The 71,669-nt window shown below is 44.4% G+C and overlaps 2 protein-coding genes, 1 long non-coding RNA gene and 1 pseudogene across 4 annotated transcripts in view; 1 reads left to right on the top strand and 3 right to left on the bottom strand.

Moving 5' to 3' along the window:
* Positions 1–5,655: 5,655 nt before the first annotated feature.
* Positions 5,656–8,579, bottom strand: LOC111819545 (uncharacterized). The gene is made up of 2 exons (XR_002823149.1): positions 8,305–8,579; positions 5,656–6,631 (listed from the first exon to the last, which is right to left on the bottom strand). It is a non-coding gene; the product is annotated as an uncharacterized LOC111819545 (long non-coding RNA).
* Positions 8,580–27,352: 18,773 nt separating this feature from the next.
* LOC101345009 (60S ribosomal protein L31 pseudogene) lies at positions 27,353–28,083 on the bottom strand (annotated as a pseudogene).
* A 6,507-nt stretch (positions 28,084–34,590) lies between these two features.
* On the top strand, positions 34,591–53,743 carry GM2A (ganglioside GM2 activator). Of its 2 annotated transcripts, none has more exons than XM_004371295.2 (4): positions 34,591–34,745; positions 39,301–39,453; positions 51,249–51,431; positions 51,800–53,743. In XM_004371295.2, the coding sequence occupies exons 1-4, from the start codon at positions 34,656–34,658 to the stop codon at positions 51,953–51,955; spliced, it is 582 nt and encodes a 193-aa protein (XP_004371352.1). In that variant the 5' UTR covers positions 34,591–34,655; the 3' UTR covers positions 51,956–53,743. The 2 variants fall into 2 exon arrangements, with proteins under 2 accessions (XP_004371352.1, XP_023582369.1); XM_023726601.1 differs by having other exon boundaries at positions 34,597–34,745; positions 39,304–39,453.
* A 12,100-nt stretch (positions 53,744–65,843) lies between these two features.
* LOC101354808 (proton-coupled amino acid transporter 3) overlaps positions 65,844–71,669 on the bottom strand; it is a 44,734-nt gene continuing 38,908 nt past the window's right edge. Inside the window, 4 exon segments of the mRNA XM_004371294.2 lie at positions 65,844–66,044; positions 66,046–66,224; positions 69,892–69,973; positions 69,975–70,062. Coding sequence (XP_004371351.1) covers positions 65,955–66,044; positions 66,046–66,224; positions 69,892–69,973; positions 69,975–70,062 — 439 coding nt within the window. The 3' untranslated portion in view covers positions 65,844–65,954.

The following is a 71,669-nucleotide window of genomic DNA, read 5'->3' as shown; positions in this document are numbered from 1 at the left end:
GATGGAAAGTCATTTGGTAGAATAATAATATGCAAAATTAACTATTTTTATTGGGACATAAGTGTACCTAAATGTATCTAGAAAAAGTCTCTAGAAAACCATAAATTGATGGTGGCATCATCTCTAGAGAAAGGTCTAAAATTGTTGTGGTCAAGGAGGGCGAGCTTTAGTTTTACCTGAATTGATAGAATTTTTTAAACAATAGTGTATTTAAGTATTACTTGTGTACATAGTAATAAACCACAACAATGAGAGTAACTACTTCTCTTGGAACCTAAAAGCAGCTAAGGCAATCATTTAACATATGGAGAGATCAAGGCCCAGAAAGAGGATCACCTATATTTGAGATCACACAGCAAGTGAGTGAAAGGGTCCGAAGTAGGACCCTTCTTAACTTCCATTCCAGTGCTTTTTCTGCTACAGATGCTGCAGCTAGCATTCAAAAGTACATGGGGCCTTGTTGAAGCACCTCCTTGTTTGCAATGTCCCCTACTTTGCTGCCACGCTATGGTTCCAAAAGGGAGGCTGCCATTTTTGACTGGTGACAAAGCAAGGATGGCGGTGAGAGGGTGGGTAGGGAGCAATTAACCTTAGGATACCAACTTTTCTGAGGAGAGGACAAGATGTGAGAGCTAGTTCCTTAGGAAAGGGCAAGGGTAGGGTAGCATGGGGCAGTGGAGAAATGGCAAGGTAGTCCACAAAGTTCACTGCACACTCAGTGAAGAAAAACTCTACTGCTGAGGGAGGGGGACAGATGGAAGTAGGTCAGTTTGTACTTCATTTATCTGAGGGGAAATCTTGGGCCTGGGATGGATGCTTTATGTATTCTAAGGCCGTTGGCCTAGATGTTCTGGAAGGTTCAGGTTTGAAAGTAAAGTGACACAAGATAAATTACTTTTAGGGATTTTAGGGATTAAAATTCACCTGCCGAGAGAAGTAGGATGGCTTGTCTTCAGGTAATGGATAGATTCAGATCTGCTGAAGATGGTGGGTGTTTTTCTAGCTCCTTCTCTCTGCCCAAGGTAGGCTCACAGGAGCCTCCCCACAACCTGCCGGTCCTGTTGTGGAGAGGCTCCCTGTCTGGTCCTCTCCCTTGGTCATCCCGGACGGCTCCCAGTGCTCTGAGCATGGAAGGACATGGAAAGGACAAGGTACAGGCCTTGAGGATGGAAACCCAAGTTCACCCTAAACGTCAGAGCCAGAACGAGGGCCATCTGTCAGACTACTCCCTTGATAGGAGGTCCCTGCTTTTTTCTAAGTTTATTTATTTTTTAACATGAAATTTCTACAGATTTTGTACTGAGGCCCCTAACGCTCCTTTCCAGGCAGATATAAGACTTCAGTTCACTAGCTGATCTATGAGCATTGAGATGTCAGGTGGCAGCTCCTCCTGCCAAGAGCTCAGCTTTGAGAGTATCACCATCTTCACTTATATAGCAGCGTGCTTCCGTGCAATTAATTTGAATTTTAATTTTCTGCCCTTTTTACAACGAAAACCACAACTGCTGACATAAGCATAGGCCCCAAACTTAACACCCAATTAAAGCAAAGATGGAAATTCCTAGGTGGCTGGGAGCATAGCACTTTCAGGGGGACCTATGCTAGCCACCTGGGAATTCAACTAGAAAGTAAAAGAATGGAATTAAAAAACATGTTCATATGTAGAAAATATGTCACCAAAGGTTGTATCTAGAAGCCAAGGTTGATTAGGAATTTTTCCAATGTGTTTTAGGTTGCAGCGTACAGATGTCCCTTTATAACAGAGAAACCTAGTGTTCAACATCACAGGTTTTGTGGAGTACCGTATGTTTGGAGGCCTGTTTTGGCTTTATCTGGGATGATTTTTTTGTGGGGCATTATTTGTCAGACTGGAAAATAGCCATTAGCTCAGAGGCCATATACACACAAATGTCCCCATGATACTTGGGGCAGAGGGCTCGTGCTACCTCTGCCAGACAGAAGAGTCAGCTTCCTTTCACTTTCCCTGACTGCCCAACTCTTGGCAAACTGAGCTAAAAGGTCAGATTTGTCCTGCTCCTACTGACTAGGTGTCCTGCACCCTGCTCACATATCCTTCTGCCCAGGATAGTCTCCTGCTCGCCCCACCTCAACTGTCTAACTCCTACCCACCCTGCAAAACCCAGCCAAGATGTCATCTCTCTTCTAACCTCCTATAATCCCCTTCTCAAGGAGCCCTGGTGGTGCATCAGTTAAGCACTCAGCTGCCAATTGAAAAGTTGGCAGTTTGAACCCACCCAGTGGCTCTGCGGTGTAAAGACCTGGCGATTTGCTTCCGTAAAGATTACAGCCTAGAAAACCCTGTGGGGCAGTTCTACTCTGTCACATGGGGTCACTGAGTCAAAACAGACTCGAGGGCACCTAACAACAACAACAACAACAATCCAACAATCTCCTTCTCTCCTCTCTGAATTCCAAGTCACACTCTCTCTGGGTTAGGAGGAAAACACAAGATGCTCATCAATAATGAGGGTAGGGTAGGAAATCTAAACAATCAAGTGCCCAAACTGGTTAAAGAAGCTACAGAACATTAAAAAAACAAAACAAAACAAAACCCACTGCCGCTGAGTCGATTCCAACTCATGGCAACCCTATAGGACAGAGTAGAACTGCCCCATAGGGTTTCCAAGGCTGTAAATCTTTACGGAAACAGACTGCCACATCTTCCTCCCATGGAGTGGCTGGTGGGTTCAAAGCACCGATCTTTTCTGGTTAGCAGCCAAGCACTTTAACCACTGTGCCACAGAACATTCAAAACCAAAAAAACCAAACCCGTTGCCGTTGAGTTGATTCCGACTCATAGTGACCCTATAGGACAGAGTAGAACTGCCCCCATAGACTTTCCAAGAAGCGCCTGGTGGATTCAAACTGCAACCTTTTGGTTAGCAGCTGTAGCTCTTAACCACTACGCCACCAGGGTTTCCAAAGAACATTAGGCAGGCATTAAAAATCATGTGTCCACGGACTATGTCACATTGGAAAATACCCCCTGTAGAATATGAAGTAAAAAAACAGAATATAACCACTTAATATATATTCCCAATTTTGTAAAAAGAGTCACAATATTGTATATTATTGTCATGGTTTGAATTATGTTCCCCCAAAAATGTGTATATCAGTTTGGCTGGGCCATGATTCCTGGTACTGTGTGATTTTCCTCTAAGTTGTAAATCCTGCCTCTATGATGTTAATGAGGGAGGATGGGTGGCCGTTGTGTTAGTAAGGCATGACCTGATCTACAAGACTGGATTGTGTCCTGAGGCAATCTCTTGAGGTACAAAAGACGGAAGTGAGCAGTGAGACAGGGGGACCTCATACCATCAAGAAAGCAGTGCCGGGAGCAGAGCGCGTCCTTTGGACCGGGGTCCCTGTGCCGAGAAGCTCCTAGTCTGGGGGAACACTGAAGAGAAGAAGGCTGACGGAGAGAAAAAGCCTTCCCCTGGAGCTCATGCCCTGAATTTGGACTTTTAGCCTACTTTGACTTTGAGGAAATAAACTTCTCTTCATTAAAACCATCCACTTGTGGTATTTCTGTTGTGGCAGCACTAGACAACTAAGACAATTACATACAGAGGAAAAATAGTAGAAAGAATGGCACTGAAACATACACAGTGACTCTCTCCTGATGGTGAGATTAAATGTGATTTTAAATTTCTTTATGCTTTTCTAAATTTTGAAACTTTGCCTCAACATTCTAATCATTAGAATAACTATGTTTCTTAAATCCTAAATATTTGCTACTCCTCCTATGCTTGTGTTCCCTCTAATATTCTTGCCAAAATGTCACCTGACCTCTGCTTGAACCCCTCCAGAGATGGGGAACTCACTATCTAAAGAGGTCTTTTTTGGACACTTCTTCCTCATGAAAAGTAGAAATCTGCCTCCCTTTTGCTTCCCCGCCCCCGGAGACTCAGTTCGGCCTTCTGGAACAACAGTGGCCAGGCTCCAGGCTGAGTCCACATGTGCCCCCATCAACCTCTCAAGGATATTAATACCTGCCCCACCACATCCCTACTTGCTTTGAATACAATCCAGGTGTGATGTCCTTAAAGCATAACTTTTCTGTGTCTCCCTATGACAGCACTCACATTACCTCTTACTAAGGGCGTATCACCTGCCAGTTAGTGTGTCCAGGACTCTATCACACACATTCTTCCATCTAATCCTAAGTACAACCCTATGACACAGGAGCTATTATTATGCCTATCTTACAGACAAGGAAACTGAGGCACAGAGAAGCCAAGTCACTTCCAAGGTCACTTAATGGATCCATGATGAAGCCAGGATTGAACCAGCACCTAGTCAGGAACCTGGTGTGATCGACACATAAATATTTGCTGAGGTAACGAATGAGTGAGGAGCCTGGGTGGCACAAGTGGTTTGTGATCGATTGGCTGCTCGTTGATGGTTCGAACCCACCCAGCTGCTCTGTGGAAGAAGGGCTTGGCAAACTGCTTCCATAAAGATTACAGCCAGGAAAACCCTATGGAGTAGTTCTACTCTGTAACACATGCGGTCGCCAGGAGTTGGAATCGACTCAACAGCAATGGTTCCAATTCTGGAAGCCTGAGCCCTTAGCCTTTATGGTCCTATTTCAGAATTATTTATGACTATGCACATCTCTTCCACATGATTCACCTCTGTGTCTTTCTCACCTTACCTGGTACCTGGAGGAGCTCATGAAGAGTCTCTGAGTGACTGACCCACTGAGGAACTGTGGCCTGAGACCCGGCTTTGGGTGCTGTGTTGAGACAGGTTCTCTGATGCCCTGCTCAGGGCTGTGGCACTGTGGTTGGAGCTGAAGCCCTAGGCACTGGGGAGATCAGACATCACTGTAGGATGACACACAGGGGAGTGCCCATGAGGGACAGGTGCCCTCCCCTTTGCCAGGAGGAAGCTGAGAGTTGTTGGGGATGGACTTGGGAGCTCAGACCTTCGAGGGTTGGCACCTGAATGTGAAACTGGGCAGGAGCACAGCCTGGACGGATGGAAACAGGCATAAACTTTGCCAGGAACCCTCTCCTTAACCCCCAGTGCCACCCCTACAGGGAAACCCGTGGAAGGTTTGTTTCCTTGGCCCCTACCATCTCTGCCCAGCCTTCTCCCAAGTCCTCCTGCAGGGCCACAGCCACGGGCTCTTCCACGGAGAAGGGTTTAGGAAGGGCCACATGATGCAGATGGCTCTGCAGCATTCACTCCTCAGCCTGCCGGGGATCCTCACTCATGCATTTACCAGGATTCCAACTTGTCCCAACATGGCAGAGGGGTAGGCCTGGGCTGGGCCTCTAGTGGGGTGCAGAGCAGCTGGTCAGCTAACGTCACAGGCACCGAAGACCACAAAACTCAGCAAACCCACAAGTTCTTGAACCTGGAGGGGCCTCAAGAGGCCCTAGCAGCCATTTCCTTGTCTCTAGACAGTGTAGCCTCCTTGGTAAGCTCCACTCTCCCCCATGAACCCCATCATACTGTGCTTTCTTTGGCTCAGCCTTTGCTCAGGCTGTTCCCTCCCTCTTGGCTGGGTAACTCCTACCAAACCTTCAACACTCAGTCAAGGCTTACTACCTCCAAGAAGCTATCCTGTAGCTCTCAAGGCTGGATGTAGCACTCCTGTTGCCCCCTGGCTAACTCCTAGCACGGCTCTTAGCTAGTCCTCATTCATTCATCCAAATATGCACCTGCTCTGTGCTCTGCGGAAGGCACTAGGTGGGGAGTGCAAAAAACCAGCCTCCAACTCACTGCTTTGCCACCGACTAGCTATATGATTTTGGACACAGCATTCTTCACCAAGCCTCAGGTTCCTCACCTGTAAAGCGGTGAAGGTTCCACAGCTCAGCCTAGCTCCCAGGGCTTGAGTGTGATTTGACAAAGATAAGGATGTGAAAGTACTCTGTAAACTGCCACTCAGAGTGAGTCACTGCTACCATGACCTGACCCTCGTTTTTTATACATCTCATCCTCAGAGCACCCCCTACCTCCAAACCAAAACCAAAAACCAAACCTACTGCCGTTGAGTTGATTCCGACTCACAGCCACCCTGTAGGACAGAGCAGAACTGCCTCACAGGGTTTCCAAGTCTGTAATCTTTATGGAAGCAGACTGCCACATCTTTCTCCTATGGAGCGGCTGGTGGGTTCAAACCACCAACCTTTTGGTCAGCAGCCAAACGCTTTAACCACTGTACCACCAGGGCTCCTTAGGGGGCTGAAATTGGGCAGGAGCACAGTCTGGAGGGATGGAAAGAGGCATGAACTTTAAACAAAACTAGCCATGTAGGGGCAGGGGACTGGCATTGCTGCGGCAGAGAAGACACATCAGGTGGCTCTGAGGCAACAGTGGTGAAGGTTTTTATGCCAAAGGGCTTTGTAGTAGGCAAGAAGCCACTGGCAGCACAGGGCAGGGGGGAAGAGAAACACACTGAGCCAGGGGAATGATAACCTAGATTTTGCTTGAAGTTGCTCTGAAACCTCAGCCAAGACCCTTCACTTCTCTAGGCTTTAGCCTCCATATGTACATTCAGTGAGTCAGCCCAAGTGGTATCCAAGGTCCAGTTCAACTCAGTCTGGGCTGACTTTACTTGTTCTTCTCAGCTTGGGTCAGAGGGGTCCAATTCAGGCTGCGCTAGGGAGAGACAGGGGAAGCTGGTGAGGCTCTCAGAAGGGCCAGGAGGCACGGGGACCCAGGCTCACTGCGGTCTCCTCTTCCGGCCTCTCAAAGGGTTGGGCCTGGAGCGAGTTCCTCCCCTAGTTTCCGCTGGGTAGATGGAATCTACTCCTGGCCCACTTTGTAGATTGAGAGGTTAACACAGGTGCAGAGAACACAGCCTTTCAGATCCTTAGAGACCATCCTGCTTATCCCCGTCTCCATGTGGAGGGGGAAACTGAGGCCCAGGGAGGGGTAAGAGATTACAATCATTACGTAGCATGTTTGTAGCATAGCCAGGATTTAAACCCAGGATTGCTGTCCATCTGTCACCAGCTTGGTTCTAAGCCACAGGGCCAAGCCTCAGTCCCTGTTGGAGCCAGGGAAGACAAGAGGTTTTTTGGGTCTGAGCTTGGTGTGATCTTTTGAACTGGGAATAAAAGAAGAGCAGGGGAAGTGCTGGTGGTGGGGGGAGGGCGGGAAGGGGAAGGGAGACACTATGTTTCATACCAAAACTCATCTTCCTGGATGAGGCACAGAACAGGTAGTAGAATCATCTAGGCTGGGAATGGTACTGGATACCCAATAAGCAGAAAAGCTTGTGCTCAGGGCACAGCAAAGCAGGAGCAGAGAGAGACAGAGATTCAATTTCAATACACAATTATTAAATATCGCCACAGTTTGGGGACTCTCAGGTCTTGAGGGGGGCTGGTCATAAAGTTGTGAAATCATCTAATCCCACCTGCTGGCAGGCAGCAGGTGTAGGAAAAGGATCAAGAGTTCGGGGATCTGCCTTAGCTGCTAGGGGACCTGAGGATCTGCCCTTCCCCTCCCTGGGCCTCAGGTTATCCCCTGAGTAGGCTGTCCTCTTGGCTCCAGGCTCTGACCTTCTGGGCTTGTCGGACCCCAAGGGGCAGCTGGTCCCACAGCAAGAAACCTGAGTACAGTCCCCTGAGCCCTAACCCAGCTCTGAGGCCCCTTGGGGGAGGAATAGGAAGGGAGCAGAGGGCAGCAGAAGGCGATACACCTCCTCCCTCTTTGACCCCTCCCAGCTACCCCCAGGACAGCCACAAAGCACCCCCCGCTGAGGCCTGGAAGAGGCCCTAGAAACAGTGCTTCTTAAACTTTAAAGCTTATAGAAATCACCTGGATATCTTGTTAAAAGGCAGGCTCTGGTTTAGCAGGTCTGGGGCACAGCCTGAGACTGTGCATTTCTAACAAGTCCCAGGGGATGCCCATGCTGCAGTTCGTGGACCACCTGTGAGTAGCAGGGCCCGAGAGAATATCTGCTTTTGAACCAGTGGGAAAGCCGAAGGAAGGCGCAGAGAAGTCAAGCCACTTGTCCATGGCCACACAGCGAACAGCCCCAGACCGAAGAAAGAGGGCACCTGCCATACACACTAGACATTCCCCAACCCGCAGCAGCCAGAATTAGCTGTCCTTCCCGGCATCCGGGGCCGTGTTTGTAAACTCGTGCCCCGCGCGGCTCAGCCCGGAGCCTAGTAAGGAGCACCGCCCGGCTGACCCTTCCCTGCCTCTGTGCCCGCCTCTCGCTGTTTTCGGTTGGGGCGCCGAGGAGCCCCTGCTGCGGAGCGGCTCCGTGCCCCACCACCTCCGAAGGCAAACTTCTCCACCGGCGCCCTTTACCTTTTTGGGGGGCTTGCAGCAGCTCAGCTTGCTGCGTCCGCAGCCCATCCTCCTCCGGGGCTCCCGGACGCGGCCTCCTAACTCCGGGGCCCCCAGGGGACTCTGCCGTGCCCACCCCGCTGCCCGTTCCGCGCCCGCCGGCCGGGGCTACCGGCCAGACCCTGAAACTGAACATGGAAGCGCCGACTTAAGCCCTAGCAAGGGCGGCCGCGCGCCGTAAATACCCGAAGAGCAGGGCCTCCGCCAAGCCCGCGGGGCTGGTGGCGCCTAGGCAGGTTACCAGTAACTTTCTAAATGATAGGAACCTCAGCCCTGGGCAGAAAAAGTCAGTATGGGTAACATACGCTTTTCCAGGCCCTCAGCTGAGAAGGGGAGAGGAACAATAAATAAATAAATAAAAACAATTAATTACTTAACACAATAAACCAAAGACCAAACCCGTTGCCGTCGAGTCGATTCCTACTCCTAGCGAACCTATGTAGGACCGAGTAAAAGTGCCCCACAGAGTTTCCAAGGAGCGCCTGGTAGATTTGAACTAACGACCTTTTGGTTAGCAGCCTTAGCCCTTAACCACTAGGTCACCAGGGTTTCCCTAGACACAATAGCTACTATTTATTGAGGGCTGTTTTACACATATTATTTCTGTTTCTTGCCATATCCTTGCAACAAAGGTATTATTTCCTTCATTTTACTTAAGGAAAATGAGACTCAGAGATTGGAAGTCATTTGCATGAGTTCAGACAACTAGTAAGTACCAGAACCCAGAGAGAGAACCCAGCTCTAACTCCAGAAACTAAGCTTTGAACGACTTCCCTAGAAATAAAATAATAATTCTAAGCTTAATCATAATGCCTCTTCACTACTGGGTAGACAGTTCTTCCCAGCTTACAAGCATCTGTAAGATCCAACTATATATCCTTCACAGATAGATGTTTTCCATCATAACAACCTTGTGAAGCAGCCAGGCTAGATACAAAGGCAATAAGGAACAGTAAAACGCCAGTGTCTGGGGAACTTTTGGGTATCCTCAGTTTGTTACTAGCTGAGGTTTCTGGGAGTGAAAATATGGGAAAAGACACCTAACGTTGACACACAGTGTGTGTTGGTATCTATGTGTATATTAGGAAGTTAGAGCAAAGCTCAGAAACACTTGGAAAGATGTGTTGATGAAAGGGATTGTATTGGTATCCTCGGGTTGCCAAGGTACCACAATCTGGGTGGCTTAAAATATCAGAAATGTATTATCTCCCAGCTCTGGAGGTTAGAAGTTCAAATTCAGGGTGTTGGCAGAGCCATGCTCTCACTGAACTCTCTAAGGGATAATCCTCCCTTGTCTCTTCCAGCTTCTGGTGGCCCCAGGTGTTCCTTGGTTTGTGGTGGCATAACTCCAATCTCTCCCTCTGTCTTCAGATGGCCATCTTCCTCTGTGTCTCTTCTCTTCTTACAAAGACACTCATCATACTGGATTAGGGTCCACCGTACTCCAGTATGACCCCATGTTAACTATAATTACATCTGCAAAAATGATATTTCCAAATAAGTTCACGTTCACAAATACTGGGGGCTAGGACTTGAATCTTTTGGCGGGACAAAATCCAACCCATAACAGGGACTTACAGTCATGAATGGGGAAAGAATAATAGGCCACAAAAGAAATTTCCGCTCCCCAGAGTAGAAGGCCAGTTGCAGGAGGTTCTAAGAAAGGAAACTAAGGAAACAGGTGTTATTAGGTTCTTAGAAGGAAAGATAATGTAGAACTGTGGGTTCACAAACTGTGGTCCCCAAACCAGCAGCATCAAGGGAGCTTGTTAGAAATGCAAATTCTCAGGTCCCACGTCAGACCTACAGATGTAAACTCCAGGGGTGGGGCTCAGGAATCTATAGCTTAACAAGCCCTCCTGGTGATTCTGATGCACACTAAAGTTTGAGAACCACAACTGTAGGACGTGCTTGACAGCTAACAAGGAAAAGTGTCTACTTAAATTAGCAATGTTCATCAAAGCAGTGTTCATAATTAAAAGAAAAATGTAAACAACCTAAATATTCAAGAAAATAGAATTGGTTAAATAAAATATGATGCATCCATAAAAACAGAATGCCATGTAACCAAAATGCTGATGAGGAAGAATGTTTTCAAAAAATGTTACAAAGTAACATATCCATTTTATTTTATTTTTTAAAAAAGATATCAATAGTAATTATCTCTAGAAATGGAATATGTGGCTAATCGCCTCAACAAACAACTGCCTCTTTTGCCTTGAGACCAGAACTGACTGGTGCCTGGCTACCATTACTGCATGTTTTGATCAAAGATTCTACAGAAGAATCTTTGATCAAAAGAGGGAAAATGCAGAACAGAATTTTAAATTCTCCATGGAATCCAGACTTCCTGGAGCCATTGATGCTGGGTGAATTAAATTTTAAACCTAAAACCAAAACTAGCCCCTAAAGTCTTCTTTGAACCAAAAAACAGTTTATCTTAATTAGTAAAGGACATAAGCAACAGTTTATCTTAATTAGTAAAGGACATAAGCTTTGAGCATTATGCTCAAAGCTAGGTGAGATCAAACTGACAACAGCAACTCAAAAGGTTGGATGGGAAGCTTAGGAAGCAGTGAGTTTATGTTAATGGGGGAAGAAAAATTTGGAAAAGAAGGGTGAGAATGGTTGCACAACTTGAAGAAGGTAATCAATGTCACTGAATTGTACGTGTAGAAGTTGTTTAATTGGTGTATGTTCTGTTGTGTACGTTCTCAACTACAACAACAAAAGATTAAAATAAATTCTTTAAAAATAGTGATTACTTCTAGAAGCATGGGATTTTAGATTTTTTAAATTATTTTTCATTTTTTAAATCTTTTTTTCTTTTTTAAATGAGTATGCCTACCTTGAGACAAGAAGAACTGGATGGTGCCTGGCTGCAACATTTTAATGAGTCATGATAGATGAATCCTGATAGAAAGGGAGAAAAATGTGGAACAGAACTTAAAATTCTCAAAGAATTCTCTAAGGCTTACTGGGCCCTTTGAGACTAGAAGAATCCCTGAGACTGTTTCCCTGAGATACTTTTTAAACCTTGAACTGAAACTATCCCCTGAAGTCACCTTTTAACTAAATAGCAGGTTAGCTCAAAAAGTAATGAATGTCACCCTTGATATCTGTGCTTTTAAAAAAAAAATTATCTGTATGAGACCAAATGATAGCAGTTACTCTAAAGGATAGATGAGAAAGTTTGGGGGCAGTGAGACTAAGTTAATGGGAATGGAACAACCAGAACAAAAGTAATGAAAACGTTGATACAATGTGAAGAATGTAACCAGTATCACCGAACAATATGTGTAGAAGTTGTTGAATGGGAACCTGTTTTGCTGTGTATACTTTCACCAAAAATATAATAAAATATTAAAACATAAAATAAAAAACTTACATTACAACTGAAACAAATAAGTATGCACTTACTACTATTGCAATAAGAAAAAAGTTTTAATATATATTTTTTTAAACCCATTCTTGAAACCAAGACTAGTTTTGTAATCCATGGGCAAGTCTGTGGAATCCCAAAGAAATGGACAATGATGGAAATTAACTAGGTGGAAAATCAACATAAAGGGCAAAGATGGTTGAACTGGGTGGGGAGATTGTACCCAGTAATGCCCTGTGTGATCCTGAACCAGTCATTTCTCCCTTCTGAAAGTTTCCCCATTGAAGAGTTGAACTTTCTAAAATCGATCTCAAGTTTCAACGTCAACAATTAAAATCAATAACTTGGGCTGGTGGGTAGGAACTAAGCCAAACCAAACCCATTGCCATCAAGTTGATTCCGACTCATGTGACCCTGTAAGGACAGAGCAGAACTGCCCCATAGGGTTTCCAAGGCTGAAAATCCTTACTGAAGCAGACCACATCTTTCTCCCACTGAGTGACTGGTGGGTTCGAAACGCCAACCTTTCGGTTAACAGCCGAGCGTTTTAACTAATGTGCCACCAGGGTAGGAACTAGAAAGGCAAAGCTTGTTCCTGGAGCCTCTTGTTTCAAGAGATCTTGCCTCTAGCCTCTCTGAACCTCTTGGGAGACCAGATTTCCCACTGTCCTCCCTGAGAAAAAATTCTGAAGTGCTTTGTTTCTTTGTTTTGTATTTTGTTGTTGTTGTTTACTTTTGCTCTGGTAATTTCAGTTTGAAAAAGTTGCTAAAGAATTTTTTTGGCAGCTTGTATACCTGTCAGGTTCGGTTAGGTTTTGCTGCAGTAATGAAAATCATAAAAATCTCAGTGGCTTAATACTAGAGAAGTTAATACTTATACTACTTGTCTATGTGTTATGATCCACACCGTTGAATGCTTTTGCATAGTCAGTAAAACACAGGTAAACATCTAATACAAAGGTGTTCGACTGTGTGGATCATAACAAATTACGGATAACATTGCAAAGAATGAGAATTCCAGAACACTTAACTGTGCTGATGAGGAACCTGTACATAGATCAAGAGGCAGTCGTTCGAATAGAACAAGGGGATATTGTGTGGTTTAAAGTCAGGAAAAGTGTGTGTCAGGGTTGTATCCTTTCACCATACTTATTCAATCTGTATGCTGAGCAAATAATCTGAGAAACTGGACTATATGAAGAAGAACGGGACATCAGGATTGGAGGAAGACTCATTAACAACCTGTGATATGCAGATGACACAACCTTACTTGCTGAAAGGGAAGGGGACTTGAAGCACTTACTGATGAAGATCAAAGACCACAGCCTTCAGTATGGATTACACTTCAACATAAAGAAAACAAAAGTCCTCACAACTGGACCAATAAATGGAGAAAAAATTGAAGTTGTCAAGGATTTCATTCTACTTGGATCCACAATCAACACCCATGGAAGCAGCAGTCAAGAAATCAAAAGACGAATTGCATTGGGCAAATCTGCTGCAAAAGACTTCTTTAAAGTGTTAAAAAGCAAAGATGTCACTTTAAGGACTAAGGTGTGCCTGACCCAAGCCATGATGTTTTCAATCGCCTTGTATGCATGTGAAAACTGGACACTGAATAAAGAAGACCAAAGAAGAACTGATGCCTTTGAATTATGGTGTTGGCAAAGAATATTGAATATACCATGGACTGCCAAAAGAATAAACAAATCTGTCCTGGAAGAAGTACAGCCAGAAAGCTCCTTAGAAGCAAGGATGGCTAGACTTCATCTCACATACTTTGGACATGTTATCAGGAAGGATCAGTCCCTGGAGAAGGACATCATGCTTAGTAAAGTAGAGGGTCAGTGAAAAAAAGGAAGACAAACAACAAGGTGGATTACACAGTGGCTGCAACAATGGGCTCAAGCACAACAACGATCATGAGGATAGTGCAGGACCAGGCAGTGTTTCGTTCTGTTGTACGTAGGGTCACTATGAGCCAGAACCGACTCAGTGGCACCTAACAACAACAACAACAACATGTCTGTTATGGGATCATGGGTAGGCAGAGGGCTCTGCTTCACCTCTGGAAAGCACTGTCCCATGATGCAGCCAAGTCAACATAACATTTCAGGGTTCGCCATGGCAAGAAAAGTCCAAGGGGTCTTAAATTCTTCCACTCAGAAGTAAACATATTGAGTGCACTCACACTTCATTAGCCAAAGCAAGTCACATGATCAAGCCTAACTTCAGGGAGATGAGGAAGTGCAAAGTGTGCCCAGAAGGTGAGGAGAACCAGAAATACTGGTGAACAGCAGTAATGTTTACCATAGTTAGCAATCAACAAGCAAGGAGTAGTATATACCCATTTCTGGGGCAAGTAAGGTGACTAGCTCATCCTGGTTTCCCCAGGACTTTCCCAGTATTAGCACTGAGAGTCCCACCTTCTAAGAAATTCCTCATGCCCAGGCAAACTAGGATGGTTGATCACCCTGTACCTGTTGTCGCTTAGTCAATTCTGACTCATAGTGACCCTATGGACAAGGCATAGTGAAGGTACAAGAGAATAAGATTCAGTCCTTGTCCTTGAATTAGTTATAATCTGTTTTGTGACATGAGACCTATACATAAGGAAAATAATACAAGATAGGTTTTAAAACGAATGCCAAGTTGATTCTTCTTGCAGAAAACATTAGTGTTAAAGGAAGATAAGACACGAAGGTGGATGGGGATGGTCAAGGAAGACTTTCTGGAGGAACGCTAAAGCCAAAGAACATTCATGCCAAAAGAAATTCTAGAATCTCTGCTTGGGATGGGATCTGGTTGCTGAGTTCATATTTCTTGCAGCTAAGAACCCTGACTAATCCAAATGTCTTTTATAATGTCCCTTCCAGGTGGTTATGTAGCCTACGTTTGAATACTTCTAGTGATGGGAAAATCATTACCTATCTTTCCATATTTAGGAGGAAGAGGCGAACCAGGGAGGAATAATTACAAGAAGAAGGAACAGCATGAGTCAAGTCAGGGTAGAGCTGGAGGTTTGGGATTTAGGAAGTGAGGAATCAGCACTCATAGCTAGGCTATGTGTAAAGGGCCCAAGTTTGAGGATAGGGTGGGCTCTGATGGGAGGGATTGGAAATAACAATGCAGGGATTATCCTGAGCATCTTTCATTAGAAAAGTACAATATACGCAAACATAAAAAGTTTCCCACAGAATTTCGGGCAGTTGAGGGATCTCTTGCAGCCCATGCAATGGGGCTATGTATGAATCCCAGGTTAAAATCAGTTGCTGTTGAGTCATGGTGACCCCATGTATGTCAGAGTAGAATTGTGCTCCATAGAATTTTCAGTGGCTGATTTTTTTCTGAAGTAGATCGCCAGGACTTTCTTGTGAGGCACCTCTGAATGGACTTGAGCCTCCAACCTTTTGGTTAGCAGCCAAGCACGTTAACCATTTGTACCACCCAGGGACTCTGGATCCCAGGTTAAGAACCTCTCAGCTCAGTGGTCGTTAAAAGTCTGTCTAGCTCCCAAACTGTTTTCTGTTCAGGTTTTTCTGATTGAGTCCAACTGTTCTCCAAATATATGCCCTCTACCCAGATTGTCTTTCCTGTGGGTTATAATTTTACCTGTACATCAAGGGGCAGCTCAAATGCTCTCTCCTTCCAAAAGTCCTCCGTGAATCCAGAGGAGAGAAGACCTGCTCCTCTTAGAACCCATCCTCACAGCACTTGTTCTACAGCTCTCTTAGCACACTTGGCAGATTTCCTCAGAGTTACAGGTGTTTGCGTATGCTGTGTGTCCTCCCTATGCACTCTGTCTCTTCCCTTGTGGCCCCATCCTACCTCACCTGGCACTTAGCAGGCTGTGGCAAAGGCTACCAATCACCTTACCCAGTTCTCATTCTTCCCTCTTCCTTATTTACAGAATTCTGATATTCTTTGGCACAGCATAAAGCCTACATTCTCAGCTTCCCTTGAACCTGGGGATGACCAGTAATATGTAAGCGGGAAATTATAGGCTGGGGATTCCAGGAAATCTTTTAATAGGGGAATGACTCAGCTGGGAACAGGGCTCCCCCTTCCCCACCCTCTTTTCCCTGCCTGGATTACAGACGTGATGGCTGAATTCCAGCAGCCATCTTAATACCTTGAGCAAAAAGATGGAAGGAACCTTGATCTCTGATGAATTTATGGAGCCTCCACACCAGCCTTGATCACCTACTTCCAAACTTTTTCACAGAATAGAATAAACGACTAATTTGTTTAAGCCACTGCCATTGAGATTCTGTCACTAGCAGCAGAATGCATTTTTTTTTTTTTTGATAGAATGAGTAATCAGGACATTTATATTGTCTCTACTAGTGTTTCTTTTTTTAAAAAATTTTTATATTGTACTTTAGATGAACGTTTACAGAGCAAACCAGTTTCTCATTAAACAACTGATACGTATTACTTTGTGACATTGGCCACCAACCCCAGGACATGTCAACACTCTCCCTTCTCAGCCTTGGGTTCCCTGTTACCAGCTTTCCTGTCCCCTCCTGCCTTCTCGTCCTTGCCTCTGTGCTGGTGTGCCCATTTAGTCTTGTTTTGTATTATGGGGCTGTCTAATCTTTGGCTGAAGGGTGAACCTCAGGAGTATCTTTGTTACTGAGCTATAAGAGTGTCCAGGGACCATACTCTTGGGATTTCTTCAGTCTCTGTCAGACTAGTAAGTCTAGTCTCTTTTATTTATTTTTTTTCTTGAGTTAAAATTTTGTTCTACATTTTTTTCCAGTTCTGTCTGGGACCCTCTATTGTGATCTTTGTCAGAGCATTCGGTGGTGGCAGCCAGGCAGCATCTAATTGTGCTAAGCTCAGTCTGGTGGAGGCTGTGGTAGTTGTGGTCCATTAGTCATTTGGACTAATCTTTCCCTTGTGTCTTTGTTTTTTTTCATTCTTCCTTGCTCCAGATGGGGTGACACCAGTGGAGTATCTTAGATGGCCGCTCACAAGCTTTTAAGACCCCAGACGCTACTTGCCAAAGTAGAATGTAGAACATTTTCTTTATAAACTGAGTTATGCCAATTGAGCTAGACATTCCCCAAGACCTTGTTCCCCACAACCTTCAGCCCAGTAATTCGATCCCTTAGGAAATTTGAATGCGTCTATGGAGTTTCCATGACCTTGCCTTGGACAAGTTGTGCTGGCTTCCCCAGTATCGTGTACTGTCTTACTCTGCTACTAACCAGAAAGTTGATGGTTCCTCAGGTTCATCAAGGCAGCCAGAGGTGCCTTGGAAAAAAGGCCTGGAGATCTACTTCCGAAAAATCAGCCATTGAAAACTCTATGGAGCACAGTTCTACTCTGACACACATGGGGTTGCCATGAGTTGGAATCAATTTGACAGCAACTGGACTGGATATTGAATTTAATTAGAATAATTCACTCTTAGGAACACTGTGCGAAGCCCTAGCTTCAGCTCTGGAGGTGGGAAAAGAGGTTGTACTGAGAAAGGGAACCTGGGTTTGCCAGACTCTTGATGGAAATGTTGGTTTTAACAGCTTCATCCTGGCATATACTTAAGGGAAGAAATGAGGGGGATACCTAAACTTGTTGAGTCCTTAGGCTTCCATTGGAGTGTTTCTCAAGGTATGGTAGGCTCATTTGCTTCAGAATCACTTGGGGTTTGTTGGTAAAATGTAGATTCCCTGGGACCTTCTGCCTTTCCCCCACCTACTGAATCAGGACCTGAAGAACTGAGGTTCTGGAATCTCCACTCTAAAGTTTGAGCCTTACTGCTCTAGTGGTTGTGATAGGCCACCTCACCCACCAGGGAATCAAATTGCTATATTAATCGTGTTGCAGTTCGTTGAATTGAATTAAGAGGAAGTCCTTGGAAAGGAGAATTGAGTCTGAGTAATGCTAATTAGCAAGAAGCCGTCTCTGCCTCTTTCTCTGGAGACCTGTGGTTTGGGATCTGGGGTTGCCCTGGGAGGAGCGGCGAGATCCACTTTCCCACTTTCCCCAGCAAGATTCAATTTGTGTTAATAATCATTGGTTAGCGCCTTCTCTGTTCAATGAAGTTCACATCAAGGAACGTATACTATGATGCAGAGTCAGAGAAGCACAGAACATCACCTAGGGATTTTCTCTAGGGGAGACTGCATGTGACCTCTTTAAGAGAGCTCTAGGGTGTGGAGGCCACTAGTAATGAGCTGGAGTGGATATTTCTTTGGACCAGCAGTTCTCTGAGTGTGGCCCTGGGGCCAGCAGCATCAGCATCTCTTGGGAACTTGATGCTGTTGTTAGGGCCCTCCAGCGATTTAGACTCATAGCGACCCCGTGGGACAGCGTAGAACCACCCCATAGGATGATCTTTACAGGGGCAGATCAACAGGCTTTCTGCTCGGAGCCGCTGGGTGGATTGGAACTGCGGACCAGACCACTGGGTTAGCAGCAGAACACTTAACCATGGCACCACCAGGGCTCCTTATGAAACCTGATAGAAATGCAAATTCTAGGACCTCATCCAGGCCCACTGAATCAGAAACTCTGGGAGTGGGGCCCAGCAATCTGTGTTTTAACAAGTCCTTCAGGCAAATTTGATGTACTCGTTTGTTTGGAAACCACTGCTTTAGACTTTTATTTCCTCCTCATGCCTGACAGTCTTTTTTTTCAAATGGGCACAGAGATAAAGGACAGAGTAGGGTCTAGGGCACAGTAAGTCTGGGGGAGAGAGCTCATTTTCATATCTGAGACACCCTTGGCTGGGTTGAGTGTTTGGTATCTTTGGTGACACCTGGAAAACCTGTTAGGCTAAAAGACAGGCCCTCAGTCCAAGGCCATCCTACCTGTGCCATCCATGTGAAGGTCGGAGGTCTGTTCCACCAGCTATGAGCCAGGACCCCAAGCCTTCACACATCTAAGGACTAAGTGAGCAAGTCCTTCCCACTCAGGAGATTCTCAAGCTTCCTTCTGGATAGAGTCCTCCAATGAGTGGCTTGTTGATTTATATGTAGTTGAAAGAGCAGGACTCCCACACTACCTTGGGTCTTTCCAGGTTCGGATCTGAGCTAGATATTCACTTATCTGGCTGCACCTAAGTCAATAATCTGCTAACCCCCTCCCATCCCCCTTCACACACACACATCTTTTCAGAAGATCTTTCTGCATTTTCCCACCTGACACCATGTGCTCAATTCCATTCAATCCCAAACGCATTTACTATGTGCCCTACCCCAGTGGGAAAACCAGTTTCCAGGGTCCCATCTCATTCTTTGATTTGAAATATGAACATTTTTTTCAACCTTAAGTAAGCTGCTATGTAATTACAACTGAAACAAGCCTTTTCCAACAGACACCTACTCCTAGACCCCTCTCCTCTGGCAAGTCTGGTGTCCCCTGGCCCTGGTGCTATCTGCCTTCCTCCCCTCGAGTGGGAGAGTCTTATTCCCATAAAACTAACTGGAGTGCGAGTCAGAGGGCGGAGAGTACAAGGACTGTCATTTCCAAATAAAAAATAGGAACACATGATTTGGCAAAGGAGTTTTGTGATGTCTATATTTTTATTGATCTGATTCTATTCATTCATCTACTCTTTGCCAAAATATTGGAATTTCTGGTACATCTAAATCATTTATGGGGACAAGGAAGTAGGATATTTGGATATGGGAGTGACCCAGGACATATAAGAGGTATCGTCCGAGGCTTAAAACCCCAATGTCTCCCGGGCTGGGTAGGTACATAAATGAGGAGTGATGGCGGGGGGCGGGGTGCAATCTGGGAAGCACATATGCATCTAAAAGGAGCACAGGTGAAGGAGTCCCGGTGGTCCAACGGTTAAGTGCTGGGCTGCTAACAGAAAGTTTGGTGGTTCAAACTCACCTAGCAGCTCTGCAGAAGGAAGACCTGGCAATCCGTTTCTGTAAAGATTACAGCCAAGAAAACCCTACGGGACAGTTCTACCCTGTCACATGGGGTCACCATGACTTGGAATCAACCCGATGACACCCAACAACAACATTAAAATGTGTTAAGAGATTTTTTAAAATATATATACATATATTATGTTAAAAAATGCATTAAAAGGAGCACAGGTGGATCCACTATACCAAAAAAAAAAAAAAGAAAAAAACAAGCCTGTTGCCGTCAAGTTGATTTCAACTCACATCTACCCTATAGGACAGAGTAGAACTGCCCCACAGGGTTTCTAAGGAGCAGCTGGTGTATTTGAACTGCTGATCTTTTGGTTAGCAGCTGTAGCGCTTAACCACAAGGCCACCAGATCCACTGTGGTGCATTGGTATTAGAAGGAAATGAGGGCCCAGACTCACCTGACCTTCCAATTTTTCAAGAGAAACTTGAAATCTGTTTCTTTTTTGTTTTGCTTTGTTTTTAAAGGTAATACCACACACACACACACACACACACACACACACACACACACACATCACCACCACCACCAGTACCACCACCACCAGTACCACCATGCAGGATAAACAAAATCCGTCTGCCGGAGGTCCCATCGCCTCTGGTCCAGGTAGACAAATAGGGTCTTGAAGGGTATAGAAAAGTTCTGTGGGAGTGAAAGAAAGAGTGATTAATTCTATCTGGGAGAAGGAAGGTCAGGGCAGGCTTCATCAAGGCTGTGCTGTTTGAGCTGGGCTGTGTAGATAACGTAGGTGACCTTCTCATCAAGAAAGTGAGGAAGAACATTTCATGCCCAGGACAGGATGGCATTTTCAGGGACTCAAGTGGCTCAGTGTGGGTGGAGGACTGGGTGGGTGTGGGGAGTGAGGGGATCCAGATAGACAGGATGAGGCCTTGAAGGCCTGGCCAGAAGTTTTTGCTTTATACTGTAGGTCACGGAGAGGGACATTACCAGACTGTTGTCACACAAGCTCATTCTGGGGCTCAAGTGGAGGACATTCAGAAAGTGCTGATCAGTAGCCTTCAACAATCTCCTGGAAGGATTTTCCAGAGAGCTCGTGAGGATCCAGAGGCACTTCAGTCTAGAAGGGTTGCCACCGAGGAGGTCAAGTTCAAGCCCGGTCCACACTGAGCTCCTAGCCTGATATAATATGGTAACTACGGTGCTGCGGGCAGAGCTTAGGGTGCTGTCGGGTAGGCGGAGAGCAGTTTCCTCTACTCTCAGCCTGGGAGGCTGCAGCTAGCAGCCGGCAGTGTTGTGGTTACCAGGGCCTTGGGTTACAACACATGTTTGTTTTTTTAAAAACGTTGCAATACCTTTTAAATCAGGGCCCTGGACTGAATCCAAGGACAGTAGCAAGGACCAGCCCCCATGGCACTTCTTAAAGAAGCAGCTGCAGAGGGAGCCTTGGACTGGTAACTTGAGTCACTGGGGGGCTTGGAAGCAGGGCAAACCTGGAAGGAGAGTCAAGTCTCCAGGTCACTCCATTTCCCCTTTTCAGAATCTCCTTCTTTAAGACACTTTTGGAGCACTTGGAGATGAACAGTCTTCAAAGTTGCCTTGGGAAGCCAGGAGGAGTGGGTAGAGATCTCCAGGAAAATGGGGTCCAGCTTCTTGGGAAGAAAAGAACTTCCAACTGGTCAAAAAGCCAGGGGCTTGGTTTGACAGCGTGAGTGCTCCATTGTGGGAGGGACATGAGCAGAGGCTAACATTGGTCAGGAATGTTGGCGAAGGCATGTGAGTGTCTGCTGGAGGAATGGGACGCTCACATCCATTTTGATTGGGAGTGTAAGAGATCTTTGTGGGGGCCCCTTTTCAGAGGTAGAAGTTACTTTTGAAAGGAGTTAAGTTAGGAATTCTGGAGACTTCCATTCTGGCCCTTAGTTTGCTATTGATTTGCAGTGTGGCCCTGGGTAATTCACACGCATTCACATCTCCTGTCCCTCATCCTACATATTGCCCAGTGACTGGCATTCAATCAGCTCTAGCAGAGACTTGTTGAGCAAATGAGTGAATTAATTGGATTGAGTTCAAAGTCGGATTGGCATCAGAGGGCTTCAGAGGGTACAAGAACCTCCTGAAATTATATTCACAATTGTGCATGTATAAGCAATTCCATTTTTTCTGGGTAGAGTGTCTGTAGCTTTAATCACCATTACCATCGTTTATTAAGGTTCATCATGATGTTGGAGCCTTGGTGGCCCAGTGGTTAAGAGCTTGGCTCCTAACCAAAACGTCAGCAGTTCGAATCCACCAGCTGCTTCTTGGACACCCTATGGGGCAATTCTATTCTGTCCTATAGGGTTGCTATGAGTCAGAATCAACTCAACCGCAAAGGGTTTGATTTTTTATGATGTTAAAGTCTTTATATATTTTATTATATTTAGTCTTCAGGACCCTGTGAGGGAGATAGCATGGGTTACTATTTCCATTGTACAAATGAGGAACTTAGTTTTCTGGAGTTCAAGCTGCTCACTCCGAGTCATCAGCGGGGATTTGAACCCATGTCTAAAGAACTCCACAGCCTGAGCTCTAAACCACCATAATAAATTACCTCGGGTTCTCAAAGAGGTCTGTAACCTCGGAAGGCAAAGATAAAACATTCATTGCCTTAAGGTTCTATTTCTCTGCCTGACTGTGTGCGAGTGGGGAGAAAGGGGCGGAGGCGGAGAAAGCAAGCCAGCCAGAGCAGAATAGCGCCCATGCCGCCCACGTTGCAAGGGCTGCTATTTAGAGTGGGTCCCAGGGCCCCCGTAAAGGATGATGGGGGCGGGCGAGGATGAGCAGTTGTAAGGGGAGCCCCGCCCCTGCTGCCTCCAGCTCACCCTGTCGCCTGATGTCTAAATAAGGCTTAGAGGCACGCTCCAGGCGGCTAAAAATAAACTCTCGCCCCCCCCTTCTGCCCTTGGGCTCTGGCGACCTCCCCAGCCCCGACGGGGCTCCCCTTGGCTGGGCCAGCTCTGCGGAGCATGCCCTCACCTCCTGAGCTGTAGAATCTTGTCTCTCGGGGGACCTCACGGTCCTAGTGGAAGTGCTTCCTACTGCAAGATCTGGACCAGAAGTCAGGACTCCTGCGTCCTACTCTTGGCTCAGCCCTAACAAAATCGGGCAACTCTCTCTCTTCTCTTAGTCTCCCCACATGTAGAACGAGGTGTTGGAATAATGATATGAAGCTGTGGCATTGAAAAAAAAAAAGTAAATATATATATAATACAATGTTTGGAAGCTCTGTCATTTTTGAATGAAATTCATGGGGCTCCTTAGGGTGCAACTGTCCTGCGGATCCACTTTTATCCCACACAGTCTTTTATAAAAATCTGAATTAAAGATTTAGACAATTCACATACAAGTCTGGATTTCCAGTTTCTCTTCGAAAATCAGATCTGGCCACACCGGGCCAGTGTGTGTGTCTGGCAACAAGGAGAGGGAGCTGGGTAGCGGCTGCCCCCTGCTGACAGGACGAGTGTACTACAGTTGACGCGGACACCCGCACTCACGTTTTCGGCCCAGCTCTGCAGGCAATGGTGTGTGAGGCGCCTGGAGGGACTGCAGTTGGTACTGAGTCCACGTAGACTCTTGTTTGCATCCCAGAGCCCGGGATGGCTCCGGCAAATATTCACTGAGTGAATGAATGAATGAGACAGCTAATAGAATGCTTTGGAAATTGTAAAGGGCTGGTGCTGTGTAGCTGAAATCTAGAGCTCTGCTGGCCTCTTCCTGGAGTCTGAGTCCCAAGCCCTAAGAAGGAACAAGATCCTGAGCTTCATACTCCAACCTATATCCCTAGCTGGGAGTCATTAAGACAATTAAGGTTCTCTTGTGATAGGCTGCTACTTTAAAGGTTGGTGGTTCGAACCCATTCAGTGGCTCCACGGAAGAAAGGCCTGGCAAACTGCTTCCATAAAGATCACAGCCAGGAAAACCCTAGGGAGAAATTCTACTCTGTAACACATGGGGTTGCTATGAGTCGGAGGCCAACTGGATGGCAGCTAACAACAACAACAGCCATTGCCTGGGCCTCCTGTGAGATCACTGGGACTGTGGTTGGCTGAAAATTACTGGCAGAAACAACCAGGATCTATTTATCCCAAATAATTCTTGAGAGCCGCTCTGGAGGGTAATAGAGGGGCAGGGAAGGAAGGGAGGAAGAGATGTGGGGTAGGAAGAATAAAGCAGAGGTGTTTAGAGAACAGACCTCTGGTCAGCCAGCCTGCATTCACCCAGCTCCTCTTGGGTAACTCACAGGAGCTAGGCACTTCACAGAGTTAAGAATGCTGAGTCTGGACTGACCCTAGGACATCATGCAATGCACCCCCACCTCAATGTACAACAGAGTAATAAGGCATAGCTAGGATAACCTGGGAAGAACAGAAGCATTGGCCTTAATGTCCTGTTTCAGTAAGGGAAGGGGGAGGAGAAAGTTTACCAGTTGCCTTCCTTGGGAGGAACTAGTAGTGACTCCATCTGTATCCCACTCATGCCACCCATGGTGAGGAAAGTTAGTCCAGTCTAGATCCTTGCTACTCAAACTGTGGTCTGAAGACCAGCAGCATTGGCCTTATAGGGAACTTATGAGAAGCGCAAATCCTTGGGCCCATCCTAGGCCTGCTGAATCAGAATCCACATTTTAGCAAGATCCAAGGTGTTTTGCGTGCACACTATGGTTTGAGAAGCTGCTGTTTTAGACCAGTGGCTCTCAACATTTGTTGCACACTGAAATCACTTGGGGAACTTTAAAAAATGCTGATGCCTGGGTCCCACTCTGGGGTGCAGCTTGGAGGTGGGGATTGTTTAAAGCTACCCGGGTGATTTCAGTTGTAGCTAGTATTAAGAATCACAGCTCTAGGCAGAGGGCCTAATGAAATGAAAATCTTTGGGAATAAATGCCAACTTATTTAGGGCCTCCCATTCTGGGCCCTCAGACCTGAGGCTGGTTGGGGAGGCTGCTCCCAAGGCACTGTCCCTAGTCCTGCCTGGCCTGCCTGACCAGTCCAACCCCTGCTCCCCAAGGCATCATTGAGTCTCCAGTTGCTTTCAGGTTTCTGACTGGCGAGGTAAGAAGGGGTGGTGTGCCCATCATCTCTACAATCCTGCAGAGAGGAGTGGCTCTGGGCTGGAGACCACAAACCTGGGTCCTCATCCTACCTCTGCTGGATGATCTTTGGGCAAGGCAATTTCTGTCCTTCTCTGGGCTTCAGTTTCTTTCTCTCTAAAATGAGCTGGGAAGAGAGGATTGAAATAACTTCTAGTGTTTATTCTAGTTTTTTTTTTTTAATAATATTTTATTGTATTTTCAGTGAAAGCTCACACAGCAAATTAGACAATTTGATAATCTATACACAAATTATTCAACAACTTAGTTACATTTTCACAATATGTTAACATTTTCTTTAATTGTGTTCTGGTTGTTTCTTTTCCTGTACTCTAGTTTCCCTGCCCCCTTATCTTCTCATCTTTGCTTTAGAGTAATTGTTGACCTTTGGTCTCATATAGATTTTTTTTTTCCATTGTACTTTAGATGAAAGTTTATAGAGCAAACTAGCTTCTCATTGAACAATTAATACACATACTGTTTTGTGACATTGGTTGCCAACACCACCACATGTCAACACTCTCCCCTTCTTGACCTTAGGTTCCCCATTGCCAGCTTTCCTGTCCCTTCCTGCCTGCTCGTCCTTGCCCCTGAGCTGATATGCTCATTTAGTCTCGGTTTGTTTTATGGACCTGTCTAATCTTTAGCTGAAGGGTGAACCTCTGGAGTAACTTCCTTATTGTGATAAAAGGGTGTCCAGGGGCCATACTCTCAGGGTTTCTCCAGTTTCTGTCAGACCAGTAAATCTGGTCTTTTTTTTTTTGTGAGTTAGAATTTTGTTCTACGTTTTTCTCCAGCTCTGTCTGGGATCCTCCATTGTGATCCCTGTCAGAGCAGTCGGTGGTGGTAGCTGGGCACCATCCAGTTGTGCTGGACTCAGTCTAGTGGAGGCTGTGGTAGTTGTGGTCCATTATTCCTTTGGACTAATCTTTCCCTTGTGTCCTTGGTTTTCTTCATTCTCCCTTGCTCCAGACGGGGTGACACCAGTGGAGTATATTAGACAGCGGCTCACAAGTTCTAAGACCCCAGACGCTACTCACCAAAGTAGAATGTAGAACATTTTCTTTACAAACTATGTTATGCCAGTTGAGCTGTATGTTCCCAGAGACCATAGGCCCCACAGCCCTCAGCCCAGTAATTTGGTCCCTCAGGGAGTTTGGATATGTCCATGGAGCTTCCATGACCCTGCATTCTCCAAGTTGTTCTGGCTTCCCCAGCATTGTGCACTGTCTTACTCTTCACCAAAGTTACCACTTATCTACTGTCTATTTAGTGTTTCTCCATCCTCACCCTTTCCCTCTCTCATAACCATTATTATTTCTTTTTGTGTGTAAATCTTTTTATGAGTTTTTATAGTAGTGGTCTCATACTATATTTGTCCTTTTGTGATTGACTTATTTCACTCAGCATAATGCCCTCCTGATTCATCCATGTTGTCAGATGCTTTGCAGATTCATCATTGTTCTTTATCGTTGTGTCATATTCCATTGTGTGTATGTACCATAGTTTGTTTATCCTTTCATCTGTTGATGGGCATCTGGGTGTTGTTTCTTTTAGTTTTATACATACACACAAACTCTCAAATTGAAAGGGATCTGAAGATTATCTAATCTGACCTTATCTTCTTACAAAGGGAGAAATGGAGGCCCAGTGAAATTGAAGGGTTAGCCTAGAGTCAGAAACACCATCACTTATTCACTAATGTCAGTTTTGCCTGTTGTTGTTAGGTGCCATGGAGTCTTTTCCGACTCATAGTGACCTTATGTACAACAGAACGAAACACTGCTTGGTCCTGTGCCATCTTCACAATTGTTGTTACATTTTAGTCCATTGTTGCAGCCACTGTGTCAGTCCGTCTCGTTTGAGGGTCTTCCTCTTTTTTGCTGACCCTCTACTTTACCGAGCATGACGTCCTTCTCCAGGGTCTGCTGCCTCCTGACAACATATCCAAAGTATGTGAGACAAAGTCCTGCCATCTTCACTTCTAAGGAGCATTCTGGCTATACTCCTTCCAAGACAGATTTGTTCGTTCTTCTGGCAGTCCATGGTATATTCAATATTATTTGCCAACACCATAATTCAGTTTTGCCTATAGACATGTAAATTTTTGTTATGTAGAGCTTAAATTGACATTCTCACTGTGGAAGAGACCAGTTTTACCTTCATTTGCACATTTACCTCAATACTCCTGATCTATATATGTGTCGATTCTTTGGATTCTCCTGTGAATTGGTTGTAACATCTTACAGGTTCCCTCACAAATGAGTTAAAATCTTTCACATCTGTTCATTTTATAGCTGTATGAGAGTTATGATCTGATCTTCCTTTTGAAACTTACCCTTTAGTAACAAGAATAGCTAAGATGTAAAACCAAGTGTCCTGACTAAATTTGGTGTTGAAACCTCACAGAAACCAGGTAACAAAAGTGGGAGATGTATATCCTGTAGAGGCTGTGGAGGCTGGAGAGCTTAGGCCCTACCTAAAGGGTCGGAGACAGCTCAGCTTCAAATGATTCATGCCCTGTGGGAATGCAGGCTGGTGTTTCCATATTCTCTAATTTTGCAGGAAAAGCTGGAAATTCATAATTTAATGAGAAGTAGTTTTTTTTGCAGTTTTATAACTATTTGATAATCAGTTGTTAGTTTTCGTCTACACTGACGGTTTGTAGGTTTTTGAAAGTAGTGACAGGTACATAGGTAACCAATGTATAGAGCTTGTCTGATGAATCTTCATCCTTATTTTGTTTTCTGGACAACTGGATATGAATACAGTATGGGGCATTCCTTATTTCTTTGGCCCAGACAACTTTGTTGAGCCTGGTGTCAATGTGTGCATCTGGTGTTCCCATTCCTGTCACGGCAAATTTCTGAATCTTCTTGAGTGCCCTAGAGACACGCCTCTTGAAGCCCACTCCACAAATGCGCTTGTGCGTGTTGATGATGTACTCTCTGGTTACCACTTCCTTATAGCAGAATGACCCGTCTTCTTCTTGCCACCTTTCTTTGCAGGAGCCACTGTGCCAGGAGCAGGTTGGAAGGCAGAAATAGTTTATTTTTACTATACATTGGCAACTGTTAAAATTTAATGAAAACTCAAAGAAATCGAAACACAAGGTTTATTCTGAGCAGTTATTCTATATGCATATAGGGAGACCATTCTTATTTAAAAAAAAAAAAAAAAAGACAAAACCCAAATGTCTCCAAATAGGCTAGTTACAATGAAGCTTATAAAGAGAAGAGGGAGAAGAATAGAAGATCAACCATTGGCTAATCTTAACATGATTGATTGAACTCTGCCCTCCTTCTTTTACTGAATCAACTGATATTAGGTCAAAAGGTGGTCTCTGGCCCTCCACCCACCTGAAACCATGATACCTTTTGAAATTCAAATTAAGAAGCCTGGTTTAAGGAGTCCTGGTAGCAGTGGTTAATTGCTTTTCAAACCCACTGGCCTCGCCGCCTCTCGGGAGAAAGATGTGACTGTCTGCTTCCATAAAGATTACAGCCTTGGAAACCCTGTGGGCAGTTCTACTCTGTCCTATAGGGTCTCTATGAGTCATAATTGACTCGACAGCAACAGGTTTTAGTTTGGTTAAGCCTGGCTTTGAACATAAAAGAAAAGATTAACAACTTTGGGTTAAAAAAAACAAAAAGAAAAACTGATGGCGGGATTAATTTTGGGACAGGAATTTTTTTACAGTTAATATTTGTTTTCATGGGTAAGAAAAACCATAAAATCAAAATAAGATGTCTGTTATTAATTTTTCTGTTTGATACAACTAAGCAGAATTTTCTAAGAAACACCATGCACACAAACAAATCATGTTGAGACTTGCATCACCTATCTATGACCACTACATCTAACCCATTTGCCTCCTCTGTATGTATGTAAGCTGGGCAGCACTCCACATTACACTGAGGGCACATGCATACGCTAGCTTTATGCACACTCCTGTATAGGCAACACTAACCTTTACCACACACAGGCATGGCTGGTAGGTTGTCCTGGTCCAAGTTATTCCTGGTTCCAGATGTAGTTTATACCTCCCAGAAGCCTATTGTAATTACAGTACTGTAACCTGGATTTCCAGTTTTCCAACACATCACTTCTAGAATGTGAGTTCTTTATGGGCAGGGCTTTGTGTTAATAATTGCCACACTTATGTAGGAGCCCTGGTAGTGCAGGGGTTAAGAACTATGGCTGCTAACCAAAAGGTCGGCAGTTTGAATCCACCAGCTGCTCCTTGGAAACCCTATGGGACGGTTCTACTCTGTCCTATAGTATGAGTTGGAATCGACTCGATGGCAACCTTTTTTTACTCTTATGTATGTGTGCATCTTTTGATGTGAAAGCTGGACACTGGAAAACGAAGACTGAAGAATTGACGCATTTGACTTGTGGTGTTGGTGAAGAATGTTGAATATACATGGACTGCCAGAAGAACAAACAAATCAGTCTTGGAGAAAGTGTAGCCAGAATACTCGTTAGAAGTGAGGATGGCGAGACTTTGTCTTGTTTACTTTGGACACATCATCAGGAAAGACCAATCGCTGAAAAAGGACATCATGGTTGACAAAGTAGAGGGTCAACATAAAATGAGGGAAAACTTCCACCAGATGGATTGACACAACAGCTGCAACGGTAGGCTCAAACCTAGCAACAATTGTGAGGATGGCGCAGGCACAGGCAACCTTTTGTTCTGTTATATACAGGGTGACCATGAGCTGGAGCTGACTCGATGGCAATTAACAACAACTAATTTCCCCCAGATTAGCCAATGAACACCTTATGGATCACAACAGAACAGTGTCCAACTCAATTGTTTTGGACATGGTCAAGTGGGTTCAATTGCTGGAGGAGGACATCATGTTCGGTGAAATAGAGGACCGGCACGGGTGTGGGAGACCTCAGTGAGATGTATTGGCATAACAGCCGCAATGATGGACTCGAGCATGCTGGCAATTGTGAGAATGACGCAGGACTGGCAACATTTCATTTTACTGTAGATGAGGTTGCCATGAGTCAGAGTTGACTGAGGGCAACTAACAAAAACAACAATAGCAGCAGCATCACCCTCTGAGAACGTCTTGTTTATTTCTATTCTTGGGGGTGGGGAGCATTGGGGTGGGAGGAGGGAGGTCTGCTGTGGCTGTGGGGACAGAATCTTTATTTTTTTCAATTGTTGAATCAATAGTTGGTTTTGTTTTGTTTTTTTTTTAAATGAATGGCCTAGCCCTGGAGGGTAGTGGAATTTTTTAAATTTTTGTTTTGCAAAGGAGAAAACTGAGACCAGAGAAGTTAAAGCCTCTGCCAGGGTCTTGCAGCAGGAGGTGGCAGAGCTAGAATGCCAGCCCAGGTCTGCAAGTGCAGGAACAAGCCACTGTCCTGTCTTGCCTTCCATCTTGGTTATGGTCTTGGTTTCCAGCCTGTGGGTCTGTGACCTTTAAAAATATCCCCTAAAGTCCTTCAGATGGAGATACCACAGACCCTAATTTTCAAGGAATGTGCCTACTCATGGAGAGGTACCTCAAAGAAAATGAGAGGGTTTTTAAACTTTTACTGCCCAAGGCCATTGACCTCTTGTGTGAAGGATTGTGCCTGAGACTGACAGAATGGAAGATTCAGGAGTCCTGTGGAACAGCTTGGCTACTAACCGAATTGTTGGAGGTTCGAACCCACCAGCTGCTCCACGGGAGAAAGATGTAGCAGTTTGCATCCATAAAGATTTACAGCCCTTGTGGGGACCACAGTGTCAGGGAACATCTAGCTCAACTGGCATAACATAGTTTATAAATAAAATGTTCTATATTCTACTTTGGTGAGTAGTGTCTGGGGTCTTAAAAGCTTGTGAGCAGCCATCTAAGATACTCCACTGGTCTCACCGCTTCAGGAGCAAGGGAGAATGAAGAAAACCAAAGACACATGGGAAAGATTAGTCTAAAGGACGAATGGACCACAAATACTACAACTTCTACCAGAATGAGTCCGGCACAACTAGATGGTGCCTGTCTACCACCACCAACTGCTCTGACAGGGATCACAATAGAGAGTCCCAGACAGAAATGGAGAAAAATGTAGAACAGAATTCTAACTCCCCCCAAAAAACAAAACAAAACAAACAAAAAAACCCCCCCAGAAAGACCAGATTTACTGGTCTGACAGAAACTGGAGAAACCCTGAGAGTATGGCCCTCGGACATCCTTATGGTTCAGTAATGAAGCCACTCCTGAGGTTCACCCTTCAGCCAAAGATTAGACAGGCCCATAAAACAAAACGAGTCTAAATGGGCATACCAGCCCAGGGGCAAGGACCAATAGGCAGGAGGGGACAGGAAATCTGGTAATAGGGATCCCAAGCTGGGGAAGACGAGGGGCTTGACATGTCGTGGAGTTGGCAACCAATGTCACAAAACCATATGTGTACTAATTTTTTAATGAGAAACTAGTTTGTTCTGTAAATCTTCATCTAAAGTACAATAAAAAAATCATTAAAAAAAAAAGATTTACAGCTTTGGAAACTCTTTGGGGTAGTTCTCTGTCTTGTAGGGTTGCTATGAGTCAGAATAGACTCGACAGCAGTGGGTTTGGGTTTTTTGGGTGGAAGAGGGTACTAGAGCTTAAGGGAACATGGCAGCTGCAAGGATGGATTAGTAATGATGTTGGAAGGGAGGCTTCGTGGGTTCCCTTCCTATTTCTCAATGAGGCTTCAGGACATTAGGGTGTTGGCATCCAGTTTGCCACCCACCACCTACACATCCATCAGGAGCTACGTGGCCATCTCTCATACAACCAGCAATGATGATGAGTCTCAGGAAAAGTGAGTTCTAGTCTCATCTCTGCTGTATGACATTGAGCAAGTCCTCTTCCTCTCGGGGCCTCAACTTACCCATATGTAAAATGAATAGATTGGGCTAGGAGAGGTGAGAGTTCATCAGAATGGGAGGAAGGTGTGCAATTTGAAAAAGCATATTGAAAGATCATGAGGTAAAGTAATGTCCAATATCAGTTTCTCAGTTTTGATAAAAATACTGTGACATCCCAGCACAACTAGATGGTGCCCGGCTACAACGACCGACTGCTCTGACAGGGATCACAATAGAGGGTCCCAGACAGAGCTGGAGAAGAATGTAGAAAAGAATTCCAACTCACAAAAAAAGACCAGACTTACTGGTCTGCCAGAGACTGGAGAAAACCCGAGTCTATGGCCCCCAGACACCCTTATAACTCAGTAATGGAGTAATTCCTGAGGTTCACCCTTCAGCCAAAGATTAGACAGGCCCATAAAACAAAACGAGACTAAATGGGCACACCAGCACAGAGGCAAGGACGAGAAGGCAGGAGGGGACAGGAAAGCTGGTAACAGGGAACCCTAGGTCTAGAAAGGGAGAATGTTGACAAGTCATGGGGTTGACAACAAATGTCACAAAACAACATGTGTATTAATTGTTTAATGAGAAACTTGTTTGCTCTGTAAACCTTCATCTAAAGTACAGTTTTAAAGAAAAAGTACAGTGATGTTTTTCTGTTAACAATGGGGGAAACTGAGTGAGGGCTGCATAGGACTATACAGGGAGTTCTGTCTGCAGTGTTTCTGCAACTTTTCTGTAAATCTAAAATTATTCCAAAATAGAAAGTTTACCTAAAAAAATCATTAGGTAAGTTTTAAATTCTACTTATACATCCATTTATTCAACAAAGATTTATCAAGTGTCTAATACATGTTGGGCGCTAGATGTACATTACTAAGAATCATGGTCCCAGCCCTTGTGGAGTTTACGATCTAGTGATAATTTGGTGGGAATAATACCCCTATTACATTTTTTTAAAAATTTTTTATTGTGCATTAAGTGAACACTTGGAGGCCTGGTGGCACAGTGGTAAAGAACTATGGCTGCTAACCAAAAGGTTGGCAGTTCGAATCCACCAGCCTCTCCTGAAACCCCATGGGGCAGTTCTACTCTCTCCTGTAGGGTCGCCATGAGACAGAATTGATTCGACGGCAATGGGTTTGGTTTCTGGTTTGGTTTAAGTGAACGTTTACAAAGCAAATTAGTTTCCCATTGGATAGTTCGCACATAAAGTATTCCACGACATTCGTTCGTTTTGTTGTCAGTACTTTCCCCATTTCCGTCCTAGGTTCCTGTTTCCTTTTTTCCTGGTTTTCTACCCCTTCCTGCCTTCTCATCTTTGCTTTTGGGCATATGTTGCTCTTTTGATCTCGTATAATTCATTGCTCTAAGGACCACGTTCCTCTCAGGTGTTATTGTTTATTTTATGGGCTGTTGATGGTTTGGCTAAAAGGTGGTCTCCAGGAATGGCTTCAGTTCCTGTTCAGAAGGGTGTTTCAGGGCCCTAGTCTCAGGGATTCCTCCAGTCTCTGTCAGACCTGTAAGTCTGGCCTTTTCTGTGAATTTGATTTTTTGTTCTACAGCCAAGAAAACCCTATGGAGTGGTTCTACTCTGTAACACATGTGGGTGCCATGAGTTGGAAGCAACTCAGCGGCAATGGGTTTAGCCTGGTTTTTGCTTTTTAAGTAAATTGAAAACACAAAATGTAGCAGCTTGACAAAGCCTTTACTGGTGGGATGTCTAAGCAGAATCCTCCTTGCTCTATCACTTAGTAGCTGTGTGACTCTGGCAAAACCAACTGTGTGTTGTTATTCTCAGCGGTAAGATGGGGCAAAAAAAAAAAAAAAAAAAAAATTGATTTCTTCATGTTGTTGTCAGCTGCCGACGTGTGAACTCCAACTCATGGTGACCTTATGTACAACAGAATGAAATGTTGCCCAGTCCTGTGTCATCATCACAATTGCCCACATGTTCAAGTCCACTGTCACGTCTGTTGTGCTAATCCATCTCACCAAGGGTCTCCCTTGCCCTTGCTGGCCTTGTACTTCACCAAACACAGTGTCCTTGTCCAGAGATCGATTCTTCCTGATCATGTGTTCATAGCAATTGAGTTGAACAGCGTTCTGTTGTGATCCATAAGGTTTTCATTGGCTTATTTTTGGACGCAGATTGCCAGACCTTTCTTCCTAGTCTGGAAGCTCTGCTGAAACTTATCCCTCATGAGTGACCTTGCTGATATGTGAAATGCCGGTGTCACAGCTTCCAGCAACACCGCAATGTGCAAGCCACCACAGCATGACAAACTGGTGGTGCATTCCGCATAGATTTGTTAAATTAAATGATCTAATGCATACAAAGTGCTTAAGAGTGCTTCCAAAAAAAAAAAAAAAAAACACAACCAGAAAACCCATTGCCTCATAGCGATCCTATACGACAGAGTAGAACTGCCTTGATACGGTTCCCAAGGGGAAGCTGGTGGATTTGAACTGCCAACCTTTCTGTTAGCAGCCAAGCGCTTAGCCACTGTGCCATCAGGGCTCCCAACAAAAGTTCTCACGATGCCTTACAGCACTTACTAAATGTTAATTGTTATTATCATTACTACCATAGTTGGTAAAACACAGTGATTCGCAACACAGATATGGGGAAGGGTACTACCGGCAGGGAACGTGACATTTTTGTTAAGAAGGAGATGGGTGAAAACACTGGATCTTTGAGTTCCTAAAAGTGCTTCCTGCGGTGACAGTCACAGCGAGAAGCCGGAAACAACAGCTCCGCCCCTCCCTCCCACTCAGCTCTGTCCCGCCCCTGGCGCTCATTCCCGCCCCTTTTCTCCTCCTCTCACCCCCCTACCCGGCCGCCCGGCTCCGGCCCCGCCCCCAGCAGGAAGTGTTGAGGGGAGGAGCCAGAGGAGATCCGTCCTACTCCGGCTTGGAAATCTTGGCCCGGGAGGGGCGAACCTTTAAGTGGCTGGGCTCGGCTTTGCATAGCAATGCGCAGCTTTGCATAACCAACGCAGGAAGGCATTTAAAGGCGCCACCGCCGCCACAGCCACAGACCTTCTAGTAACCCTGCGTGGACTCACCCTTCACTATGACTCTTCTGATGCAGGCTCCACTCCTGATAGCCCTGGGCTTGCTTCTCGTTGGCCCCGCGGCCCCTGCACGCGTTCTCCTGATCCAGGTGAGCGCCCTTTAAGACACCGCTTCAGTATTCTAGTCCAGCTGTGGGTGTGTGGGGCGGGGTGGGTTGTGGGGGTGGGCACTCCAGTCTCTAGAAGTCGTCACGAGCTATGGGACTGAGTGGGTCCCTTTCTGCGGATTTCAGTTTTCCTATCTGTACGATGAGGGTGTGCGCTAAGGTCTTGTTCTCCAGGCTTTTTGGAGGGGGTCCATCTAATTCAAATCAGTACCTTCTGTCCTATCTTCCCAAGCGCCTAAGTGAAATCGCACCAAAAAACCAAAAACCCATTGCTGTCCAGTCAATTCCAACTCATAGTGACTGTACAGGACAGAATACAACTGCCCCATAGGGTTTCCAAGGAGCGGCTGGTGGATTCAAACTTTTGGTTAGCAGCTTAGCTCTAACCACTAGCCACCAGGGCTCTAAGACACTGAAAAGCTATGGCCTGTCCCCAGGCCCAGAGATGCAGTCCAGCTTCCCCCGCACCTCCCTGATAAGGCCTGCCGCCTATCCCCTTCCCTGTGGCACTGCTCTCAGGCTGGCCCTGAGGGGTGGGTGGGTTTGAGAGGCCCTCCAGGCCAGCAGGTCCAGACCTGCCCAGCTGGTGATAAAGATCCAGCTCTGTGAGCCCTTGGCTTGTGAGCTCCTGAGAGGGCAGGCCCCCACCCTCCAAGCTGCCCCCTTAACTTCTCATTCACACAAGGCTGCAGACACCTCGGGAAGAGAAGTCCTGTCATTACGAGACCTAGAGAAGCCCAGTTCCATTCCTCTTTGCTACATGACTCTAGGGCAAGATGCATCTCTGGCTGCAGTCAGAGGCAGGTCCACCTCATATCCCCTCCCTCCTACCACCTTGGAAGTGTTGGTCTGGGATCGAGGAACAGTGTGGAGTAGTGGAGAGTGGACAGGACTGAGAGCCAGAGGCCTAGGTTCTGATCCCTCCTCAGTTTCTAATCCATGGTCATGGCATTTGGGCTCCCTGGGCCTTGATCTCCTCATCTGTACAGTGGGTATGATGATGGGTGAATGAAAATGCTTTCATGGCTGGAAAAGCTCTAAAATAGTAAACAAATGAAGTGTTATTAATCAGTTGGCTTGGCCCAACTCTGCCCCACTATTGCCTGTTGAAGGAGCAAGGCCCTCTTGGCCTCATTTGCCCTGAGGATTTGCACCTTGTTCCTGAGTGTAGGTTGAGAATGCTTCTCATGGCTCCAGGGATGGCCACTATGAGGTGGAGTCAAGTTAGAGGTTCTGAGCTTGTCCTACATCCCTGTCTTCCTACATGTCTTAGCTAGGATGCTGTCCCAGAGGATCTTAGATCAGCAGTTCTGGAGAGGCCCTGAGACATCCAGTCACCACCTCAGAGGCCCAGAGAGGATAGGGACTCACCCAAGATCACACAGCAAGTGGCACTTTCAATCCTTATCTGCTATCATCCAGGACTTCTCTGGGCTCATGTGGTTAGAGCCCTGAACCTGAGACCACAGGCCGGTTGAGAGCTATGGGGAAATAGTACTCACTATCTAAGTTTGAGTTTCGAGAAGCCTGAGTTCCAGTTCCTCTTCTGGCATTAACCAGCCTTGTGACTCTAGGCTGTGGTGAGCGTTAGATAACAGGGGAGACTGTCTAGCCCCTGCTGGACATCTTGTTATTAGCTGCTGTTGAGTTGGCCCCTGACTCATGGTGACCCCATGCATAGTGGATCAAAACACTGCCCAGTCCTGTGCCATCCCCATGATGGTTACAGATTGGACCGTTGTGATGCTAATCCATCACACCTTCTCTCCCAATAAACCAGGCCTTGGTCACAGAATTCATTGCCACAGAGGCCTCTGGCCAGGCACTCCTGTCGAGAACCATTTTGTTATGCCCGGCTTAGGGCCTGGAATGTGTGGTGTATGTGTGCGTGTGTGTGTGCGTGTGCGTGTGTGTGTGTTGGAGGGGGAGGCGTGCTTAGGAGAGAGGAGAGGATTCTTCAGCCTCAACAGGGTTCTCTGGACGCTTCTCCAGCCTAGATCCAATGCTAAATGTGAACTAGGCTGCTTAAAATCTGTGTGAACAGCCCCAGAAAATGGTTAGTCCTCCTACTCTCCAGTCCAACGCTTAATTCCAGGCATTCTTTCATTTGACAGTGGCCTCCTAACTGGTTTCCCCTTCTAATCTTGTCCCTCTCCAATCTGTTCTCAACCATACATCAGAGCAGGGCACTCTCCTTCCATGGAGTTCCAGGGCACATACAGTAAACCCAGTCTCTGGACTATGACCTCTGAGGTCATAAATGACCCTGCCCACCCCTCAACCTCATTATCCCTCATTCACTACATCTAGCCCACTGGCTTTCTTGTAAGTACCCGGAGCAGCTAAGCTCTTTCCTAGCTACCTCAAGGCCTTTGCCCATTCTTTCTCCCTGTGCCTCACATGGTTGGTTCCTCATCTGCGGGAGTCCAGCTTACATATCAATCCCTCACCACCCTTTGTTACTCTCAACATCACTTTCTGTTCATTTCCTTAATAGCACTCACAAGTCATCATGGGTAATATTTTTTTACATTAGACTGTAAGCTCCATTAGGGAGGGCAGGAACCATATCTTAATTGTTTATCGCTATTGACACAGTGCTTAGCCCAGAGCCTGTAATCGTTGCTTCATAAATATTTGTGGGATGACTGTTGAATAAAACATTCATTAGCACCTACCCTGAGTAAGGGGCTGTGGGGAATGCAGGGATGAATCAGACCCTGCCCCTGCCTTTCTTAGTCACAGCACGTGCCATTCCAAAGAACAGAAACCCATTCCGAGAAGCTCAAGTAAAGGGGAAGTTTACTGTAGGTACACAAGGAATCTCATAGAACTAATGGCAGGAAGGATAGGCTGGAAAGTCCCTGAAATGTCCGATGCTATGAGTTGGAATTGACTCGATGGCATCCGGTTTGTTTTTTGGTTTTGATCACTTAGTGAGTGTCTTAGTTATCTAGTGCTGCTGTAACAGGAATACCACAAATTAGTGGCTTTAATAAACATAAATTTATTTTCTCACAGTTTAGGAGGCTAGAAGTCTGAATTCAGAGTACCAGCTCTAGGGGAAGGGTTTCGTTATCTGTTGGCTCTGGAGGAAGGTCCTTGTCTCTTTTAGCTTCTGCTCCGGATGATCTTCCTGTGCTGCGGCATGTCTTTCTCCACTTCTCTTTTTCTCTCACTTGCTTGTTTAATCCCTTTTATATCTCATAAATGCCTCCATGTCAAAGATGTCAAAATTGAGATTCTAACGGGCTTGATTTGCCTATAGAGCCACATGGTAAATGTGGCTGAGCTATGACTTCAACCCAGGTCTATTTGACTGAAGCCTTGATTTACCACATGACTCCATCTATTCCACCTGCCATAGATCAGCTGAGCCCTTGGTTCTATCCCGTACCCAACCTCAGCTTGCTCACAGGTCCAAGTGCTCCAGCCCCACCCCAAAGCTTATGACCCAATGATAGCGCGAAGCCCAACATCCTCCAGGTGACTCAGTCTCTGTCTCAGTTCCAAAACCAGGGACAGAGGGATCTTTGTATAGCTTGGGTTAGGTGTTCTAATCAGCCAGTTGGTGTGTTGAAATGGGGGTCAGGGACTGGCAGACTTTCTTTCTAAGACGGGGTATGCATGGTGGGAGTGCGGAGTGTAGGCTGCCTTCAGGGCGCTTGGAAAGGCGTGGGTGTGGGGGCAGAGTCTGCACGCCGTGGGAAATTTCGGTCATGAGACAGGCAGACAGGGGCCCATGGAAGTGGGAAGTGGGTGGTCATATGTATTTGGACAAGACTATGGTGGAATCAGCAGATCTCCTAGAGGATGTGGAAGATCGGGAGAAGTGGCTCAGCAGAGGAAGGGAGGGTGATTTAGGCACGAGCACAGCATGAGCAGTGGCCTGGGATTGGGAAAGCCCAGGAGTGGGGAAGTTCATTCACTGAGAATTGTTTCTCACATGCCCCACTGGGCATTTTTTCATGAGTGTCCTATTCCCTCCCAGGGTTAATTGCATGCCCTTGAGGGTGGGGTTTTGGGTGCAGTTCTGTTTCCCACCGTGTTTTCGTTTCCCACTGTTCCTGGCCCTGGATTGGGCATAGAGTATGATGTGAACAGGATTCTGGGCATGGGCTACAGAGCTAAATCCTCCAGGAACTTGCTTTCCAATGGGAGCCCAAGATCAGCAGGTTGGAGAGGAACAGGAGACAGTGAGGTAGGAGATCAGAAAAGGAACCAAAGGCGGATGAGGTTAGTCTCCTCTTTTGTTCGACTCAAAGTCTTGTCATATGGTGCTTTGTAGTTTACAGCTTGCTTTGGGTGAGTATGTCTTTTGAGTCTTTTACTTTTGTCCTGCCTATAAAATGGGTAGCAGAAATGTTATCCTGGGTTTACAGATGTGGAAACTGAGGCCCAGAGAGGGGAGGTACCTTTCCTAAGGTCATACCCCCAGTAGCCAGTTCTGTTGATTCTTCTGACCTGTAAGCGTTACTTTTGTCAACTTTTCTCTTTTCTTCTTTCCTTGCTGCCTGATTGTCTTTGGCCATCTCAGCAGGGTAGCTTTTCCTGGGATAACTGTGACAAGGGGAAGGATCCTGCCGTGATCAAAAGCCTGACACTGGAACCCGACCCCATTGCTATTCCTGGAGATGTGACTGTCAGTGTCGAGATCAAGACCAGCGTCCCTCTTGAGTCTCCTCAGAAGGTGAGCCTGGGGTGGGTGGGGATGGGGGAAGGTGCTGGAGGGAAGGTGCCATGGGCAAGCTGTCGGAAGCGCTGACAGGAGTAGACTCCGGGAACTTTGAAGAATTTTGGAATCCTGGAATCCCACAGCAGCAAAGGGTGCATAGATTCATAGACTCTTACTCAGGTTCATAGAATCTCAGGGTCATGGGGTTGAAAGGAATCTCTGATGTCAGCCCCAACAATTCCCTGACGAGGACATGAGTGACCGAGACATCACACCTGGCATGTTGTGATGGCACAGTGCTCACCGTTGTTGGACAGCTCTGGTTGGGCAATTTGGTTGTTTAGTTGTTAATTATAAAACGGACATATTGATTAGCAAGTACTATATAGTCACTTTAGGAAATGCAAGTGATCAAAAAGAAGAAAAATTAAATCACTTGAAATCTCATTACCTGGTTATAAGGAGTAAACACTTTTAACATTTTGTAGTACAGTGAAAGCCAGAACTCGACCTGACTGCCTTGTTTTTCTGGGTCTTGCAAGTTTTCTGCTTTTAACAGGGTGCAGTCTACCACTTTTCTGTTGCTCTCTATGAAAAATCCTACACGTTTTAGTTTGGAGTTTTCCTGCTCTGACAGGTTTCCGCCTTTCACAGCTTCTGGCTTTCGCGGGTTTTGCTGTATATCCTTTGGAACTTCCCTCATACAATCACATATAAACACACATTTAACTTTAATGGATATATATGAAAATAAGCAGTACTCATTGTAAATGTTCTGTATTCCGACTCCTCAGGAGATAGTCATTGTTAGCTGTTTGCATAGTCTGGCAGTTTTTTATGCATATGTAAACATATGTGCATTTATACTAATGGGATTATATGACATGTGCTATTAAACTTGCTTTTTTTTTTTTGGCATCATACTATATTTTTCATACTCTTTCCATGACATTTGGTATCGTTATTGTGTGCTGTTGAGTTGATTCCAACTCACAGCAACCTTACAGGACAGAGTAGAACTGCCCCATAGGGTTTCCTAGGTTGTAATCTTTACCGGAGCAGATTGCCAGGCCTTTTCTCTTGTGGAGTGACTGGTGGGTTCTAACCACTGACCTTTTGGTTAGCAGCCGAGCACTTAACCATTGCACCGCCAGATCTACCTAATTGTTTTTAAAGGCAGCAAATATTGTGTTGTGGATTTGTCATGCTTTATATAACCAGTCTCCTGGTTAGTTTGTTTCCAGATTTTTTTCTTTTTTTTTTGCTATTTCAAACACCTATGCAGAAATTATTCTTATAAGACATCTTTGTACACTTTTCTGATAATCTAGATAGACTCTAAAACCATAAAGGCTTTTTATGTATCCATGGCGGCACCGTTTATTGACCATTCCTTTTGTAAAAATGGTGTGGCATCAGAGGTCCTCTAACTTCACAAGGCGGGAGGAGAATCATGATCGGCGTCGGCCCAAAACCCAAGGCTGATTCCTAGTGGGGGAAGGTCAGACATACCTCCACTCTCCAACCTTTTACCAATTCTGAAACCAGCTGTCCCTCTCACAGCACTGTCTACTTCTCTGTTGGGTTTGATAATTTGTTGCAGTGGACACACGAAACTCACAGACCATACTCAGGATTAATGGGGTTTATTAGGGAAGTAATAGGTTATGATTTGAGCTTGAGATCAGCTTGAAAGTAACAGGAACAACTCAGGTTACAGTTCTTCTTTCAGACAGCTTCTTCATGTTCGCAGGCAGGCCTCAGCCACCGGGGCCCTCATTCTTGGCCTGAGCGCTCCCTCTTGACCTGGGCCCCTGCTCTTGTCCTCAGCCCCCTGCTTGGGCAAGGGTTACAGCTGTTTAGTTCTGTCAGTAAGTGTTTGGAGGCACCCCAGTTGGCCAGCGAGCCTCCTGCCTGAAGGCGCCCTCAGCTCTCTCGCTCCGTGGGTTGCAAGCCCACTGTGGCTGCCTCGCAATGTGGGCTAGGAAGCCTACCACGCCATCTCACACCAGTCTCCTGGTTCTGCTGCTGCTGTTTCTCTGCTGTGCTTGCCCTTGCTTCTCGCTCTCTCCAGTGTTACAACTCTATCTCCTGGATCTAGGAGATTCTCAGTGCAGGGAGCCTGGATCCAAAGGAGCACTCCGCCCCTGGTTCTTCTTCTTCTTCTTTTTTTTTTTGTATATATGTCACAAAACATTTGCCATTTCAAAATTCTTTACATGTATAATTCAGTGACATTAATTGTGATTATCATGTCATACAGCCATCACAATTATCCATTTCCAAATTTTCCATCAGATATAACAGAAGCTCAGTGCCCCCTAAGCAGTGAATCTCCCTTTTACCGGTTCTTTCCACCCACACCCCTGGTAACCACTATAAACTTAGATCTGTATATACTTGTTTGTTCTAGACATTTCATATAAGTGGAACCAAACACTATTTTCTTTTTGTGACTGAATTATTTCATTCAGCATGATGTTTCAAGGTTCATCCATGTTGTAGCATGTATCAGTACTTCAATCAAATTGGCTCCCAACTTCTGTGGGATTGGTCCTTTTAAGCCTAACAGTATGGCAAAACTGACCAATCACCTGCAAGGGTTCCATGCACCTTATTTATACAGTCCCACCCCTGCAAGGGTTCTATGCACCTTATGTGCATTAGAAAAACTGTCCAATCCCCTTGGTGGGCAACAAGTACCTTACTCGCATAGTACCACACAATCGTTTTGTGGGAGTTACAAGACTACGGCTAGAAAAGACCATATAAAAGTGATTCATTGGACCACAGGCCACCCCTTGGCTTTTCTAGTCATGGTTCTTTCATACTTGGAGGATAACTTCCCCTTCCTGGTCATTTTACCAGTCCAAATCAGTCATTCACTATTAGTCCTTCAGTTAGGGCAAAAAGGTCACTCAGGTACCAGCCACTCAGGTCTGCTGCAGGTGTCCATCTGATCTGGTTAGGTTCTCCAAAAGTCATCTCGGCTTCACCCTTTCTGGCATCTGATAAAATTTAACTGAGAGAATATTATTCTCTTGCTCTGAGCCTCACTAGATATCAGCATAGCAAAACCTTTAAGAGACTTTAGGTTTGGCCACGGTACTCCATTCCAGCAGTGCCTCTTCTTTAGTTCACTCTTTCATAGTTTTCAACTTCTACAATTAGTTTTTACAATCACAATTAACCCTGATAACAATCAACATTCACAACTGAATCATATAAACCGATCAGCATCTTACCCCACCCTCTCTTCCCCAGAGCCATCAAGAAAAAAGGAATCTTTTCAGTGGGGATCCTCCCTTGTCCTCCTCATGTTGAGTGTGAGAACACACTAATGAAAGTGTGTAAGCCAGCCACTTCATGCCTTTATCTCCTGCTGTTTGAGACAGCCAATGTGTAAATTGCCAGTCCCTATCAAACCAGTACTCTGAGGAGATAAGCATGCTGCTTGGTTGGAAGAATCTTCTGTTCCATTTAGAACTCTGAGCGTCAGCATTCATCAGCAAAGTCCAGTCCAGGGCAAGCCATCAAATTGCAGCAATCTACACCAGCTCATGGTGTCAAACATCTCTCTCTTCCTCCTTTACCCAGGGGACCAGGTCATCTCATCCCCATTCAGTTGGGGTCAGCTCATCTTCATCCCCAGTCAGTCGGGATCAGCTCATCCTTAGCCATCCAAGCTAGGTCAGTGGATACCAGCCATAGGCTCAGGAGTGTACATACCTCCCTGCACTTCAGACCAGCCAGCCCCTTCTCTCTCTCTCTCTCATTCCTGGCCCCAATGGCTAGATGAAATGGGTGCCAATGGAACACATCTAAACTCAACCCATCTCTTCATTGCTATGCGTCCCCTACTTCCACTTCTCTAGCAGACCCAAGTGGTCACCTCAGATGAGCATAGCAGGCTGTCTACTCATTGGCTCCCTTTAACCTCCAGTTCTGGAAGGAGGTTCTTCTGATGGGCACAGGCTTTTCCTGTCTCAATGCATCCATCGACAAACCACTTGCTTGCAGTTCGAAAAGCAAAACGGTCATTTTTTATTTCTCTGTAGGTCCTTCCTTCAAATGCAAATCTCCTGCTATACCATCAGTTCTGAGTGGGTCTACGTGTCTTTCAAATGAAATTTCCTGACTCCAAAGATTCTGGGTGGGGCTTGGGTTTTTGACCTAACCCTAACACTCTATACATAGATCTTCTACATTGAAACGAACAGCCTGTGTTTCTTTCGGGCAAATCTTAGTTCCACCTTTAGCATATTCAATCAAGTATTGAGTGAAGGTGGAGTTACATGCTCTCTGTTTTATGATCTGTAGTACCCAGTGTTCATTTCCATCATACATTTAGGTCTGCTTTATAATACTAGGTAGGAGAAACATTCAACATCCACATTACATTCAGGAAAGTACATAACCTTTTTTAACATTGAGGTTCATGTCTTCTACACCCCATGACCATCTTCCCATTCATATGCATATGGCTTTGGAACTCTGGATGGGTGGAACCAGAAGACCCTGACCCTGTGTCAATCATCTTGCTTAACCTGCCTGGCTTTGGTCCCAAGCCACTCCAGATGTGGCTTTTCTCTCCTCTGTTTCCCTATCTGCTGCTCCAGCATAAGATCTCTTACTCTCCTTTTAGCCATTACAGATGACAACAACCAAAGTAACCATCCAGGAATCAAAAGTTTCACTTCCCACACCTTTTCATCCTTTCTCTTCCAAAATCCCATACTTTCCATGAGTCAGGAGCCATTGCAGTGAATCCCACTTCTGACACTAACTGTAAAAATTGTGTGACTGTGTGGCATCAGAGGTCCTCTAACTTCACAAGGTGGGGGGAGAATCATGATCAGCATCGGCTCAAAGCCCAAAGCTGATGTCTGTGGGGTGAAGGTCAGACATACCTCTGCTCTCCAATCTTTTTATCAATTCTAACACAAGCCGTGCCTCCCACGGCACTTTCTACTTCTCTGTTGGGTTTGATAATTTGTTTCAGTGGCCACACAGAAATCACAGACCATACTCATGATTAATGAGGTTTATTAGGGAAGTAACAGGTTACAATTTGGGATCAGGATCAACTTGGAAGTAATAGGAACAACTCAGTATACAGTTCTTTGATCAGACAGCTTCTTCTCAGCCGTGCCCACAGGCAGGCCTCTGCCACCAGGCCCCTGCTCTCAGCCTGGGCCCCCGCTCTTGGCCTTAGCCCCTGCCAGGCAAGTGTTACAGCTCTTTACTTCTGCTGATAAGTACCCAGAAGTACCCTACTCTGCTGGCAAGCCTCCCACTTGAAGGCACTCAGCTCTCTTGCTCCATGGGTTGACAAGCCTACTGTAGTGCTTTGCTCCATGGGCCGGGAAGCCCACAGCGCCATCTCAAGCCAGTCTCCTGGTTCTGCTGCTGCTGTTTTTATGCCACTGGACTCTGCTGTGTTTGCTGCCACTTCTCGCTGTCTCCAGTGTTACAACTCTGTCTGTCTCCTGGGTCTAGGAGGTTCTCAGCACAGGAACCCTGGGTCCAAAAGACTCATTCCACTCCTGGCTGTTCTTCTTAATGGTAGTGAGGTTTCCCCCCAGCCTCTGTGGGATTGGTCCTTTTAAGCCTAGCAGGACAGCAAAACTGACCAATCCCCTGCAAGGGTTCCATGTACATTATTTGCATGGTCCTACCCCCTAAAGGGTTCCATGCACCCTATGTGCATTAGCAAAACTGTTCAATCCCCTTGGTGGGCCACAAGCACCTTATTTGCTTCATCCCACCTAACCGTTTTGTGGGAGTTATAAGACCATGGTAGAAAAGGCCATATAAAAGTGATTCATTGCAGCATCACACCTTTCCTCACTAGTTTGAAATTATACCTTTATATGTGTTCTTATGCCCTTCATCTCATTCCTGTTCTGTATCTATTCTGGCACCAGTTTTGTTTTGATTATTTAAAAGGTTCTTGATTTGGAATCTATGTCTCTGTAACCACCCTTAAACTGGTTGCCACTGAATTGATTACGACTCATGGCAATCTCATTCGTGTCAGAATAGAACTGCTCCATAGGGTTGTCAGTGGCTGATTTTTTGGAAGTAGATTGCCAAGCCTTCCTTCTGAGGTGCCTCTGGGTGGACTCGAACCTCCAACCTTTCGGTTAGCAGCTCAGCATGTTAACTGTTTGCACCACTTAGGCCTGGGCTAATCATAGCCCCTACCTCATAGGTTTCTTGTGAGCAGTAAGTGAGTTAATAGCATAGAAAGTGCTTTGCACAGTACTTGGCACACAGGACGTGCTTAGTATGTATTAGCTGTTATAAATATTTCAATTGGTATCAGTCTTTTCCTGTGGCCCCTTTGGCCAGCTGGAAATCCTATACATGTAAACAGCTCTTAGGTCATGCTTCCCCCACACCTCCTCCCACGTCTTCTCCAGGTAAGGTTATTCTGTTTTCTTCAACTGTTCCTCCGGTGATAGCGGTCAAACCCTGCCCCCTCAAATCTGGGCAGAGTGAGCAGAATTTTTCCCTGTGTATGGACACATCTGCCGGGGTCATACAGATGCCATCATGTGCTCCTCTGCTGTATCTGGAGTGTAGCTGTAGGGCAGGCTACATGCTTGTTCTTTGCCCATTGCCATGCAAGCCGCTGGTGTTTCTGAGAACACAGATGCTGTGGAGTTAACTTGGAAGGGAAAAACTGGCAAACTCTCTCTTCTGCCCCCAGCCTGCTTTTCTGGCTTCTTCACAGGCCATTAAGAAACTTCCCATCTACTCCCCTTTTCTGTTGTGATCCATAGGGTTTTCACTGACTAGTTTTTAGAAGTAGATTGCCAGGCCTTTCTTCCTAGTCTGTCTTAGTCTGGAAAAATCTGCTGAAATCTATCGACCATGGGTGACCCTCCTGGTATGTGAAATAGCTTCCAGCATTAGAGCAACATGAAAGCCACCTCAGTACAACAAACTGACAGAGTCTTAGAAGAAATACAGGCAGAATGCTCCTCAGAAGTGAGGCTGGCGAGACTTTGGCTCGCTTACTTTGGGCATGTCATTGGGAAAGACCAATCACTGGAAAAGGGGATCATGTTTGGTAAAGTAGAGGGTCAGCGAAGATGAGGGAAACCCTCAGTGTGATGGATTGACACAATAGCCACAACAATGGAGGCAAACATTCCTATTATCCTGAAGATGGTGCAGCACTGGGTGATGTTTTGTTCCGTTTTCCACAAGGTCGCCATGAGTCAGAGCTGATCTGAGGGCAACTAACAGCAACTCCTTTTCCATTACTTTATTACCTGTTACAAATTTGGGCCTCTTTTGTCTTTACCCTTACTTGTGATTTGTAAAAGTTGGCCTCATCCCCTCTGTCCCTCCCTCTCCCCCCACATTTCTCTTCTGTATCTGTTTGGTTTAGTTCCTTTATCTTTTCAGGGTATGTGCATATCAGCTATTAAATGAAAGCCTCTCTGACCACTTGGGAAGGGAGGAAGGATGATTTGCCTCATTTTACAAATAAGGGACACTGAGGCTCAGAGAACCTGTGTGTATAGCTTATATAGCTCGTCATTAGCACTTGCAAAGCTGGTGTGATTCCTGACCCTGTGCCCTTTCCAGTGGGGAGGTAGATTTAGTACTTGGTGTGTTTGCAGGGGAGTCCCTGGGTGGTGCAATGAACTTGCTTGGCCGCTAACCAAAAGGTTGGAGGTTGGAATCCACCCAAAGGTGCCAAGGAAGAAAGGCCTGGTGATTACTTCTTAAAAAAGTCATAGCCATTGAAAACCCTATGGAGTGTAGTGCTACTCTGATGCGCATGGGGTTGCCATGAGTTGAATTTGACTCCACAGCAACCAGTTTTACTGGTGTTGATAGGTGTTAGAGGGGTGTGCTGCATATTCAGTTCCAGAACTTTCTCCTTGCCCAGCTAAGACCCCCTTATGGGAGCTGCCCAGACCCAGGACCCCTGGTGGTGCAGTGGTCAAGAGCTATGGCTGCTAACCAAAAGATGAGCAGTTTGAATTCATCAGCTGCTCCTTGGAAATCCTATGGGGCAGTTCTATTCTGTCCAATAGGGTTGCTATGAGTTGGAATCGACTTGAAGCCAACAGGTTCAGATCCAGGCACTATATGAGCCTCGAGGGCCTCTTGAGGTCACTGGCTTTAACCCCTTGTTATACTGAGTCCCAGAGAGGAGTGTGACTGGTCCCAGCACGCATGACCTGCCAGCAGTAGAGCCAGAAAGCCAACTGGAATCATCCTCTGACTCAGTTGAAGTGAAAAATACCTTTACTCAAAAGTCTCACCTAGGGCCTGGATGGATTTAGCCACAGCTTTAATTTTTAGAAGTTAATAACCCAGTTCTATGAGTCATGGGCAGGATTGGGGCCTGCCCAGGAGCTCATTTTGCCTCTTCTGGTTTGCTCCGCAGGGATTTGTCATAATTTATAACCTCTGCTTGCCCAGCCCTCCCTCAGCTTCCAGCTCTGGGCCCCCGATTTTCCCATCCTCAGGATTGTAAATTGTTGTTGAATTTGGCATAGACGCTTAGTTAAGGCTTTCAGACACACAGCTTTCAGACCTGATGGTGTGCCCCCAGCTCCCTGCAGTGCCCCTGCCTGAGCTGTGTGACCGAGCTGTAACACCTGCCTCTCCTCCATATCATCAAATGGCCACTCCTCAAGTCGGTTGCTGGCAGCTGGTCTTTATCTTCAGTCATCAAAAACCAAACCCTTTGCTATAGATTCCAACTCCTGGTGACCCCATGTGTTACAGAGTTACAGATTTCCATAGGGTTTTCTTGGCTGTAGTCTTTACAGAAGCAGATTGTCAGGCCTTTCTTCTGCAAAGCTGCTGGGTGGGTTTGAACCACTGATCTTTAGGTTCATAGACAAGCACAAACAATTTGTCCCACCTAGGGAGCCTCTAAGGAGCCCTGGTGGCACAGTGGTTAAAGGAATCGACTGCTAACTGAAAGGTCAGTGGTTTGAAACCATCAAGGGCTCCACGGGAGAAAGATGCAGAAGTTTGCTTCCATAGAGATTTACAGCCTTGGAAACCCTATGGGGTCGCTAAGAGTCAGAATCAACCAGCAGCAGTGGGTGGGTGTGAGGGGCCTTCTAGAGTCATTAGTAGTAGACAATTTCAGGATTCTGAGCACTTTGCTACATGTTTACATGCATTGTCTCACTCAATACTTAAGACCTTGTAAGAGGGGCCAAGAGAAGTCATTTTTTTTTTTTTCATCCTGCAAGAAACTTTGATTGTTAGGATATAGGAATTGGTAGGTGTCTTTCAAGATCATGAGATCCAAATACCTTGTTTTAAAGTTGTGGAGAAGCAGAGGCCCTGTGAGGGATGCGTGCTGACCTCTGGCTGGAACCCAGGGCCTGGCCCTGACCAGGCACCCTGTTGCACAGCAGTGCCATTATCTGTCTAGTTGTTGAGAGCCAAGACCGGGACACAGAAGAGCTTAGGTCTTGCCATGGAAGTGCTGTGGAAGTCGCCCAGCCTTGCTTGCTCTTCTGAGCCATATTAACAAGTAGATTGAGAGTAGGGTGGGCAATGGGCCATAATTTGTATTCCCCAAATGGTGGGCATGGCTGCAGTTGACTTAGGTTCAGTGCACTTTCACTGAGTGCCTTATATGCCATGCTAGTGTGGGGAGGAGGAGGATGGTGATGAGGAAGGCACTGCTCCTTCTGCTGGATGCAGCCCCACAGGCTCCAGCTTGGTGGGAGGAGCCGTGGCTGGATTTGCACCCCCACTGGTGCCCTCAGCTGGGTGTTTTTGTTCAGGGCATGGCCTTCATAACCATTTTCAGCGGGCTGGTTCAGTGGTAGAATTCTCAGCTTCCACATGGGAGACATGGATTCTATTCACGGCCAATGCATCTCTTGCACAACCACCACCCGTCTGTCATTGTAGGCTTGTGTGTTGCTATGATGCTGAACAGATTTCAGTGGAGCTTCTGGACTAAGCTGGACTAGGAAGAAAGGCCTGGCCATCTACTTCTGGAATCAGCCAGTGAAAACCCCATGGATCACAACAGTCCAATCTGCAACTAATCATGGGGATGGTGCAGGACTGTGCAGTGTTTCATTCCATTGTACACGGGGTTGTCATGAGTCAAGTGTCGACTCCATGGCAACCAACAACAATAGCAAAACAAGGAGAGGGTATTGGCAAAGGGAGAAGGTAGGATAGAAATCAGGTAGTAGGCACTTTCAGGATTCCAGGCACTGAGCTAAGTGTGTTACAAGCATTGTCTCACTCAATACATAAGACTTTGTGAGAGAGGTAGGTACTATAAATTATCCCAGTTTTGGAGATGAGGGAATGGAGGCTGAAAGACATTAAGTAACTTCCCCAACGGCACAATACTAGAAAGTGGCAGAACTAGGATTCCATCCAGGTCCTCTGGCTCTTCTTGGAAGAGGGCTAGAGTAGACATGGCAGGGGAGAGGAAGGGCTGGGAGGGGAACTCTGCATGACTAGGGGTGGGATGAGCAGGATGAGGCCCGGGAGGGAAGCAGCTTTAACTTGTCCGTTCAGGATACAGGGTGTGCAACTTCTGCCTTCTTTCTGGGCCTGGGAAAGTGGCCAATATCCCAATATCTGGAGCAGTTGGAAGACTGAGTCCACAGCTGGGGAACCAGCCAGAGCCCAGCAGGGTCTAATTCTAGAGCTGAAAAGGATCCTCAAAATGTGGTTTCCTGCCGTAACATCCACAGGAATCAAACACTTGAGAGAGAGCTAACTTCCTCAGCTGACCTTTCCTCACAATTTTCCCGTGACACCTCTGGGGGGACATGAATGGGGTCCTAAGGGAGCACTTATATGGCTCTGTTGTTGTTAGTTACTGTCGAGTCAGTTCCAACTCATGGCGACCTCATGTGTTACAGAGTAGAACTGCTCCATCGGGTTTTCTGGGCTGGAATCTTAACAGAAGCAGATCATCAGGCCTTTTCTTCTGCAGGTTTGAACTGCCAACCTGTAGGTTAGCAGTCGAGTGCAAATCAACTAGAACTGTCCACAACTAGATCTGTCCATGTTGAATGAAGCCTTGGTCACTTTTTCTGGGTCAGTGCCAACCTCCAGAACAGGAGCAGAATCATGACAGCTTAGGGTTGTGAGCATGTTATAGATATTCTCATCCTGCGTCCATCTGTACACAGGGGTCCTTTTGCAGCTCCCCCAACTGAGATCAGTGTGCCCACTACATCTTAGGGTAGTTCATTCTACTGTAAGGTAGCTGTGATTGTTGTTAAGATCTTTCTCATACTAATCCCAAAGTGATCTCCCTATAAATTCCTATTGTTCTTGATTCTGTCTTCTATGGCAATCTGGAGAAAATATGATCCAAGAATAGCAAATAGGTTTCATTTTGATAACCAACTCCAGTCAGTTTGTTGGCGCTGCCTGAAGTCCTGGGTAGAAGAGGGTTATGAGGCCAAGACTGGGCTCCCAAGGAAAGTCCAACAAACTGTGACATAATTAGCAGTTAGGTGACAAGTGGGTTTCAACTCAAGTTTTAGCTCCAATCAATGGGTAAGGAATACCTGAAGAGTTCTAAGGCTGTATGTGAGTCAGTGAGGAGGGAAAGGAAATCACAATCAATTATTAATGTCTGTCACAGGCACAGGAAATGACAATATTGGTGCATGTGCCATGATACTGTCATTCCTGGATCAGATGATCCCTAAGGTCCCATCCAGTTAAAAATTCTGTGATTAAAAAAAAAGGTGACCTTTTAAAGAAGCAGAGGAGTTGGAATGTTTGTCCCTGGAAATCCCACTTGTAACCTTTTTCAAACTCTTCCTCACTAGGTGGAATTAACTGTGGAGAAGGAGGTGGCAGGCTTCTGGGTCAAGATCCCATGTGTGGAACAGATTGGCAGCTGTACCTATGCAGACTTCTGTAATGTGCTCGACAGTTTCATTCCCCCTGGAGAGAACTGTCCCGAACCCCTGCACACTTATGGGCTTCCGTGCCACTGTCCCTTCAAAACAGTAAGTACTTGGGGAGGGATGGCATTATCCCTCTGGCTGGAGTAAAGAGATTGGGTTTGGAGAGAAGGGCCCTGGCATTCTTCTCCTGCAGATCTGGATGTCTGTGGTGTAAGTTGGTATGACCTATCCTGAACCACCTATCTTTTCTGGGCCTCAGTTTATCCATCTAAGAAATGGGAGGCTTGAACTCGGATGTGATCTCCAGGGTCCTTTAGCTGTAACATTCCATGCTCTGCAGTGCTGTGGCCATCTCTAATCTTGTGTGGCTCTTAGGAGAGCAGTTCATGGCTGTAATCCTAGAGATGGCTCCAGGAGAGGGTCCCATCAATAGACTCCCACTGACTGGTGGTCCACTGGCTTTCCTGCAGGGCACCTACTCACTGCCCAAGTCTAATTTCACCTTGCCTGAACTGGAGCTGCCTGGCTGGCTCAGCACCGGGAACTACCGCAGCAAGATCATCCTGAGCAACAAAAACAAGCGTCTGGGCTGCGTCAAGATCTCTGCCTCTCTCAAGGGCAAATAACATGGTACCAGCCACAGCTGAATAATGGGACATGAAGAAGGTGTCTCTTTCCTGTCTTGCATCTGTCAAAGCTGGATTCTGACTTTGTCCCCTTTAAGTCCTTTTCTGCACTGATTCCACCACCCTTGTAGAAAATCATTTCCTGCCACCTATGCTGTAGGCTGGGGCAAACCAAGGCTTTGAACCGATTTGTTCTGGTTCGAACACCTGCTGAGAATCTGCATTTCTAACAAGTTCCCAGGTGATGCTAATGCTGTCGTTAGGGACCAGTTCTGAGAACTACTAGTAGAGCAGTGGGTCTCAAAATTTATTATTCGTAAGAATCACCTGGGGATCTTGTTAAACTGTAGCTTCTAATTCAGTATATCTGGGGTGGAAAAGCAAATTGTCAGCAGCGGTTAAAACTGGAACAAACTGGTTTGAAGCCCTGGGGCAAACAGCCCTGGTTGAAGAGAGGAGAAGTTTGGCACTTTTGGACAGCACAGGACATCTGCTGGGCTGGCCATTTCCTTTTCCTCACCACCCCTGTGGCCTTCTCCCTAAGAGCTTTGCTCATTTCCTAAATACTCAAGGAATACAAATGAACATGCCATGGAACCCCAAGTTCAGGTTGACCCAATCTCTTCAAGTACCTTTATAACTTTCTCATTCGTTTTTAATTTTTTTGTCACTGGCTTGAAAGCAGAGCAAGTGTATTAACATTTTTTCATTTTACTCTAACCCCCTCTTATAGTGAAGCAGTTGATTTAGTCTGTTCTTTGATTAGCTTCTATGATTCAGTATCCTTTCCCAGGTTTGCCCAGCTAACACTGGGCATGCGGTACCCCAGAGAGGCAGAGCCTGTGTAGTGGGGGATCCCTTGGAGGAAGTATTTAAGGATGCTCTACATGTTTAAGATAGAGTTGGCAATCTCAGGTGACTTCAGGGCCAAGCAAGAGACATAATCAAGTGACTAAGGCCATGAGAAACATGTCACTTTCTATGTGTGTCTTCTTGTCTCCTGTTTTGATAGAGACATGGGTACAATAAGTGTTTCTTAAACTGTATGAGCAACAACAGGACACGTGCGTTGATGCCAGATAGCCAGCACCCAATCTCGAGTTGGGATATAATCAAGGATGGTAAGGGCTGGAGTAGTTGGATAGGACAGGTCATTCGGTAGGGGCACCTGCTATTTAGCTATAAGCCAATTAGTGCCACACGAGAATGTAGGACCAGTTTAGCCAGACATTCTCAATGTTTTTCCCTAGAGAAGCCAAAAACTCAGACTTTTATGTGAAATCTTGAAATTTTTAAATATTGGCAGCTAATTATTTTTCTACACACTGTGGGCCAATGGGGTCAAACACATTTGTGAGTGGGGAAATCTGGCCCGTGGATAGCAGTTTGTAACCTCTGATCTAACAGCTTGAAGGCCTTGTCCTTTCAGTCTTTGGACAGCTCTGTCTGGTACCATTTCTCCCTCCATAGGGCCAACCCATAGTGTCTGGCCCCAAGGAGAAGACTCTTCCAGTGCTAGGGAAGTTAAGGCAGCCTCTCTGAGAGCTGTGAGCTGCGGGATCACGAGGCTGCCTGCCCCAACCTTGGAGCCTTGTCAGAGTGAAGGGAGCAGAAGCTGAAGAGTCAAACCCACCAGCAGCTGCTTTGTGGAGCAGGGATTCAGTGAAGAGAGATTTGTCCATTCGTCCGTCATCTCATGACAACTCTGAGCTATGTTCTGAACTACAGACCAGCCCCAGGTCTGGGCTCATTTGAAGCCTAGAATGAAAATAAAACTTTTTAACTTGCTGCAAAATCCTCCTTTGTCTTGGTTGTATATTTCACTTATGTCTCAGGAAATCTTAGCAACTGTTTGTAGTGGGTTGTTTCTGTTGGATTTGAGGCGATTGTTGTCTCTGCTTCATCCTGCTCAGTCACCATCCAGCTTCCTCAGTTTGCTGATTCTGCTTTCCCTTCACATCATGATCTCCCACCTTACCTGTCTCTGTGGGATCTTTCAGCCTTATTCTTGAGGTCATTTCCTAGTTCACATTTTTGAATGGAATCTGGTTAGCTCAGTTAATCTTATTATGTCATGCTTTGTCTTAGAATGAGATGGTAGACACGGGGTCAAGAGCTCCAGGTCTTCTCATCTCTTGTGACTCTTGGAAGGGCAGGCACTTTTTCCAACATTGCTTGTACACTTGTTTTCTTACCTAAGAGCACTCAAAGACTTCCCATACACATAATTCCAAAGAGGCCCTTGTCTTATACAATCTATTACCAAACAAACATATTCACTCCTGCAGTGGGATGGTATCTGCAGAAGTTAGAATCTTTGTAGCTTTAAGTAACAGAATTCAACTAAAAGTGATTCAGACATCAATTATCTCAACTAACAAGTTGTTTTTGATTAATTGGTGACTCAGTGATGTCCTAAGGTCCCAGGTTCCTTACATATATTTCTCTGCCATGCTTAGGGGGTTGGCAGTTTCCTCTGTGGCCCCATTATTTTGCAGTTCCAGGTGTCAGGTGTAGGTGACAAATCTACCCAGGAAATTCCTCCTAGCAGCTCTCCAGTGGATTTGCCTTCATGTCTCACTGGCCAGAATTGTGTCACATGGCTGTGACTAAACGAGTCTCTTGGTGGGGGAAGTGAGGCCACCAGGATTATTGGTTAGACCAGTAGATTTACCTCTTGGTGTCAGGGAGGAACCAAGCCACCCTGAAGGACATGGTCACCTGGAGGAGGTGAGATGCTGAGTGCCTGTTGTTTATATAACCACCAGTGTTTGACACTAATCCCAAAGTCATGTCCATCTAACAGCCAGGAGCAAGGCCAAGGAGTAGTACTGAACACTGCATGTCAATCTCTTCTTCAGTCTCAGTTTCAGTGATTTGGCCCAGATGTTACTTCCTGTTATTTTGCAATCATGTTCTAGACATCAAATTTAACCACCACTAACTCACCTGAGAGGAGCAATCAGGCCTGTCCGTTCATTAACAAATTCTGATATTCAAGAATAGCCAGGAAAACATTGAAAAAGGAAAAACTCTGAAGGGAGGCTAGCCTTACCAGATATAAAAACCTATTAAAGCTCAGAAATGGACCCAAGTACATGTGGAAATTTAGTATACGTTAAGGATGGCATCACAAATCATAGGGCAGAGTGAACTTTGTAATAAATGATGCTGAGACAACTGGGAAGCTCTTCGGAAAAAGATGACGTTAGCTCCATATTTCAAACCATTTGCAAGAATAAACAAATGGACGGGGGATCTAAATATAACAAGAAATCATACAAATACTAAAAGAAAACATGGATGAGAAATCCAGAGGCAATAAATGATTGGTACAGTGGTTAAGTGCTTGGCTGCTAACCTAAAGGTTGGCGATTCAAACCCATCAGCTGCTCTGCAGGAGAAAGATTTGGCAGTCTGCTTGCATAAGGATTATAGCCTGGGAAACCCTATGGGACAGTTCTACTCTGTCCTTTAGGGTCACTATGAGTCAGAATTGACTCAATGGCAATAAGTTTGGTTTTTAGATTTGACATAAAAATTTAAAAGTTTCTGCAAATCAAAACTACAACGAGATACTATCTCACCCCTGCAAAAATGTCACCGATCAAAAAAACAGAAAACAAAAAATGCAGGCTAGGATGTTGGGGAGATTGGAACTCTTATCCACTGCTGGTGGGATTATAAAATGGTACCACCACTATTGAAAATGATATGGCACTTCTTTAGAAAGCTAGAAATAGAAATACTTTATGATCCAGCAATCCTACCCCTAGGTATATACCCTAGAGATCTAATAACAGTGTCACGAATAGACATATGCACACCTATGTTTATTACAGCATTATTCACAATAGCAAAAAGGCGGAAATAACCTAAGTTCCCATCAGTGGATGAATGGATAGACAGAATGTGGTATACAATGCAAGTATAAAGAACAATGATGAGTCCGTGAAACATAACGTGGATGAATCTGGAGTACATTATGCCAAGTGAAATAAGTCAAGCACAAAAGGACAAATACTATATGATAGTACTTTTATAAAAAGACAAAAATCAATGTTCTTTGGTGGTTACCAGGGATGGGAGTGGGAGGGAAGAGGAATCATTCTCTAGACAGTAGACATTTGCTATTTTTGGTGATGGGAAAGTCAATACCAATGTGTGTGAAGTGTGCACGATTTAACCAAGGTAAATAATGACAATAAGAAATACACAAGATTAAGGGACCTTAACTGGTAAATGCTATAACATACACAGTTTGGCAACAACAGCAGTAACAACCAAAAAATATGTGAGTGGTTACATAGGTAGATGTATATGTATGTATGTGTATAGCAAGGTCTAAGTGTGTATATCTATGTGCATATATAGGTGTATCTGTAGGCATAGATATATACATGTTTGTGTGTGCTGCACATATATTCATATACATATATATGTTTTATATATATATATATAAAACAAACCACATAGGGAACACAGTCATGGTTCTCCCAGACATAACAAACACCTCACAGGATTGGTTTACTGTGGGTTTGAAGGTTTAGCACATAGTCTTGTGGGACAACTCTGTCAATTGACACAACATAGTCTATAAAGTTTATGTTCTACAGCCTGGTATGGTAAGTAGTGTCAGGGGTCTTAAAAGCTTGCGAATAGCCATCTAAGATATAACTATCGGCCTCTACTCATCTAGAACAAAAGAGAAGGAAGGAAATCAACGACTTGAAGAAGAAACTAGTCTGCAGGACTAATTGTCTACATGAACCACAGTCTCATCTATCCAGAGACCAGAAGACCTAGATGGTGCCTGGCTACCCCACTGACTGTTTTGAGCAGGGACACACTAGATGGTCCCAGATAGAATGGGAGAAAACTGTAGAACAAAACTCTAATTCTTACTTAAAAAAAAATAAAAGGCCAGACTTACTGGACAGGTAGAGACTAGAGGAATCCTCAAGACTATTGCCCCGAGATACCCTTTAAACTCTGAACTGAAACTACTTCCAGAGGTCACCTTTCAGCTAAATGACAGATTTGCTTATAAAATAAACAATATCACCCGTGAGTACTGTGCTCCCCACCCCCTTTTTTTTAAATCATCTGTATGAGATCAAACGGTCAACATTTACCCTAAAGCATAGATGAGAAGGCCAGGGAGGGCAGGAAAGCTGGATTAATGGAAGTGGAACAACCAGAATGGAAAAACAGAGAAGGCTGATACAATGTGGAAAATGTAACCTATGTTACTAAACAATATACATAGAAATGGGAACCTAATTTGCTGTGTAAACTTTCACTAAAAACTCAATAAAATATTTTTTAAAAAGTTACTTGATAAAAAAATTCATAAAAATATTTTGGGAGAAAACATTTACAACATATATCCTAGACAAAGGGCTAATATCTCTAATACATAGTGAATTAAACATTAAAGAACAGAGGAGAAAAACCTTGCTAGAAAAGTAGAAAAAAGACAGAAGTAGACAACTCACAAACAAATATATAAAAATGGTCCTTAAACATGAAAAAATGTTCAAACTCACTCATGATAGGGAAATACAAATTAAAACAATACTGAGATACCATTTCTCATCTCTCAGGTTGGTGAGGAAAAAAAAAGTATGAAAGCACATTCTATTAGACAAGGCTGTAGAGACAAAGGAGCCCTGGTGGTGCAGTGGTTAAGCACATGGCCGCTAACCAAAAGCTCAGTTGTTCAAACCCACCATTCACTCCGAGGAAGAAAGATGTGGCGGTTGTTTCTGCAAAGATCACAGCCTTGGAAACCCTATGGGACAGTTCTCCTTTGTACTATGGGGTCATTAGAAGTTGGAATTGACTCAATGACAGTGGGCTTGTAGAGAAACAGGCACTCTCGTATGTTGTTGGTGGGACTGTAAACTGGTATGACCCTTCTGGAGGAGGAGTTGAGGGACCCCTGGTGGCACAATGATTAACCGCTCAGTCGTTCGGCCAGGATCTGCTCCAGTAAGGATTACAGCCTAGGAAATCCTATGGGGCAGTTATACCCTGTCCTATAGGGTCACTATGGGTCAGAATTGACTCAGTGGCACACAACAACAAAACTACAAAATCACATACCCTTGGATGCAGCCATTCCACTTCTACGAATTTCCTCTGAAGATACCCTTCCAATAATACGAAAATACACAGGCACAAGATTATTCATCGCTCATTGTATGTAATTGCAGAGTACTCCAAACAACCTAAATGCTCATGTTTAGGAGAGAGGTTGAATAAACTATGGTACATTCATGATTGAGTACTATTTAGCTGTAAAAAAAAAAAGAATGAGGAGGATCTCTATGAACTGATATGGAGTGATTTCCAGGATATATTGTTAAAGGCAAAAGTATAATGAACTACTTTTCATGTAAGAAGGAGGGGATATAAGAAAATATATATGTATCTGTTCATTTGTGAAAAAATAAATACAGAAAAGATTAGCCAGAAACTAATGAGACTACTTATTTCCAGGGGTGGGTGGGAATAGAGTGGAAAGAAGGGGAAAATAACATGGTAAAAAGATGGTAGAGTAACACAATTTTCTGAGTATATCTTCATATAACTGACTCTCAGAGCCATAGCAATGTTTCTCACACTTCTCCAAAAATAATAATTGCCTCCAAGAACAACTGCCGTCTTTGCCGTGAGACCAGAAAAACTGGATGGTGCCAGGTGACCATTACTGAACATTTTGATCAAAGATTCTACAGAAGAATCCTGATCAAAAGGTGTGGGTGGTGGTGGTGGTGGTGGTGGATGCAGAACAGAATCTCAAATTCTCATGGACTCCAAACTTTCTGGAGCCATGGAGGCTGGATGAACCCCTGAATCTATTGCCCTGAGATAATCTGTAAAACTTTAACCAAAAATATCCCCTGAAGTCTTCTTAAAACCAAACAATAGTTCAGCTTAACTAGTAAAGAATATCTGCCTTGAGCATTATGCTCTTTTAAAAAGTATCCGTAGGGGATCAAGTTGATAACAGCTACTCGAAAAATGAGACAGGAACCTTAGGGGGCAGTGAGTTTATGTTACTAAGGAGGGAACAATTCAGAAAAGGAGGATGAGAATGGTTGCACAACTTGAAGAATGTAATCAGTGCCACTGAATTGTATATGTAGAAATGGTTGAACTGGTGTATGTTTTGCTGTGTATATTTTCAACAACAACAAAATAAAAAAAATTAAAATAAACCAGATACGAGGGGAGTTAAAAATGGAATACAAACAGTAACAAATGAACTAATTGTATTTCTAATGAATACTATAATCACACTGAAAGTGAGGGGAGAAAAAGAGCTAATCTAAGCTACAGTATTTTGGTGGGATACTGTCTTAGGCTGGGTTCTCTAGGGAAGCAAAACCAGTAAAGTGTATAAATATATATATAGACAGAGACTATATCAAGGAAGCAACTCACGAGATTGTAGAGGCTAGAACATCCCAAGTCTGTGGATCAGGGCAGAGGCCTCTCCCAAGTCACACAGCCGCAGAAGCTGGCAAGCCCAAGATCAGCAGGTCGGAGAGCAAGGCTCCCGCTCACAGGCTGTGCAGATCGACGAATCCCAGGTTCGGCAGACAAGCTGACAGCTCAAGTCCCAAGAACGGGAGATGAGACGACAGGAAACAGCTGCAGGATCCAGAGAAAGCAAAAAGCCAGATCGTCTGCTTATATTCAGACGTGGGCCACACCCCCAAGGAGACTCCCCTTCATCTGATCGGCCACTCACAGTATATTCAATCATGGGAGTGATTACATTAAAACACTGAGAATCACGGCCCAGCCAAGTTGACACACAATCTCAACCATCACAGATACTATCTTAGTTATCTAGCACTGCTGTAACAGAAATACTATGAGTGGATGGCTTTAACAGAGAAATTTATTCTCTCACAGTCTAGTAGGCTATAAGTCCAAATTCAGGGCATCACCTCCAGGGGAAGGCTTTCTCTCTCTGTCGGCTCTGGAGGAAGGTCCGTGTCATCAATCTTGCCTTGGTCTGGGAACATCTCGGCTCAGGAACCTCAGGTGGAAAGGACGTGCTCTGCTCCTGGCACTGCTTTCTTGGTGGTATGAGGTTCCCCTGTCTCTCTGCTCACTTTTCTCTTTGATATCTCAGAAGAGATTGGCTTAAGACACTGTCTAATCCTGTAGACTCGTCAATATAACTGCCGCTAATCCATCTTGTTACATCGTAGTGATAGCATTTACAACACAAAGGGAAATCATATCAGGTGATAAAAAGGTAGACAATCATACGATACTGGGAATCATGACCTAGCCAAGTTAACAGATATTTTTGGGGGACAAAGTTCAATCCAAGACAGATACTATACAGCAATAGAACTGTATACAAATGCTGTAGTCTAGTCAATTTGGTTTTCACAAGAGTAGGGGCTAACAATTTTTTTTGGTTAAATATACATATATATTTTATTTATTGTGCTTTAGATGAAGGTTTACAGAGCAAATTAGTTTCTTATTAAACAATGCACATATTGTTTTGTGACACTGGTTGCCAACCTTGGAACGTGTCAACACTCTCCCCTTCTCAACTTTGGGCTCTCCATTTCCATTCGTCCAGCTTTCCTGTCCCCTCCTGCCTTCTTGTCCTTGCCCCTGGGCTGGTGTGCCCATTTAGTCTCATATACATGGCTGAACTACATCTATTATTGTTTGTTTTATGGCCTGTTTAATCTTTGACTGAAGGGTGAACCTCAGGAGTGACTTCAGTACTGAGTTAAAAGGGTGTCTGGGGGCTGCACTGTCCAGAACCCTCTGCTGTGATTCCTGTGAGAGCAGTTGGTGGTGGTAGCCAGGCACCATCTAGTGGGGCTAGTAATTTTGAAACTACTTTATGTGTATATTACAGTTAAGGAAATCAGTAAAAATATTGTAGATAATGAGAGCATGGGGGCATATGGAAAGAGCACAGGAGCCAACTTGAAGGAGTTCCCAATGGCCACATCTTGGGCAATTTGAGTGACAGAATAAATAATGATAGTAATGGATTATACTCCATAGAATAAAACAAATGTCCATGAGTCCATATGCCATAGAATCCCAGTTAAATGTAGCAGGAATGATAGAAAAAAGATCATTGGGCAAACACTATAGTAATTGTTGCAGACAGAAACATCTCTGGATGCTAAAATTAGTGGGTGAAAATAGGATGTCAAATAGGATTTTGTACAGTCTCATAATACTTCCCCACAAGGTACTTATTAATTACAAAGAGAAAATACATTCACTTCATAGTGGAGGAACTTGGCAGACACCACCTTAACCAAGTGGTCAAAGTTAACTGCACCAGTAATAAGACATATTGACGTTGTGTACCTCCCAGTATGATGCACCAATAAGGGCAGCCATCACTTCTGCAGTATTCTTGCCAAAATGTATAATTTTAAATGACTGTGAGAAAAGTTCAGATCTATTTAATAGTAAGACTTCCATATGTTTTGCAAAGCCTCCCCTTTTCCTGGATCCAAAAGAGCAAAGGTTATATTATTGGTTTATAGCTTTCTTATCTTGTGATAGGATGTTCCTCTCTACCTCCCACTCCTTCAGGATGCCACAGTCATCTCACATCTCTCCTAAGAGGCTCCTGTTTGACATCTGACCCCAGGAAAATGAATGACAATCCATTACAGGATGGGATCTCTGCTAACTCCAGCTGGGATTCCTGTTATTCAAGTCCTAGTACCAATCATCTATAAAAGGTGGGGTTGAAAAGTGATGTTCCCTGCAAATATTTATTATACTGTAGATTAATGTTTTATGTATTTTCCTGTATGGGTGTTACATTTCACAACAAAAAGTTTGAAAAAGTGATGTTTCCATTAGAGTGAAACAAATCATCATTAATTCATCAATAATTTTCTTTTTATCCCTGAAATGAAGTTTATTTATGAAAATGATGCATTATTTCTTTAAAAAAAATTAAACCACCTAGGGAAGCAAAAAAAAAAAAAAAAGCCATGAAATTTACTTATAATTCAACCCACTAGGAGATAATTCCTATCGACATTTTATGTTCTGCATATCCTTCAAAATTATTTGAAAGGTCAGCAGTTTGAATGCACCAGCCACTCTTTGGAAACCCTATGGGGCAGTTCTACCCTGTCCTATAGGGTAGCTATGAGTTGGAATTGACTCGACGACAATGGGATTTTGTATGCATACAATTTTTGAAACCAAAATGGAACCATGCTTCACATTCTGTTTTTTAAATGGTTTTATTGAGGTATCGTTGATATAAAATAACCTGCACACATTTAAAGTGTAAAATTTGATAAGTTTGACATACATACACACCTGTGAAACCATCCTCACAATCAATATAGTGAACATATCCATTACTCCCCACTGTCATACAGCTTTGTAAAACCCTCCTCTCACAACTCTCCTCCCACAAGCAACTACTGATCTGTTTTCCGTCACTATAAACTAGTTTGCCTTTTTTTGATTTTTATATCAATGAAATGTACAGTTTGTACTCTCTTTTTGTCTGAATTCTGTCTCTCGGAATAATTATTGTGAGATTCATCCATATCATTGTTTTTAGCTGCCATCGAGTCAGCCCCTGACTCATGGTGACCCCATGCACAACAGAATGAAACACTGCCCAGTCCTGCACCATCTCCATGGTTGGTTGCAGCTCAGACTGTCATGATCCATAGAGTTTTCACTGGCTGATTTTTTGGAAGTAGATCACCAGGCCTTTCTTCCTAGCCTGTCTTAGTCTGGAAGCTCTGCTGAAACTTGTTTAGCATCATAGCAACACACAAGCCTCCACTGACAGATGAGTGGTGGTTGCACATGAGGTGTATTGGCCAGGAATCGAACCCGGTTCTCCTGCATGGAAGAATTCTACCACTGAACCACCACTGCCTCATATCCATGTTATTACGCGTATCAATAGTTCGTTCCTTTTTATTGCTGAGTAGTAGTCCATTGTATGAATATATCACAATTTGTTATCCATTTAACTGTTGATGGATATTTGGATTGTTTCTAACTTTTTGCTATTACCAATAAGGCTGTCATGAACATTTGTGTACTAGTCATTTTATGGATATGTATTTCTTTCACTTTTAGGTAAATATCTTGATGTGGAATGGTTGGATAATATGGTAGGTATATGTTTAACTTGTAAAGAAACTATCAAACTGTTTATCAAAGTGGTTGCACCATTTTTCATTCCCAATAGTAGTGTATGGTAGTTTCGGTTCCTCCATATTCTTGTCAAAAGATGACATGGTTGGTCTTTTTAATTTTAGTCATTCTAATCAGTGTGCAGTGGTATCACATCATGGTTTTGTTTTGCACTTCCCTAAGACTAATGAGCAGCCCTGGTGGCACAATGGTTAAGTGCTACTTAACCACTGTGGTCACTATGAGTCGAAATCGACTTGACCGAAATGGGAGCCCTGGTGGCGCAGTGGTTAAGAGCTACAGCTGCTAACCAAGGGTTGTGGGCAGTTTGAATCCACCAGGTGCTCCTTGGAAACCCTATAGGGCAGTTCTACTCTGTCCCATAGGGTCGCTATCAGTCGGGATCAACTTGACGGCAATGGTTTGGTTTGGAATGACTAATGATGTCGAACATCTTTTCACATGCTTATTTGCCATCTGTTTATTTTCTTTGACTAGAAGTGGTGAAAGTGGAATCCTTGTCTTATTTCTGATCTTAGGGGGAAGCGTTCAGTCTTTCACCATTAAGTATGATGTTAGTTGTAGCTGCCCTTTATCAGATGAGGAAGTTCCTTTCTATTCTTAGTTGCTGGGCGTTTTGTATCAGGAATGAAAATGGATTTTGTCAAATACTTTTTTGTGTCTATTGAAATAATAATATGGTTTTTCTTTTTTGGTTTGTTAATATGGTGAATCATATTCATTGATTTTCAAATGTTAAACCAACCCTGCATTCCTGGGATAAACTCCACTTAGTCATGATGTATCATTCTTTTACTATATTGTTGGGTTTGATTTGCTAAAATTTTGTTTAGAATTTTTACATCTATGTTTATGAAGGATTTTTGGTTTACAGTTTTATTTTCTTATAATGTCTTTGTCTGGTTTTGGTTCACACACTGTTTTTAACTTTTTTCTACTGATGAATCACATATATTTTTGCCTATTAATAGGTACAGTTTTACAAATTTTGGGGGCATCATAACATTTTATTCTGGATGAATCATAATTTATTTTTTATTGTGCTTTAGATAAAGATTTACAGAACAAACTAGTTTCTCATTAAACAGTTAGTAGACATATTGTTTTATGACTTTGGTTTTATGACCCCACGACATGTCAACACTCTCCTCTTCCCAACCTTGGGATCCCTATCATCAGCTTTCCTGTCCCCTGCCTTCTAGTCCTTGCCCCTGGGCTGGTGTGCTCTGTTAGTCTCGTTTTGTTTTATGGGCCTGTCTAATCTTTGACTGAACAGTGAACCTCGGGAGTGACTTGTCATAACAGAGCTAAAGGTGTGTTCGGGAGCCATACTCTCGGGGTTTCTCCAGTCTCTGTCAGACCAGTAAGTTTGGTCTTTTTTGTGAGTTAGAATTTTGTTCTACGTTTTTCTCCAGCTCTGTCCAGGACCCTGTATTGTGATTCCTGTCAGAGCGGTCAGTGGTGGTTGCTGGGCACCATCTAATTGTACTGGACTCAGTCTGGTAGAGACCATGGTAGATGTGGTCCATTAGTCCAGAATCATAATTTATTTAACCTAATGTTGGATATTTGTTCCCAAGTTCTTACTATCATAAAAAGTGTAAACTCCTGTTTGGCAAAAATCTTTGCTGACACAAAGGATTGTTAGGATAAATTTGCAGGAGTGAAATTGGTAGGTCAGAGGGCTATGTATTTTAAGACTTCCATATTGTAAAATCGCATTTCAGAAAAGCCTTAAGAATGTATATTCCCCATTTACAGAGTATAAGATTGTTTTTCTTTTTTCAAAGTCCTTCCCCAAATTAAGTATTATTTTAAAAAGTAGGTCAGTAGTCCTTGCACATGATGAAATCCTTTTCCCCCAAATTGCTCCAACCCCTTCAGCATAAATCAGCTCTATGTGGTCTGAAGACATCAGAGAAGAAGAAGAAAAAAAGAGGTGATTTCCTTGTAGGCAGCAAACAGTCATAACATTGTGGTATTAACAGGAATGTAAGTTTTGCTGAAAGACAGAAGTGTAATGAGGATCGCCAAGAGAGATGCTTTTATCCCTTAATCTACTTTCTGGTATACTCATATCTCCAAGGCAACAGGGTAACTTGCTGATGGAAACCCAACCATTTTCACACATTTGGTTGGAAGATACATTAATTCTATTTTTTTTTTAACTTTCAGAATGTCAGAGCTGAAAGAGCCCTTAATAATCAATTAATCCAACCTTCATTATGTAGATGAGGAACCGAGACCCAAAGAGGAAAGAGAACTGGCCAAAATCCCATAGGAAATCAGTGGCAGAGCCAGTGGTTAGACAAAATTACCTCTAAGGTCTATTTTTGCTCTGATTCTGTGACTCTTCCACTTAGAATAATATCCAAACAGAAAACTCCCTTTCCCCAATAGACACTTTTCTAAATCAGATACTTTAAGAGCAGCCGTCCTGGTATAGAGAGAGTAGTTGCTTTTACACTTGCATTCATGTTTGGTCTCTGTTTCCAGGAATATCATGAGTGAATGGTATTCCTTTTCCGATTAAGTAAGGCTGATAATATGAATGGCAGAATGAGATTGGTTCAGGGGTATAAAAGACCCCCAAAGAAATACAAAACCAAAAAAGGCATACCCTGAGAGGCATCAGCACTAACTTGTGTCCTCTACATTTCTTTTGGAAGGATAAAGAAGCCACCAGTTAATACAGAGATGTTGGGGTTTGACGCATGTATGTATCATCCACAATGAAAAACAAATTGGGGGTGGGAGGAAAGGAGAGCTATTAGAATAAAATAGATAATTATGCATAGACATCTGTGGCATTGGCCATGAGATGGTTGATGGGTTGGGTTGGTTCATATAGGGCTTGGTATGTCCTAAGTGTACACCCCCAAAATGCCCAGGATGGTGATCATGGTGTCCTTTGCAATGGTGATGCAGTTCTTGTCTTCAGGGTAAAAGGTGAGGATCTCCAGAAAGGATGAGATGATGAGGGTCAGGGTGCTGCTACTCAGGGAGCCTACTAGGGAGATGATCACGTCGAGGTGGTGGATGAAGATGACTGAGACACCTGTAGCGAGACAAGAACTTTAGAATCACTGAATGTCTGTGCAAGAAGGGAGCTCAGAAACAAACTATTTTCTTGGAGCCCTAGAATTCCGCAGATGCCTGAGAGACTGCTTTGGAGAGGTGGGGTGGAGCCCACTGTGGGCTTAAGCAGTAGATCAGACACCGTGACTGGACTCCCACCCCTGATTTGACACCAAAGCAGATGCTCTCCTTTTTATCTACCGGATTTTCACACATAATTTTTAAAAACTTTTATTTATTTTGTTGTTGTTGCTGAGAATATATAGCAAAACATACACCAATTTGACAGTTTCTACATGTACAAGTCAGAGACATTGATTTCATTCTTCGAGTTGTGCAACCATTCTCACCCTCCCTTTCTGAGTTGTTCCTTACTCATTAACATAAACTCTCTGCCCTTTAAGGCAGAGACAGCAGCAACTGTAATCTGTTTTCACTTTGTTCCCATATAGATAGTTCTTAAAAGGCATAATGCTCAAGGCAGACATTCTTTACTAGTTAAGCTAAACTCTTGTTTGGTTTTTAGAAGATTTCAGGGGATATTATTGGTTTAAGGTTTAAAGATTATCTCAGAGCAATAGTTTCAAGGGTTCATCAAGCCTCCATGGCTCCAGAAAGGCTGGAGTCCATTCACATATAATCTTTACTGGAAGGACTCCTCTACGACTTATCTACTATAATCTCCTCATTGTAGATCTGAAGAAATCTGGGATTCAAAGGGAACAGGACTTGCCCAGTTCACACAGAGCTGAGCTGATAATCCATTAGGATGCCCACGCTAAGGATTCTAAGGTCCTTTCCACTCTACCATGCTGTCTTATATATATATGAGAGAACTTGGTACAGAGTAGATGCTCAATTAATGTTTGAATCTCACTCAGACACTGAATCAACCTTTGTACCACCTACATAATATAACCACTGTTTATAAGCAAGGATGGATAAAGAGAGAGAGAGAGAGAGACATAGCTCAGTTTCTTTCAGAATTTCAGTCACTTGTTTTCCTACTTTCAAAAGGTTTCTAGTAATTAAACAGGAAATAAAAAATGAAGACACCATTAAGCTGCCCACCTCCCATCACTTTTCTTCTATAAACACTCCTAAATCTTTTCATATACTTACGTTGAACGTATATCATGGATTTTCCACAACAATCCAATTTCAATCATGTTTGAATGAGTAAATATACAATTTATGTAATTTAATTTTCAACAACTATGTTATTTTCCTATGAATAATTTAGGGAGAAACTGGAAAGCATCCATACTAGCTTGGTGGATCTTGAAGAAAACATCACCTCTTTCTGAAGCTGCTCCAACATATCCAATCAGATAATGAGAGAGACTCATGGTTGGAGTCCATCACTTCTTGGATGGGATGATCCCCATCCACAGATTTCCTCCATTGAATATTTAATGAGCTGCTTACTGGAGGTGCGGAGAAAAATCAGCATCTATTCTCCAGAAGAGCTCACACTAAAAGGGTATAGAAAATATATATGTTCAGAAGCTATAACGCAAGGCAGGCTAGAGAGGCACTCTAAGAAGGAACAGATCTGGTGAGAGTCCTTCCATGGCTCCCTATTGCCCACAGTCTTTAGCACAAAGCTCCTTAGAACTTGGGCTCTGTCAAACTTTCTTCCCTAACCTCTCATCACTCCCCACTGCTTGTAGTTCTCCAAGGGCCCATGTGCAAGTACTTGCCTCAGGTCTGTGCGCAGCCTGTTCCCTACACCTGTATAACGTTCTTCCTTCCTCCATCTTTCTCCTACTTATCTTTTAGGTCTTAAATGAAATCAGGCACGGATTACCCAATAAGCAAGGTACGCATGGGCTTACTTGTGTTTACTTACTAATCTGTAGTGCACAATTTCACCACATGTGCATTACAGATTAATAAGTAAACACAAGTAAGCCCATGCGTACCTTGCTTTCTGTAAGCCCATGTGTACCTTGCTTACTGGTTAATCTGCCCCTGACTGAAATATCACTTCACTGGTAAGGACTCTCTGACCTGGCCCAGGCTGACTTATAGGACCCTCCTATGTGCTCTCAGGGTAGCCTCTGTTTACCTCTGTTTTAATACTTATCACAATGTCTTGTGTTATTTCCTTGTATGTATTTTCCACTCTACCATAATCCCAGTGAGGGCAGGGACTATTCTTCATTCTTGTGACCAGTACAATGCTGGGCATGAAGCAGGTGCTCAACAAATGTTTGTTGAATGAATGAAGGATAAAGGAATTTATGGATGAAAAAAGGAGGAGGAAGTGGCCATTTAGCATATACCGAAACAGGACATGTCATTAGATGGTCAGCCTTCTCTAGCCATGCTTCCCCTGGTCCCAAGTGTCCTGAACTACTGAGCCTTTCCTTCAGCTTACACCGTCCCTATCAGGAATAATTTCTAAAACAATATTATTTACATGTTCTTGATGGCTTGCTATAGACTGGGAACCCTCTGTCACACCTTAAACCAAGTAAGTATGCAGTTTCTGCTTCCAGAACTCCAGTTATGGGAACCTTATCTCAGCATGTTCTTCTGTTGGACAGCTCCAAGAGTTACACAATTTCTCCTGACCCTGAGATAAGACTCAGTTCCCTCAACTTTAAACTCTGACTCCTGGAGACTTTAAGGCTAAATTTGCTCTGTCTCTTGCACAACAATCCCACAAGTGTTTGAGGACAGATACAGAAATTCCCCTGAGCTTTCACTTCTCCAGGAAAAACATCCCTAGTTCATTTGTTCATCCCTCATGGGGCACTTTTTCTGACTTTCACAGCTCTGTTGGTGATGTCTCCCAAACGCCTACAACAGCACCTAACATAGAATGAATGAGTGAATGAATAAATAGAAGGATGAAAGGGAGGGAGGAATGAAGGGAAGAGAAAAGAGTATACCCCAAAACGATCTTCAACAATAACAATTCAACCCCTTGGGGTTTTCCATATGGTTAAACACTACTTTATGATACGGGATTTGACCTTAATTTATGATAGGAAGGGGTGTGGCACCATGGAAAGACAGGCTTTGGTGCCACACAGCCTGTGTTCAAATCCCAGCTCTGCAACTTACTAGCTGCATGGCTCAGGCATGTTGCTTAATTTCTCTGGGCCACAGGTCTCTTAACTGATGATTTGTTTTGCTAGGCTGTCATGAGTATTAGATACAGTCAGTACATTACTTGTCATATAGGAGACACTCTATATGTTATGTGAGTGCACGACTGAATGAATGATACTTCTCTCTCCCATAAACCAGCCTATGTGTACTTTCTATGTGTCGGCAGTTGATATTACTGTAATGTTTCCTATATACAGTTGTGTTTTTTTAGGAAGGCCTGGTGGCATAGTGGTTAAGAGTTCGCTGCTAACCAGAAAGTCAGCAGTTCAAATTCACCAGCTGCTCTTTGGAAAGTCTATGGGGCAGTTCCACTGTGTCCTATAGGGTCGCTATGAGTTGGAACTGACTCGAGGGCACCTATGTTAAGCCCATTTTTCCAGGTGGAAAAGTTGAGGTTCAGGAAGGCGAAGTTATCTTGTCCAAGGTCACAAAGAAGGCAAGCGGCAGAGCCAATGATGGTGGGGTAGGTGCCAGTGTAGCTCCCAGCCACAGCTTTGGGCAGAATGCCCTTTTGTCCTACTCACAGGTCAGACAGACCAAGGCTGTGCAGACAGACAGGTTTACAAGCAGTGCCCAACTCTCTGACAACTGGAAGACAGAGAAGGGGGATGATGATGTCAGCTGGGATGTGGAACTGGAAGGCATAGGTGAAGACGATGCCAATAGAGTACATTAGCTTGACTGACTGGTAGAACCTGGGGACAGATCGATGGGTCATGAAATGGAATGTGGCTCCCTGGGAAGGGCTCATTCATTGCTCGGAAGCTGGGAGTTGTTATTGAGGTATAGAGCTGGCCAGCTTCTGATGACTCAAGCCAGATGGCCATCAGAGCTGCCTCGGAAGCTTGTTAAAGTGCACATTCCTGGGGATTGTGATTCAATAGGCCTGAGGCTCAAGAATCTGTATATTTCCCCCCCAAAAGGTAATCCCTGCATAGAATAAAATTCACAGAACAAAAGTCATACAGTGAAAAGCCTCCTTTCCACCCTTAATCTCCAGTCTTCAGTTCCCCTTTCTCTAGGCGAGCGCTTTTATAGTTTTCTTTTAGCCCTTCCAAAATAATCTGTGGCTATGCAAGTTTATGCAGAATGTAGGTACACACTTACTGCACGCACACACACACGCTCACATACACACATACCCACATACATGCACACACATCTACACACACACATACACATAGACATACAAACCTATGCACACACACATGCATACACACATGCACACACAGATACAAACACACACATACACACACAGCAGCATCTTTTACACACTGTTGTACTTTTTTTATTAAATATTTCTTGCAGAACGTTCCCAGTCCATATACCTAGACCTACCTTCTCTATTTAATAACTGCTTGATAATTCAATTACCTGAGTATTCTATAATTTAACCAGTCCCCAATCAATGAATGCTTAGATTACTCCTAGTCTTCTGCCAAGTAAACAATGCTGCAGAGAATATCCTTTTACATACATCTGTGCACATATAGGATACAACCTCAGAAGTCGAAACGCTGGGTAAAAGTATATGAGTTTAAATTTTGGTAGCTATTGACACATGGCCCATTTTTTGTTTTAGTGTATGAGCATGTCTGCTTCCCCACGTCCTTGTCAAAATGCAGTGCGTGAGCACACGCTTGTCTTTGCGATTATGTGTCTTTTTCTTTTAAACTGGCATTTCTATTACTATAAGGGAGACAAAGCATCTTTTTTAAAAAAAAGGCCATTTTAAAAATTTGCCTGTAAACTGATCGTTGATCATCTTTACCCATTTTTCTTGGTCTTTTTTTTTTTTTCCCCAGTGGGAAGGGGTGTTTGTCCAAGGCTCCCAACCAAATCTGATGACCAGCCAGATGCGGAGCAGACGTGAAGTCCTTGCGGCACCCAATCCCCACACTTTTTAGCTGAGGCCCCAGAAGTATGGTGCCCTGTCCAAGGTAGTCAGTGGCAGCCTGGCTGGCCCAGAATGAGGGCCAGCACATTAGGATGATGTCTTACTTGTGTGCACTACTCCACAACTTCAAAGAGATCCCACATTTATTACCTCATCTAATCATTACCACAAAACAGTGAGGTGGATGGGGCTGCTGGTATTTTTCTCATTTTACAGCTGTGGTCTTGTGGGACATGAAGGCCCCATCAGCTTACTCACCTCAGAAAGATCAAGGCCTGGTGGACACATAACAATGACAAAAGCTAGCACTCAGTGAGCACTTACTATGTGCCAGGCACTTTTCTGAGCATTTTATGTATATAAGCCAATTAATCCTCACAATAACTCCAAGGGGTAGTGTGGCAG

The sequence above is a fragment of the Trichechus manatus genome, unplaced genomic scaffold (genome assembly GCF_000243295.1).
Source record: "Trichechus manatus latirostris isolate Lorelei unplaced genomic scaffold, TriManLat1.0 scaffold00011, whole genome shotgun sequence".
Lineage (NCBI taxonomy): Eukaryota > Metazoa > Chordata > Mammalia > Sirenia > Trichechidae > Trichechus > Trichechus manatus.
Note: the sequence above shows the minus strand (reverse complement) of the source record. Positions and strands in the feature narration are given on the sequence as shown.

Coding starts and splice junctions, on each gene's coding strand:
- GM2A (XM_004371295.2), top strand. CDS start 34,656: ATGACTCTTCTGATGCAGGCTCCACTCCTGATAGCCCTGGGCTTGCTT. Junction 34,746..39,300: donor CACGCGTTCTCCTGATCCAG/GTGAGCGCCCTT, acceptor TGGCCATCTCAG/CAGGGTAGCTTTTCCTGGGA. Junction 39,454..51,248: donor CTCTTGAGTCTCCTCAGAAG/GTGAGCCTGGGG, acceptor CTTCCTCACTAG/GTGGAATTAACTGTGGAGAA.